Source organism: Cornus florida, unplaced genomic scaffold (genome assembly GCF_030987335.1).
Source record: "Cornus florida cultivar Cherokee Brave unplaced genomic scaffold, ASM3098733v1 CherokeeBrave_3.0.0_Hap2_Chr07, whole genome shotgun sequence".
NCBI lineage: Eukaryota > Viridiplantae > Streptophyta > Magnoliopsida > Cornales > Cornaceae > Cornus > Cornus florida.
The window spans coordinates 37,899,331-37,971,419 of NW_026775577.1; the positions used below are offsets into that span (position 1 = coordinate 37,899,331).

The 72,089-nt window shown below is 36.7% G+C and overlaps 3 protein-coding genes across 3 annotated transcripts in view; 1 reads left to right on the top strand and 2 right to left on the bottom strand.

The window, feature by feature from the left end:
* The window catches only part of LOC132267642 (ABC transporter G family member STR2-like), a 3,212-nt gene extending 106 nt beyond the window's left edge, over positions 1-3,106 (top strand). The window contains exons 1-3 of the mRNA XM_059768773.1: positions 1-383; positions 1,070-1,800; positions 2,018-3,106. The exon at positions 1-383 is cut by the window's left edge and continues 106 nt beyond it. Coding sequence (XP_059624756.1) covers positions 1-383; positions 1,070-1,800; positions 2,018-2,999 — 2,096 coding nt within the window. The 3' untranslated portion in view covers positions 3,000-3,106. The remainder of the gene's footprint in view (positions 384-1,069; positions 1,801-2,017) is intronic.
* A 2,586-nt stretch (positions 3,107-5,692) lies between these two features.
* Positions 5,693-7,576, bottom strand: LOC132267063 (protein BRICK 1). Its single transcript, XM_059768113.1, has 2 exons — positions 7,345-7,576; positions 5,693-6,071 (listed from the first exon to the last, which is right to left on the bottom strand). The coding sequence occupies exons 1-2, from the start codon at positions 7,475-7,477 to the stop codon at positions 5,947-5,949; spliced, it is 258 nt and encodes an 85-aa protein (XP_059624096.1). The 5' UTR covers positions 7,478-7,576; the 3' UTR covers positions 5,693-5,946.
* A 2,861-nt stretch (positions 7,577-10,437) lies between these two features.
* Positions 10,438-36,549, bottom strand: LOC132267062 (probable cytosolic oligopeptidase A). Its single transcript, XM_059768112.1, has 17 exons — positions 36,136-36,549; positions 35,872-36,039; positions 35,170-35,293; positions 26,264-26,340; positions 25,415-25,558; positions 25,067-25,297; positions 24,902-24,992; positions 23,843-23,964; positions 22,879-22,986; positions 22,537-22,782; positions 22,071-22,216; positions 18,271-18,388; positions 13,758-13,917; positions 13,573-13,604; positions 13,140-13,205; positions 10,927-10,998; positions 10,438-10,720 (listed from the first exon to the last, which is right to left on the bottom strand). The coding sequence occupies exons 1-17, from the start codon at positions 36,538-36,540 to the stop codon at positions 10,640-10,642; spliced, it is 2,391 nt and encodes a 796-aa protein (XP_059624095.1). The 5' UTR covers positions 36,541-36,549; the 3' UTR covers positions 10,438-10,639.
* Between the last annotated feature and the right edge of the window lie 35,540 nt (positions 36,550-72,089).

The following is a 72,089-nucleotide window of genomic DNA, read 5'->3' on the forward strand; positions in this document are numbered from 1 at the left end:
CTGTGACATCGAAGAAGAAGATCGACGGGAACTGGATGAGCAAAGAAGTGGACTTGTTGCATAGGATTACTGGTTATGCGCCTAAGGGGTGCATCACCGCTGTCATGGGGCCTAGTGGTGCCGGGAAATCGACGTTCTTGGATGGGGTAGCAGGACGTATTGCGAGTGGCAGTCTCAAGGGCAGGGTGACCTTGGAAGGGGTGGAGATGAATGCAAGCTTGATCAAAAGGACTTCTGCATATATAATGCAGGACGACCGGCTCTTCCCTATGCTTACCGTGTATGAGACATTGATGTTTGCCGCTGATTTCAGGCTGGGGCCACTGTCAACAGCTGACAAAATGCAGCGCGTAGAGAAGCTTATCGAGCAGCTTGGCTTGTCTGTAAGTGTTTCTTTGCATGATTCTATGTTAAACTTGATGCATCTTCTTCAATAGCTGTCCAAAAAGAGTACTTCAGTTAGCTACTAGAATGCTTTTCAATGAGTTTTCGACTTTTAGTTATCTATGTAGAAGAATATGGTAAGAAACAATAGTTATGTATGTAACAACAGGAAGAAAAAAAAATTCTATTTCTCCTACGAAACATGTCTATCTGAGATTGCTTGATCTTGTAAGAGCAGGGAAAGAATTAAAGATCATACATGTAATCATATATACACACAGAAACATATAAAAATAATCTAACAAAATTAAATAAGTCATGTATTTGAAATTGCTTGGAATTGAATATGAAGTGGTATATATCTATTTCACCTAGAAAACTTGTCTATCCGAGATTGCTTAATCTTGTAAAAGCAGGGAAGAATTAAAGATCATGCACGTAAATCATTTATACACAGAGAGACTCGTATAAAGAATTTTGATCTTGTAAAAGCAGGGAAAGAATTAAAGATTATGCATGTAATCATATATACACACTGACAAATATTAAGAATCTTCTGAAATTAAACAAGTCACATGTACATGAAATTGCTTGGAATTTCATATTTGATACCATGACTGGCAAGAAAACACCATATTGTTTGTGATCACTGATCTTTGGTCCTTAATGACTGCTTTGGTTGTAGTATTCTCGAAACACTTACATAGGTGATGAAGGGACTCGAGGAGTGTCTGGTGGTGAACGTCGCAGAGTCTCCATCGGTGTGGACATCATCCATGGTCCATCTTTACTCTTCCTCGACGAGCCAACATCAGGACTAGACTCAACTAGTGCCCATAGTGTGATTGAGAAGGTGCAAGACATCGCGCGCTCTGGCAGCACTGTGATTCTCACAATCCACCAACCTTCATCCCGAATCCAACTGCTTCTTGACCATCTTATCATCCTGGCTCGTGGTCAGCTCATGTACCAAGGATCCCCAAAGGATGTGGCTCTCCATCTGGGCCGAATGGGACGCAAACTCCCAAAGGGGGAAAACTCAATAGAGTACCTTATTGATGTGATACAAGAGTATGATCAGTCTGAACTTGGAGTCGAGGCATTAGCTGACTTTGCTCTTACTGGTATGAAGCCCCCACCAATAGCCGATGAGGATATATCGGTTTCAACGGTCCCACCATCGCCAACCCCATCCCGCCATAACCGTCATCAGCTGGAAGGTCCGGATGACAAGGGGAGGGCCGGAAAGCGCCTTCACTTACAAACTGGTACACAGGATAGAGATTTTGATCATAGTGTTAGAAGTCCTTGGAATACATCTAGGTCATGGAGTGCCAGCCAGAGTGGGGTAATGCAAACACTGAAGTTTACACCAACTCGGCAGCGTACAGGTCATAACCTGGAGACCCCAATGAGGTAAACAATTCTATTTCAAAGCATGGTATTGTATAGTTAGTAAGTGCTATACTAGAATTTCTGTACAGAAACTTTACTCCTATCACTTTAATCAATGGACCATCAATGTGACTTCTAATATCAGAAACTTGTTTCAATCACACCTTGTAGAACCTAACTAAATCCTGTGAACTAACTTAGGTGCTCTCTGAATATTTGGATTTATGGTGTTTTGCAGTTCATCTCCAGGCTACTACACCTACTCAAAGGAAATTCTCTCAGGCACACCAACACCTCATAGCAGTGACTATACCGTCAATGAGAATGACTACCTGACCCCCAATATCGCCCCAACAAAGTCAAGCCAGCATGCAGGTCCAAAGTTTGCAAATTCTTTCTTCACCGAGACTTGGATTCTCATGCGCCGCAACTTTGTCAACATTTATCGCACCCCTGAGCTTTTCCTCTCTAGACTCGTAGTCCTCACTGTCATGGGCATTATGATGGCCACCATGTTCAAGAACCCTGAAAAAAACGCACAAGGGATTACAAATCGCCTCAGTTTCTTCATCTTCACAGTATGCCTCTTTTTCTTTTCTTCCAATGATGCTGTCCCAGCTTTCATTCAAGAACGCTTCATATTTGTTCGCGAGACTTCCCACAATGCCTATAGAGCCTCTTCCTACACCATTGCAGGTCTCATCACTTACCTCCCTTTTCTCGCTCTCCAGGCAGGAGTCTATGCTGGCATAGTTTGGTTTGCCTTGGAACTCCGTGGACCATTCCTCTATTTCCTGCTTGTTCTCTATATGTCTCTCCTTTCTACCAACTCATTTGTTGTCTTTGTGAGCTCAATTGTGCCGAACTATATACTGGGTTATGCAGCAGTCATTGCTTTCACTGCTCTCTTCTTCTTGTTTTGCGGCTACTTCTTGAATAGCCACGACATTCCACCATACTGGAAGTGGATGAACTGGATTTCCACTATGACATATCCGTATGAAGGACTTTTGATGAATCAGTATCAGACGTTCGACAGTTTTGGACAGAACCCAAACGGAGAGGAAGTGAGAGGGATTGACATCCTGGCAAAGTTGAATATTAAGACTGAGGAATCTAAGAAGTGGGAAAAGGTTTATATAATGTTAGGTTGGGCTATTCTATATAGGATTTTGTTTTACATAATTCTACGTTTTGGTTCAAAGAATCAGAGGACATAGAGATCATAATGGGAGAGGAGTGATCTTGAATTTGTTCATCAAACATAATTGTTAGTTCAAAATGAACTTTGTTACATATGTTCTTTCTTCATTTTTATGTGATAATATGATGATACATCCACGAACTGTTGTATGAAGAAACATTAAATAGTATTGACAGACAAAATTAACTGTCTAATTTTTACATGATATTGCTGTAATGTAATCAAACTGAAACTAGTTTTGGTATGCTTTTCATTCTTAAAGTCCTAGAGGAAAACATAGTGTTAAATGCTTAATGTTTATATTTTCATCCTAACTTTGTTCAATAGCCTTTATTTGGTAAGTATTAAACAAGTGCTTTATCGTAGTATATGTCCTGCCTACATGGAATACTGGAATATTAAGAGAAGAGTCGAGAAATTCCTGACTGAAACCTATCCTCATCCTTTTCAATCCGATCCTTCGCCATTGCATTATGCAATGACTCTAAACAGTTAATGATGGAAATTGCGAGGTAATTAAAGGTGGTTGAGAATAGAATCATAACAGCTCAGAAAATGTTGAGGAAATTGTACGATCAGCTATACTTCCTATGAATAATATTCATCGATGAAAGGGTACATTTTTTGTTGAAAGAAGCAGCTCCCTGAACATGTTCAGTTGGAGTTGATTTCTATAGCAAGAAGAAACAAGCATAGGTTATTGATACGCGGGCAATGAAATCTCTAACTGCTATAGCCTATGATTTGTTTAAGAGCCAAAACATCACATCTAAGCTTCTGCATCCCACACTGTTATCCTAGAGGAGGCTACAAGTTTCACAAGCAAAAAACAAATAATCATTACTTTGAGCAAGCCATCATCGATGCACTACCATCGAGTAATGTTCTAAATACCAAAATTTTAAAGGATCATCGATTAGTATTTCTGTGTAAAAATAGAAGTATATATATATATATATATATTATCTCATAAGTTTACTATATAACCACAATGTTCATAATATGAATTAAAATTCCAAGGATAAACACTCAGGTCAGTGGCCTGCATGCCATTTGATTTCAATATTTTATCAGATGCTTAGTGATATTGATTCTCGTTCTTATCATTTCTCAGGCTCAAATTGTTTAGTTTTTTCCATGAACTTTTTATTTTAACACAAATGACAAATAAATAGTAGTAGTAGAAATAAGTAAATAAAAAGAAGCAACATTTTAGCCAATACTGACAACCAAAAAAGTTAAATTCTTCGAATATTCCAACCTCCGTTAAAAACAATGATACGTCCACAGGCTAGCCAACATTAAATCTTCACTAATTAATAAAGTTTTCTAATATAATATGAGCATGACATGGAATCATTTATTCATAAGATATATAAACGAATCATATAATTAATCAGCTGCTTCAGAAAAAGAATCCTTAAGCTCATAGGGCCTATCGATTCATGCGAAGTGTTTAAGACCCTATATACAAGTTTATAAGCCAGGCGATTTACAGTTACTTTGTCGTTAAAGCAAACTATCTACTTGATCATTACCTTTTGGGGTCTTCTGCTTGGATGCTGCGTCAGAAGAATATATAATTAACCTACAGATTAAACTTTCAGCTTATACTGGTTAACACCAAATTAAGCATAAAAAAAGAACTTGCTACAAAAGTACCATATCACTAACACAACTCGAGTGAATGTTGTGTGGGATGATCAATCCAGTCCAAACTGAAGAGAAGTCTAGCAAAACCTTAGTGTCATACTAAGAAGCCAAGGCCAAAGTTGCGCTAAATGCTACACTCGTGATAATAATATTGGACCATCAATTAAACAGATTGACTGTTGCAGTTTTCAAAAATATTTTATGACAAGAGTGAGGAAGTGAGTTCCGGTGTAATAGTAGTAAGGCTGTAATGAACCGAGATGTTTGTGAGCAGCTTGGGCTTGGCTCGACATGGCTCGGTTTGTGTTCATTTGTTTCATAAACAAATCGCACAAATTTTTAGGCTCGTCTATTAAACTAACCGAGCTCAAACACCTCTTTATTGGGCTCGTTTGTATAAAATAAAAAATAAAAAACAATAATGAACAAACCCAAGGGCTTGTAACAAACGAACCAAGTTCAAACAAACATTCATGAATAGAGTTTTGAATTCATGAAGTTATTTTTGGAATAAATATATTAAAACAAACAAATTTCACAAAAACAGTAAGTCAGTAAGGCCCGATCAATGTGTCGATCAATCAACAATTCCCAAAAAAATTATATCAAATCCAAAATGCTTTGACCGAAAGCTAGATCGAGGGAAGCAATGCCCGTGTGACTGGATCAATAGGCCGATCGATCAAACTGTGCAGGAACAGTTTTGGAAACTTCTCCAAATCAGAATCCGGGAAGGCTTAGGTTTCTTTTTCTGATAATAACTAAGAAACCCTAATTCCTTTAGACTCAAAGCACTACATAAAAACATATAGGATCTAATGAACATAGAGAAATATACAGAGAGATCTCTACACACATTATTGGGATAATAATATAAAGCGAGAGATTCTATAGAGAGCATATGACTTACAAACTGGATTGTGCAGAATATTGTGCAAAATGTAAAGAATTCCCATAACTAATGCCAAAACATTAGTAAATCTACTGAAATTTTCTTACATTAAGGAGCAACAGTTTTCCATTCATTCAACTACTTAGAAAAGACAAATCCGCATATGACAAGGTCAAAAAGCTAGCTGGAAGATCCAGAGCAATATTTCTCAATTATATTACATGAAAATATCAGTTACATAAAAGAACTCGGAGATGTACCCCATAGAAAAAGTTAAAAAGGCAAAAAATAAAGCATGAAAAAAATGGTTACAAGAATTTCAAACTGGATTCCAGAGCCAAGCAACCTCTTCAAAATACAGATACGAGGTGTTTACAGTAGAGCTAATTTTCTCAACAAGGACACAATCCAGTAAACATCAGGTAGTAAACAGAGAAGGGTTGGCTGTCGCAGTACTAACTTGGACTTCAAGCAGTTCTAGTCGACGCTCTAGTGTATCAAGCTTCTCATTCAATGATGCTAATTTGCTCTTTGTTGTAGCCTCTGAAAGATGAAAAATAAATGATATTATAATTAAAGTCATTATATTCTAAATCCTATTAAATGCAACCTTCTTTGCAGAAACTATTCAAATGTAAAGTTGACGAGGATCATAAATCTCGATATTGAATTCAAAGCATGTCACTACGCTCCATGACACATACATTTTTGAACCCATAGAAGAATTTCGGCAAACAAATTTCTCATGCTCGAAGAGAAAGTCATATATGCAAGCAGGGTTCAAATGGGGCTGGATCTGCAAATTGTATCATGGAAACCAGAAGCCCAGTCGTTAGATCATAATTTTAAGTGTAGACTAATCGAGGACAACCATCTTTGGAGACATCAAACTCAAGAACAAATCTGACATTTAATGCTATAGGATGGGCTGAATGAGATCCAAGGGACTTGGAATGAGCAGACTATCAAACGGAGCTAAGGTAGACATCCTTTGAACTGAGCTACATACAGACTAAGATCGAGCTCACACTGCCCTCTAGGAATCCTGAGTTTGATTTGGTAAGTTCACCCATAAAACACAAAAGAGTTATATTGTTACATTACGGGACAATACTTCCCAATGTACTCGTCCTTGCGTGAATTCGATAATCATCCACAAAGCATTTCAAAATCAACTTCTCTGCAATTCAAGAGTGAAAATTTGATTCGTTTTTTGTTCTTCTAATCTCAAAAATAAATAAATAAATTGTGCCAAGTTCCCAAAAAGAGTTCAAGTAGTGAAATTGAAGTTTTGCATTATATTCCTGTAGATGAAGACCAGATAATAAGATATATAATTCAAGGAGATGACTTCCCACCAAAAAGTATCATAACAGAAGGGTCGAAAGAATCACTGAAGCAATCAAATTGATAAGTTCATTTCATACTAATTTACCCTAAGAGGACCAAATCACACCATATAACTTCAAAATATACAATTGAAGCATATTCTAAGCAAATCTCGGTTCATAAAGGATACAAACAAATCAAAGACAGACAAATTGGGAAATTAACCTCTGTAACATGGATTTATAACCATAACATTCCAAATACATGAATACACATATAGATGCACATTTATTTAAAAAAAAAATAAAATGGAGAAAATTCGTAGGATCGTCAACACCAATTCAAATGCCGATTACTACACTGCAATCATTCATATCAAAATTTTCGATAATGGTCTTAAAAGAAGATAAAGAATATTAATATTGATGAGATTTGAGGAAGAAGAGAGAGAGAGAGAGATTAGGAGTGAAAAGAGGGTTTAGTTTACCAAATTGGACGAGGAAGTCGAAGAGACGACGGACGTTGAGGGATATGTGAGATATGAACTCTCGATTCTCCCAATCTGCTTGCACTGCTATCCCAACGTTCACTGCGTTCGTTATTCCCCCAGCTCGAGCCATTATCTTTAGAGAGAGAAAGAGAAGAGTTTTAGAGAGAGAGAGAGACAGTGGTGGTCTTCTGTTCGACGAGAAAGTCTACAATACTGTCAAATTGAAATTATATGAATATATATATATATATATAATCTTAGTGTTGGGTGGGTTTATTGGCGGTTGAATTGTTTTTATCAACCTAATCTTAGTTACTAGAACAAAGTTCACACCACAATGCTTGTTTGATAAGCCCTTAGTTTTTATTTTTATCAGGTATTGTATAGCAGTTTTTTTAAAAAAATATAGTGTTTGATAAAAATATATATATAGTTAAAAAGTGAAAACCCTGATATTTTATATGTTTTTGTACGTACCTAAAAAAAAAAAAATTTGAAATGAGCTTTTTAAAGTAGTCATATTTTTAAAATTTGTAATACTTTTTGACAAAATATATTTTTATCTTTTTACTTTAAAAAATTTATAATAAATAAACGTTACTAAACATACTTTTGATTACTATTCAAAGCACCATACAACAAAAGAATATCATCCTTATTATGAAACATGATATTTGAATAAGGATCTTTTCATGTGTCTTTTTTATTCAATTACATCACCAATAAAATAGGGTCAATATAGTAACTTTAAATTGTTAATACAATAATAATAGAGATGCGATATTTACGCTTCATTTTTCAACGTTTGAACTACAATATTAAACAAAATAACAATTTTAACCTTAATTTTATAAATAAATAATTATTACTTTTTAAATGACACAACTACCTTTTCAAAAAAAAAAATTGTTACTTTTTAATATTTTAGATCTTTTTTGACAAGACAAAAAAATAATAATCAAAAAAAAAACATTTTGGACAAAAAAAAAATTATGTTAGAATAAATTACTTCTTTTGACCGGACCAAAACAATAAAATGTAACTATTAAAAAATTTATCTCTTTTGTCATGATCCAAAAAAAACAAAAAATCGGTATTTTTTTTTTACATGACCTATGAAAAATTACTAAAAAAAAGTTAAAGGGTAGTTATTAACTGAAAAATTAAGGAATTATGCATTCATAAATTTAAGGACCTTCTTATCATTCCTTTAAAAGAAAAAGGTAAATGGAGTACAATTGGAGAAAAATTGAATGTGCCTCCCTAATAATATAAATACTTTAAATTCTTAATTTAAAAGTGTTGCATAGTTGCAATATTATATAAATGTTGCATCTTTAACTTAAATATATTGGATAAATATTACATGTTGCCGTGATATAGTGTATTGCTTGATGAGATATTCACCTCAATTGTATTAACTTGCATTGGCACTTGCTCTGTGCGGAGAAGGAAGTGTCACAAATGTGGTTTACGTTTTCGTAGTGCAAAAGTATCTGAAAAACTTTCTTATGTTCCGTATTTAGATACTACATATCATTATGTCATTAGAAAATTGAAATATCTTTTGTAAAATAAATATCTTTTCTGAAAAATCTAAACTTTTTAAGAATTGAGTTTTAATATTTTTTTTAATTATATTAATAGTAAATGAATTATTACATTTATTCATAATGTGATTTATTTTTAATAAGTTCAATTTAATATAAATGGTATGTTATAAAAAATAGTATTTTGACTTTTTGAATGAGACATTTATTTTGGCATAGACAAAAATAAAGAGGTGGATATTGATTTTGAGACAAGGGGTGCACAACAAAAAAATTTTAAGGTAAATTATACTGACCTCCCCCAAATTTTGTCATAATTACAAGGCTCTCCTCCACTATTTTAAAAACAATCTTGGCTTTCCTAAAAGACAAACCTTGATCAAGGACGAAAATTGCTGATGTCATCACCTTATCTTACTAATATGTCAGCATTACCCATAGTGGAACTAAAAGACTATTTGAACCTTGTAAAGTCATGTGACATTACAAAAATGTCCTTGTAATGTAACACACTCCCTCGACGCCTTGTATCAGAGACTTTCTTTTTGAATGGCAACAACATTAGAAACTGAAGTGATTTTGTTAGTGCCGAAAGATTTAAATATTTAAGTTACGACCTCTCTATTAATTTAAATTTTTAGAGCATAATTATTAACATGATATCAAAATCAAAGGTCTCGAGTTCAAATCTGACCGTCAACTTGAAAGTTTAAAATTAAAACACTTGTTGAACCAAAAAAAACGCCACACGTGAAAAAATGCGTTGAAAGATTTAAATATTTAAATTACACCATCTCTAATAAATAACGAAAGATGAAATGTTAAAGTTAAATGTTCACCACCAAACAAAACTAGAATCAAAGATATCCACCACAACATACATACACACACAATCACACGCAAAATGAGGTTTTAGTCAAATGTTCAATCACCAAACGAAACTAGATTCAAAGATATCCTCTACTACATATTTATAACCATTCATGTAGTTGTGCCACTGGCGGTGGAAGTTCATACCTACGAAACAAGTACATGAATGGTTTACTGGAATTCCATTCTAGATTTCATTGCATAAACCCCAACTCTGCCATGTTTAAAAGAAAGGTTGCCTCTAGTCAATTTTTTTTTTCTTTTTATTTTAATTTTAATTTTTTCAAGTGTGTTGTGGGGGGGGGGGGGGGGGGGGATTTCATCTTTTGCTATTTGAAAGCATTTAAGTAAAATATGCAAATCCGCCTATCACTACTAGGGGAGGTCCGTGTTACATGGTTCGCATTTTAGTTTTAGGGGATGTCAAAGTAATTCTTAAAACGATAGGCCAAGTCCAAGTAATTATGGCAAACCTCAAGGAAAGTTGGTGTAATTTACCCAAAATTTCAATATAAAAAAAAAGGAAGAAATACCATCACCTGCACAATGAATAAGACCTAGCACCATAGTTATCCTAACTGGTATTCAGATGTGTGTGTGTGTGTGTGTGTGTGTGTGTGTGTGTGTGTGTGTGTGTGAGAGAGAGAGAGAGAGAGAGAGAGAGAGGTGCTTCTGTTGTTGAAAGGGCAAAAAGCCACTTCTGTTCTTTTATTAAGCACTTCATAAAGTTCATTTTTGCACACTAATTGTAGGCAGTAGAATTGTACTTCAGTCTAAATGTAGTAAAACCATGAACTAGTTAAACTAGGATGGAAACTTCCAGGTCCCTAAAAAACCTGTAAACCAACTAAACAGAAATTCACCATAAGAACTTAGGCTGTGACTGGTAATAGCCCATTGTGCCTGAGCAGTGCCTCTGGAGAAGGTTCGCGCCCTCGGAATTCCACAAAAACCTGGATATAGCATTTCAACATGTTATGAACGATAGGTCAATAAAGTTTTGAGAGAAAAAATATTATAAATGAAACGAGTATGTGTTGGAGAGAAAACTAATGTGGCAACACCACACCTGTGAAAAACTAGGGGCATTCCAAGCTTCTCCAACCAAGAAAATATAATAGAAATTTACGAGAAAATATACAATTTTTTCTTGTCTAACCTCGAGTGGTGCTTTCCCACCTCCAAGAGCAAGTACCGTTTCTCGGAACTTGTGTCCTTTTTCTTTAATGGCCTGTTGTAAGACAAAATATTAGATGCCCTTCGCAAATATTTCTGAAATATGCATATTTTGTATCAAAGGTATTGAAAGATTGAGAAACAATTACTCGATAGATAGAGATAGAGATAGAGATAGAGATATTTTCAAAAGCTGTTAACTAGAGCATATTACAAAAATGCATATATTGTTCATGAGAGCTTGACATGTATTTCTGGGCTTATTCTTTAACAGGTTTATGCTTTCAGCCTCTGTTTTTGCCATTTGTTCAAAGCTGTTGACTAAAGCATGATACAAAAATGCATATATTGTTTATCAGAGCTTGATATGTATTTCTGGGCTCATTCTTTAACAGGTTTTATGCTTTCAAGGTAACTGCTAATCTAACATAGTATCAAAGCTTTGGGTTCTGGAAGGTCTTTGATTAAAGTCACCATATCTGCCTCTGTTTTTGCCTTTTGTTCAACTTACCCTTAGTTCTACCTAGTCTGTGAATTTGCTTCGCCAAGTGCAAGACAAGATGCAAGTGATGATGTGAAAGTAAGATAGTTCATTGTTCGACTCATTCCTCAACGGATTAAATTTTTCAAGAACTCATGACCTAACTTTGAAGTATCTGCACTGCACTATATTTTTTTTCATAAGTAAAGATGTATTAGAAAGCATTCAAAAGGGGAACGCATCCCAAAGCTACGCAAAGGCCAAGGCCAAGAGGAATCCTAAGGACCAAAGGAACCCAAAAAATCAACTCTCCTCTCTACAGAATAAAATTTCTTCCCATAACTAGAGGAGATCAAGTGAGGGAAAACTAGGTATAGCACCAACTAATGATTAAATTTGAAAGACTATACTTGGCTAGTATGGTAAAATACAACGTAGATCCCAAGATGCACCAATTAGAAGATAAAGGATTTTTTGCCTAAAGAAGCTGACCAAAACTTACATAAAATGAAGTAATTCAAAATGATTGTAAATTTTAAATATTAGAAGAGACATGGTATGGATGATGATGAGTGATTATATCAGCAAAATTTGGGTAAGGCTGATGCTTGAGTTTTATTCAAGCAACAAACTAGCATTATACATCCACACTAAGTTCTCTAAACTCAAAGACTTGCATGATTGACAACATTTCATCACATAAGAAAGTTAGACAAACTTAAAAGTGACATAATAACCAGCGGGCCAGTGGCCTAACGGTATCAGGTCCTTACTTCTCAAAGGGAGGTCAATGATTCAAGCCTTAGTGGAGGCATGTGTGTGTGAGTACCAACTAAGAAGACAAAAAAGTGATATAATATTCATATCAGTGTCCCCCAAGTTGGTTTTGGTAGAAAAACACTCCTTGTGTGCCGAGTAACACAGCTGAATTTAAACATCCACTAAACAGAACACACATATAATTTTAGCCCATCAGAGCATGAAAAAATGGTTCCCCAAGTTGGTTGAAAAACAGTGTGTGCTGAGTACAACAGCTGAATTTAAACACCAACTAAAAATAACATACACAAATAACTGTAGCCCAATAGAGCATGAAAAAATGGTCAACTGAACCCCTCTAATATAAAGATGCATTTTAGTATCCAAAGTATAATTCAGTCAGTAAACTAAGAAGACCTTTAAAAGCAATAATATAGAACAAGTAATCACAAGAATTTTAAATACTTGTTCAAAATCTATTATTTAACTCAATGAAGCAACATAGTACACAAATCCCTTTTCAACATCGAGTCAAACAAGCAAAACAAGTGACAACAAAGAACATGGAAACCAAAAACAACAGCAACAATAAAAAAACAATGAAATTTATATCCAATGAACAAACTAAACACCCCGCATAGGGTCAATTTGTGTGCTCTAATGCAACAACTCTTGTTAAAAATCCTCCAAGAGATATCTAAATGCCCCACCAGTTTCTATAAAATATTAAATATATAGTATAGAATTGTTATGGAAAGCTCACTTTATTATCATAAATTATAAATATAAATCGGAGAGAGAAAGATGAGCGTAGTATGAAGACACATCATTAGATAAGTGTAGTATGAAGACACATCATTTTTACCAGCTATATAATGAATAAAAATAGAAAGGAATTTTCGAAAAATCCAGGCAATACAAAATGCAATCCTTTTGAACAGCTTTTTCCCTCGTACCTTCTCGTCATCTAATCCGGCATCCTCAAATGCTGAGAAAGCATCTGCTGACAACACCTCTGCCCACTGCAAAATTTGAATACTACTATCAAGAATCATTAAATAAAAGGAAGCTATATCTAGATCCATTCCGTAGTAACAAAAATGTCACAATGTATGACATATCTAATTTAGTTAGCAAGCTATAACTAGGCTTTAGCAAGACACCCACAAAGACAACAAAAATCAACAACAGCATCAGAGAGAGAAAGCATGAAAAGGTGAAAGCAGTAATGGTAACAGAAAAAGGAGAAGGTATAAATTATAAACAATAGCTAAAATAATAAAAAAAACTAAAACCATAATCCAATTGAAAATGCAAACAAAAAGACAAAACATAATACTACAATTATAAAAAAATAAAAGGAAAAACGAATGAGAAACAAATAGTTACCTTGTAACTGTAATATCCAGCTGCATATCCACCTGATAATCATCCCCCACCCACACAAACAATTAAATAAGTAAATTGAAAAAGAAAAAAGCGAAGAGAGACACTATAAGCAAAGCTTGCACCTAAAGAAGAATCACACATATTGCCAATAAAGACAATGTTTATTACTATAAGGGAGAACAAACCTGCAAATATATGACTGAAACTGCAAAGGAACCTGTCCTCTGGCAATGGGGGGAGCACTTGTGTTCTTTTAGTTACCCTCTGATCAACATCATATATTGATTCGGATCCACCAAGAACATACTTGGTGTGCAACTCCAGATCAATACCCGAGAATCTTAACTACAAAACATAATAGGATGACAATATAATATAATTCCTGCCATATACTCAAAGACTGTTGAATAATTCATTTATTTCCACCCTTGAAGCCATTTTCTTTAATCACTGAAATATAGAAAGATATGGACAAACAGGCAACCTATGTGTCGTTCAAAAAAGTAGTGCACCATTCAGATGAAGGATAATGAAACAGGAATTAAGGGGTTCTCATTTTCCAATTTCAGAGGGAAAAATGTACTTCTAATAAGAACTGTCATCATCAAACCTAATCAGAATCTATAGCCAAATTCTTACATTTCCAACAATGTCTCAAACTTACTGAAAGTTGATACATGACAGAAGAAGGGCATGGGTAGGGTGATGTGCAAATCAACATGTTACTATGGAGTCCACCTAAAAGGTTTTTGATTGATAAGTATTAAGCATGCAAATCGTAAGTTATAAATAAAAATGTCATTGCCATGATCAAATATCAGCCCATCAATCAGGATGCTGGGAAGAATGACATGGCCCCATCCTTGTTAAAAGGAAGTGTCTTCAGTCACTCTTCACCATCCAAGTCTATGTCCTCGTAGTTGACATATATGAAGTATGTTCTCTCACTAAATTAGACTAACCGTTACAAAGCCATTTGACAAAATTTGCTCATCTTTTTTTTAGGCCTTCGACAATTACAAGGACCTCCTCCATCCCAAAGAAATTTCGCTGCAATTTATTCTTGAATTGGATGTAGCCAGCAACATCCCATCCATTTCGATATTTTAAAAAATGTATAGTTCATTTGCTTTCCACAATACTTGAAACAAGTTATACTGTTGTAAAGCATAAAACACGAGTGGAGAGAGAAATTAAACAAGAAGAATAAGGAGATTACGTGGCTCTGCCACTAGGGCCTACATCCACAGCACAAAGAACCCAAAGGGCTACATCACTTTTATAATACTCTCTCAACTCATTAAACGAATAAAATGGTGGAGGCTCCTTTATATAGGAGAAGAAATGATGAGAATGGAAAGAGATGGAAAATAGGAGAGGAGGAGGATTTTTCTCCACTGATTCCTATAATAACAACAAATCTTCAATAATACATCCACAGCCCAAAGAGCCCAAAGGGCTACATCACTTTTATAATACTCTCTCAACTCATTAAACAATACAATGGTGGAGGCTCCTTTATATAGGAGAATAAATGATGAGGATGGAAAGAGATAGAAAATAGGAAACAAGGAGGATTTTTCTCCACTGATTCCTATAGTAACAACAAATCTTCAATAATAGGAAACTACATCAATTATTGAGGATTTTCCTCCACTGATTCCTCTATTAAATCTTCAATACTCCCTTTCAAGTTGGAGCATGAATGCCCAACTTGCCATTGAGATGATGAGTAGTAGCAAGTGCGAATGATGAAGAGGGGAGAGAAGGCGAAGAACAATGCTATCAAACACACCAGCATCCCAAACAAGTCAACAAAAATTGCCGAAGACACGGTAAAGGCAAAGAACAATGCTACCGAACACACTGGCAGCCCAAACAAGTCAATAAAAACTGTCGGAGACACGACAAAGGTGAAGAACAATTCTACTGAACACACCAGCAGCCCAAACAAGTCACAAATAGCACCAAGAAGCACTTAGAAACATTTCATATGCTAAGGAAATACCCCAAAATAGGGGTCTGAACCTAGGAAGAGAAAGTAGGTTTTGATACCATGTTGTAAAGTATAAAACATGTGTGGAGAAATTAAACGAGAAAAACATTAGTGTGCATAAATGGAATGGAATGCTCATTCCTTTGGTATACAATTTAAAATGGGAATGACCATTCCATTAGAATGAAAATCCATTCCACAACTAAACCTATGGGATGGGGATTCCATTCCCAAGTAAATTTTTTTTGAAAAATCAAGTTCCCAAAAAACCTGATATTCCAAGGTTTAAAAATCACACCCACCATTGCCTTCCATCACCACCACCTTCCACCACAACCATAACCACCTTTCACTACCGCCACCGCCATTGTCTTCCACCACCGTCACTACCATTGCCATTGCCACTGCCACCGCCACCATTGTTGTCGCCTTCAACCACCACACCGCTGCTACCTCTACTGCCTTCCACCACCACCAAACCTTTAACCACCGCCACCTCAATTGCCTTCCACCACCGCCACCTCCATTGCCTTCCACCACCGTCATTGTCACCATTACTGCCACCATTGCCATCGCCGTAACCACCACTGCATTCCACCGCTGCCCCCTTTCCACCACCACCACCTACACCACTGCCGCCTTCCACCACTGCCACCATCCTCACTGCCACCGCCACCATTGTCGTCACCTTCCACTACCACCACACTGCGGCCACCGCCTTCTGCCACTGCCATTGACTTCCACTACCACCACATCCACGACCTTCCACCACCGCCACAGCCGTCACCTCCACTGCTTCCATCACCACCACCACCTACGCTACTGCTGCTTTCCACCAACACCACACCACTGCCATCGCCACAGCCTTCCACCATTATAACCTACACCACTAACACATTCCACCACTTTCACTGCTTCCACCACCGCCACCGCCACCGCCACCGCCTTCCACCAACACCGCTGCCGCTGCCGCCTCCTTCCAACACTACCACCTATACCATTACCGCTTTCCACCTCCACCACCTTCGTCACCGCTATCCACCACCACTGCCATTTCTTTTAAAACAATTATATAAGAATATTATTTTGTTAATTTAATTTATTTGGCAAAAATAAGGGTATTTTAGAGAATTTAATTTGAAATTCATTCCATTGCAAGTTTTAAATTGGTCCAACCAAACACTAGAATGGTTATTATCATTTCATTCATACACGTTTCATATTTGCAACCAAACAATAGAAATGATAATGACCATTACATTCCATTTCCACTTGTATTTCATTCCATTCCATTCCATTCCTATTGCCTTCAACCATCATAACCTACACCACTAACACATTCCACCACTTTCACTGCTTCCACCACCGCCACTGCCACCGCCTTCCACCAACACCACTCCGTTGCCGCCTCCTTCCAACACTATCACCTATACCATTACTGCTTTCCACCTCCACCACCACTGCCATTTCTTTTAAAACAAGAATATTATTTTGTTAATTTAATTTATTTTAATTTGAAATTCATTCCATTCTAAGTTTTAAATTGGTCCAACCAAACACTAGAATGGTTATTATCATTTCATTCCTGCACGTTTCATATTTGCAACCAAACAATAGAAATGATAATTACCATTACATTCCATTTCCACTTGCATTTCATTCAATTCTATTCCTGCATACCAAACACATCATAAATCTAAAATCTAGTGGCCTCTGACAAAAGCGTTTTGAGAATCTAAAATGACCTCATCCAAAACCTCCCTCAATCACAAGGCAAGGATGGGAGTGAAACGCATGAAAAGTTCCTATCACCTCCCCCCTAACCACCTCCAACTCTCAAGGAGGAATCTCATAGAGAAACCATCGGGACCCGGGGCTTTGTCCCCATTATAGCTCTTTAACTTCTTGCTTCTTTTTTAATACCCAACACAGTGGTCCGTATAAGATAAAGAGACTTAAGCTTGATGTGAGAAAATATTAATAAAGGAAAGCATTAAGCCCAATATGGGCATACCTCATAACTCTAAACGTTTTCTTAAAGTTGGAATCCGAAACAGATAAAGCAATTGCACAAGTCCAGAACCAGTAATAATTCAAAATTTTGGACTTGACCCATGCTTTTTTGCCATGTTTTGGGGCCAATACAATGCAACTGGCCAAACATCAGTCTATAATGGATTCTGACCATAGTGATAATCACTGAATCACCGCATATATTGTATCAGACTATTAGAAGAGTTGATTACATTAAGGTTAAGCCAGTGTGACGGACTTTTCCACCATTTTAAAATTTGCAAAATATTATGATATTTTTACATTAGAGAATTCAGTGCGCTATTGCATATCAGAATATTAAATTCAACGTACCTGCAGTGGAAGTTGAGTTTTTCTGCTTCTTCATTTATTTATTTATGACAATGCAATTGAGATGTTAGTAACTATTACTCTGAATAAGTCCCTTTTCCCATTTGGCAATGCAAACTTATTTACTTCAGTTGAAATCACAAAACCTATCTGATGGCATTTTGTTTCTAGACACAAGATTGCTAGATCTTTTCCTTGAAAAGGGGATGGGTAGCATAAAACTTGTTAAAAAAAATGCAGAAACTCAATACTAAAACCATATAAGTAATTCAGAAATGCTACACCAAAACTAAAATGCAAAAATAATCAGGAAATCAAAACCAACATCATGCACCAACCTGACGAAGACTATTGGAGCCTGCACGATACGTGCGAGCTGCAAGGAGCTTCAGATATATATCTTCAGGGAGACTTTCCCCAGTTTCATAGTGCTTCGCAATGCCCATCAAAGTATTTCTGCAGCAGTCATTAAAAAAGAAAAAGAAAAAGGGTAATGACAGCGCACAACAACAATATACCATAGATTGCATACTGTTTTCATCATATTGAAGAAACAGAACAAAAATTCCTACTTCAGGTGTCAAAAACATTTATATACTTATAAAGGATGAGTATCACCACCAAGAAAATTCTTGAGGAGGAGTAGTTATTCATAAACCATAGAGGGAGTAACCAGCCAACTGGAAAATGAAGCCTTGTAAGGACATATTTTGCGTGTTATCTTAGGTTTACTGCTATCTTGGTAATAAATTAGAATTGGAAAGAAAAATTCGCATTCAAAGAAATTGCAGAAGATCCACTGGTGAAGATTGCCACTTTTTGTGTTAGTTGATTGATCATTTCATAAAATTAGACCTGAACATTTTTGCTTTAATTATGTTGAACTGGAAAAATTAAATAAATAAATTGGAATGAGACCACAGAATATGCTATTTGTTGATGATAATGTTTTGATTGATGAAACTAACGCGAGGATATATAAGTGCTAAACAGCTAAAGTAACGTTTTAAAGAGAGCAATACTTTTACTAAGAAGGTGATGGTGAGACTAAGGCTTGGGCTTGGAAGGTATTTTGTAGACCGAACGAGGCTGCCTTGCCTTTCCATTGACGGGGAGGTTAAGAGTTTCGTTGTCGGTGAGAGGCCATGGCCTCAAGATTGATGATAGGAGTATATGGAAGAGATGGCAGATGCTTTCAATCATGTCTTGCGGGAAAGTTTGACAAAGAGGTGAGATCCTTGGAACATATCGGAGCATGGGCATTGAGGGTGTGGAAGGTTGCATTTTGTGTTATAGTGTCTGTTCTGCGGAATTTCTTGCTGCTGTTCAGACTACCATCGCACCAGGAGGCGATTGGGGTGTTGATGGAGGGAAAAAGAGTTTGGGGAAAACAATACCGAGACTGGATGTGTGGTCATTCCGAGTGGGGTGCTTTGGCATATTGAGGAAGAGGAAGGAGCGGCAGATTTTGTTGTATGGGCTGTCGCCGACACCATTTGAGGGATCAATGATTTGTGTAAAGGATGAAGGTCAAACTCCAATGCATATAATGGTGGAGGATGATAGTTTATGCCATTGAGTGGCACTAGTGGAGGAAAAGTTGCTGGAGCTTGTACCAACAATGGAATTCATTGCCGGCAGGTATGAGAATTATTTGATGCTGGACTCTGGAGGAGTGGTGGCGATGCAGGGGTAACTGAGGAATATATGATATAATAAATGTGTTGCAAAGCTTGCAGAATGTCGCCGAGGGAGGGACTCAATTATCGTGGTCGCTGGGAGACAGATGGCTGATGGGGGATTTCAAAATTCAGTAGGTCACATGACGGAGAGGGTTTTTTTTAGAATTCAGCGGACTGTGCCTTGAAGCTTTGGGTTTAAAACAAATGGGGAAATGAGCAGGAGCATGTTGCCCCAGTCACAGACCCAATTTTAAGGTCGAGAGCTAAGGTAGAGTGACCACTTATCTCCAAGAACAAATCACTAATCAAGACAAAAAAAGTAAACAAGCCACACACAAAGAACACAAAGATTTAGCGTCGTTCGACACAAGTTGTGACAATGTCCACATGAAGATCCGGCGAAAGTTCACTATGCGAAAAATAGGATATTAAAATTTTCAACCCCCAAACCCCAGCTCTCGCTCTGACTCTCCTTCTCTGCGATTTTCAGTGCTCTCGCTACCCACTCCAAACCCCAAGCGCCTTATATACCGGGCTACAAAAGAGTACCAAACAGGGTCCACGATCCACAAGTAGAAAAACAGGTCAAAAAAATTTCCCGAGGCGCTGCCCCTTAATCATCGGGTCGCAACATGACCCAGAGCCAAATTCGGACCACAACACCAGTGATAGAGGTCCTCTTAACCAGTTTGAGGTAAGTCACCTCTTTGCCAATGATACCATTGTTTTTTGTGAGGTGGTGAAAGAGCAATTGAGGTAGCTGAGGTGTGTGTTAGTATGCTTTCAAGCAGTCTCTGAATTGAAGATCAATATTGGGAAGAGCAAGATGGTGCTGGTGGGGTAGGTACAAAAGAGAGTTGCTTTGGCCAATATTATGTCTTGTGGTGTTGTGGCCTTCCAGTGACATATTTGGGATTGCCTTTAGAAGCTTCATCCATGATGGTGTCTACACGGGATCAGGTTGTGGAGCGTTTTGTGAAGATACTTGCAGGTTAGAAAGCAACATACTTGGCAAAAATGAAAAATAAAAAATCTCTCGAGATTAGGGATGCATAACTCCAGTTAAGAGTACATTCTCAGGCCTTCCAAGTTACTTCCTTTCGTGGTTATAGATTCCCTCTTCGTTAGTGAAGAGGATTGAGAAGTTACAAGGATATTTTCTTTGAGACATAATGGGTGATGAATTTACATTTCATTTGGCGAACTGGAAAAAGGTGTGCAGCTCTATCCAGTTAGGGGGATTGGGTCTGAGGAGGTTTGATTTGTTCAATAAAGCATTGATGGGTAAATGGCTTTTATGGTATGGTGTGGAGAAAAAGAATGTAGAGGAGGCTTGCAGAGAGTAAAGTTGGGAGGATAGTTGTGGTTGGAGCTGTAAGGAGGTGAATTCTCCAAAAGAAATGGGAGTTTGAAATTTCATTTGGAATAAGCTTTCAAAGCATGTTCGGTTCAAGGTGAGGAGTCGGAGACATTCACGATTTTGAGTGGACACTTGGCCTGGGGTAGACCACTTGCGTGCACCTTTTCGAGATTATTCAGGATAGTGGTGGATAAACAGATTTTGGTTGACAACTGTTATCGTCCTGATAACGAGAGGATGACATGTGACGTGTAGTTTAAGTGGTATCTTCAAGACCGGAAGATGAAGGATATAAATGCGTTCTTGGCTCTTCTGCATCAACAAAAAGTGGATGGGGAGGGGCAGGATGAGTTGATCTTGGTGGGATCCTGGCATGGGGGTCTTTGAGGTGCAATCATTTTATGAGAAACTCTAGGATGCTTGGGGCTCTACCTTCCCTTGAGAGGCAGTTTGGAGATCAAAAGTCCATCTAAAGGTGGCCCTTTTTTTTTTTTTTTGGGTGGGCAGCAGCCTTGAGTAGGATTTTGACAATTGATCATTTTCGAAGGATGCATCAGATCCGGTAACATATCTGCAAAAGGGATGAGAAGTCAGTGAACCATCTCCTTTTGCATTGCCCGGTGACTAGGGATGCCTAGTCCATGCTTTTCGCTATTTTTGTTCATTGGGTTGCATCGGACACCACAATGGGCATGATCGAGACTTGAAGGGGGTGTAAAGGGGGTAGTCAAGTCCGAGCCACTTGGAGGGCAACTTCCCTCTGCTAGTAGTGGGGTTTGCGGTGTGATAGGAAAGGGAGATCCTTTGAAGGAGATGAAGCTCCTATTTGGATGCTAAAACACTCCCATCTTTAGTTCTCTATTTTTATTTTTTTTATTAAAGGGATGACAATGTAAAATTATGGAGGACTTCATAGATTTTGTGGATAGTTTGAGATTATAGTGGCTTTTGTGCAGTTGTTCTTTGGCGAGCTCCCCTTTCGCGTTCTTTAATCAAATCTTATATATGAAAAATAAATAAAAATAGTAATCATATAAGAAGTGAAAAAGAGAATCATTTAAAAAATTCAAATGAAATTATAGTGAAGCAACATTACCTATGATAACACCAATTTTCCATGAATTGAGAGGGCAATTCAACAGCATCCCACTCGATGCCTCGAATACCAGAAATCATACTCTCATCTTGCTTGGTCAACATATGCTGAAGAGCATGACCAAATTCATGGAAAACAGTCTCCACCTGCAAATAGTGTTGGCAATTAACAATTAAGAATATAACAAGCTGTTTGTGCAAATATTCGAACATATATACAAAGCATTTTAAAAAATTCACTCAAAATATTGTCTTACCAAATGATAATAATTTTTCATTAGGCTAATATTTCTGGAAGTCTAAACCAGACCTAACCCATTTGAAACCACCAGGCATAACTAACATAACCATACATCATCTGACTTACTGGGCTAAGCTGCTGATTGCATCCCCAGATTCGTTCATGCTTTTAATCAGTTTAAGCACTAAAATTTCTAGCCACTCAAGTAAAAAGCTAACATGCCTACCTCACGGAATGTCATGAGACTTGGCTTGTCCCCTACTGGTGGCATTTGATTACACACCATGTGGGCAACAGGCAATCTAACAGAAGCACCGTCACGTGATAAAACACGACTTCGAGAAAGGACCTCATTCATCCAAGCACCTCCATTTTTTTCAGATGGACGAGAATATGGATCAAAATAGAAGTAAGCAACTGGACTGCCTGAGGAATCTTTGACACAGTAGAATCTAACATCATGGTTCCAAACCTAGAGAGAAATAAACTATTAAAAATCAGAATGTCAAACCATACTCTAAATAACAAGTAGAAAAAACTGAAGAAAGGAAGTAATCCAAATTATTACCGGAGCTAACCCGTCAGCTGGCTCAATAACTATCCCGAAAAGCATCTTTGCAAGGTTGAAAAGTCCATCCATAACTTTAGGCAATGAGAAATATGGGCGTAATTCTTCCTAAAGAGTTCAAAGCAGGAAGCTATAAGTTTTTCCCAGTAAATTTTAGAGCTTAATGCATGAGTGAAACATACACAACATCAAGAAAGAAAAATGAAGTTTCAATATGACACCTTACAGCCAAGACCATCAAATAGTTGCATATATGATTTAAAGACATCAAAAGAAGTGAAGAATTATAAGTAACAACCAGTAAACCAAGTACATTATGTACACAATATAGTTGAGATACATATTAACAAGTGCTAGCAAGATTGATCGAAAGAGAAACCATGGTTTCAAAAGCAACAGAATAAGAGTTTACAACATGAGACCAACACTACTTGCATATGCTCGGCCGTTGTAGCCACATCAAATATCATCAAAAACTATGCTCAGTGCAAACTAACAATCAAGTTCCATCCATGTCTCTAGGCAATCGGCCAATTATCTTCTAACTCAGCCAAGTCGTCACATTTGATGGCATGCAATATCAAGAAATTTTCTTGAACATGGTTTCTGATACAGATAGGTAAAGGTCGATACAGGCCACGTCCAAAATCTCAAACTATGGAAATATCATACAATATGAGATTTTTCATCTTTTTACATTAAAGTAAGAAATTGTCATAAAACTAGCCTATTATTTCGAGCATCTGAAGGAACAAAGGGTATTGCACAAGTCTGCACTCAAATACAGACTCCTCAACACACAAACTATGCTAATTTTGACAAAAGAAATCAGGAATGGGAATTATAACCAACATGAAACTATATACAGATCATGGACAAAGTATCAAATTTCTGAAAATTTGAAATTGTATGGGATTATTATTAGAGACAGAGAGAGAGAGAGAGAGAGAGAGAGAGAGAGAACCTCATTTATTTCATACTTCGATTCACGAAGCCTCTCACTCCAGAAGCTAATGTCCCAATGGGCTAAATCGTTAGCTTCTGAAGCCCCTTGATTTTTTGAGAAATGTTTGAGGTCTTCCAAATCTACAAAGATTAAAACAAAGATCAGGCTCAAGAGTGTCTTAATGTGCTTTCATTCAGAATCTTTCCATCGGGAAAGAAAATTTGGGAGCCATAACTTTGAAAATACTATTGCAAAAAATCAGTATTCAAACCCCAAAATAGTACTCCCTTCATCCTGAATAAAAAATCCACATTTCCTTTTTGAGATGTCCCAAAATATAAGTCAACTTTAGGATGTATAACTTTTTAACTTTCCAGAGTTGCACTCTGCATTGAATTTGGGAAACAAATTAAATAACCAAAGTGTACGGCAAACCATCTTATTTTAACTTTTATAATAATACAAAAAATAAATAAATAAATAAAAAATGTGAAATTTCAATTTTGCAAATTCAAATTTTGAAAAAGTTTGAAGTGTCATTTCAGAACTTTGTATTAGAGTAAATCTCCACTGTGAGGGTAATCTTGGAACTTCACTTATTCTTCATCCAATATAAAACTTCGAGTGCCCAGATCCTTAAAAGTTAGAATCCTGAAAATGGACTTATAATTTGGGATGAATGAAGTAGTAAATACTCACTGATGTACTAATGTAAGTTAAAGATTTCATTTTCAATAATATTATAATTATGTAATTGCAGCATCGAACCTAAAAGGAAAAGAGAAGTTGTTCAGAAGTTTGCCATAACAATAAAAGTTATACCACAATGCAAATAATAGTGAACTTATTTTGGATCTATAATTGGGAAACATTTATGGTATTCTCCGATTCTAAATATATTAGTAGTTTGAGTAAATAAAACCCTCCTACAAATCACATAACACTTCAAATATCATAAGAGGAGCAGTTAAGTTTCTCCTTAATTCTTGTCACTCGATTAGTCCATGATGAGCATCTATTGAGTTCCATAAAAAAGCATTCACCATGAAATTATATCATGCAAAGTCATCAAACTACCTTGAACTGCAGCATCCCAGGAAGCACTGCGAAGCTTTTCTTGGAGTTCCTCTGCTTTTTCAACAGTAGCCATTTTGGTTGCCATGCTTACCTGATAATATATAGCTTAGTAAAGGGGGAAAAAAGTCTACAGAGAAGGCGTATTTCCAAAACAATGAGTCATACCTCAGCAAAATTATTGTAACCAAGAAGCTTAGCTTTTTCCAGCCTAAGCTTCAGAATTTGGTCAATAATTGCTGTATTATCCAGGTCTCCACTAGAAGCACGTGTTACATATGCACGGAAGACTTCCTCACGTAAAGCCCGGTTTTGTGCATGTTGCATTACAGACATATAACTTGGAATGTCCAACGTAATCACCCATGGCCCACTTTCAGCAGTAGCTTTTTCATGGCCCTGGTGTATCGAGATGCATAAGGAGAGAATACACAACAAAAGCCAAATGCACTGGAATTAAGTAAAACCAGCAGTAACGATAATTTGCATGTTAAAAACGACTTCAAAACCGAATACCTTAGACACAGCAGTTTGTGCAGCCAATGCAAGTGCCGTAGCCGGCAATCCTTCAATTTCTTTCTTATCTGTTACTAATTTTTCAAACTTCTTTGTGGCATCCAACACATTCTCCCCAAATTTTTGAGATAGTCTTTCCAACTCCTGCAAATCAACATATGGTGAAAGGCAAGCAACAGCCAACACAGACTAAGAAGGCAAACATTAGCTTACCAACATCTTTATTTGATCATGTTTATCAAACAAAAAAATTATCTGCCAAGTAACAAATTAACATTTGAAGTCCAATGTTTTCTATCCATTTAATGAATTAATATTTGAAATCCAAAATTTTCAGTTCTTTAAAGAAATTAACTAAAAAATTAACAAATAATAATATTATCAGCTGCAGACCTCTAATAAATTTGTTGCAGCTCCAATCCCTCGTCAATGTTATGTTCAATGAGCAATGTATAAGTTCTCAAGTTATATTAGATATAAAAACACTTCCATCCCCTAACCGAGATGTCCAAAAAATTATATAGAACCATCACAAAGTTTGCAAGGCACTAAACCTTTTTTTTTTTCTTTTTCGGAACTTAAGATCTCTATATAACATATATCAGGATAGCATGCATGTATTATTGGTATGTTATATGTTAGCCAACAAGAAGCGATATGATTAAGGATTTCCCTAATTTTGGCCCTTTGTTCTTTATCTATGTAGTTTAGTGGATGCATACTTGCCAATGTATTTTGTGAACAGATGCATGGGCATGGATATTTGAAAAAGTATAATGGACAAATAGCATGCTGAAGTCACACCAGCAGTATCTCCTAATTGATTTCACCAATGATGTAAAAGTATACCTGTTGAATTTTGTTAAATTGATCTCTTTTATCATCTTCAAGAGACACACCATTTAAAATTGCCTCCTTTATTAGCGCTGCAAATGTACACAGGTTCCCAGGTGATGTTACAATCAAGTGACATTCTTTATGATGAAGCAAGACAATTTACATAATGTACGGTGCAACTTCAAGAAATAGGAAATACTTCAGAAAAATAATTTGTTGTGGTAAGAATTCATTCCCCCATAGTTCAAAGTACAAGTTTCATTTGCAAAAGCTTCCACAGTAAAACTAAGATTACAAGGTCAAAATTACAACTAATATACAAGAAATATAGGAAAAGCTCCTTCCACAAACATAAAGAAAGCTTTTTGATAAAAATACTGCCGACGAGGCTACAACTAAATAATGTGTTAAATAACGTATCCCTACCTCCCTTTTCTCATAGTCCAATTCCTTGTGAGTTAAAATAAATTAATATATGTTAAGTAGCTGTTCTCAGCTTCACATAGATACAAACTTAAAAACAATAATAATAGCATTATTTACAAGCACACAGGCTACATTCATAGGAAAACACGAGACACCTTCAAGCCATTTTCAGGAAAAATTATCTTGCCTCTTCAGACAAAGTTCAAAATTAATCGTGTAGGAGAATATTATTATAGGAACCTTAAATTACTCCACAAAATATTGCTCTGGGAATATTGTGGGAGTGATTTTAGTCTACGATAAAATATGATTGGAGTGATTTATGGGATTGATTTTATGAATCCTCCATTAATGTATCTTCCATATTGATCACTTTGTTCTTTCACCTATAAATAGAGGTGTCCATTGTAAACAATCTTTATTTTATTTTGATAAGTAAAATGTATTAGAAGGCGTTCAAAAGGGGAACGCGTCCCAAGCTATACAAAAAACTGAAACTATGATCTCAAGGAGCCCAAAAAGTCCACAATATCCTCAATGGAGGAAAAATCTCTCCCCCAACCCCAACAAAAAAGAGTACAAATAATAGAGAATTTCAACACCCCAATGGAGGACTCCTTCCCATCAAAAGATCTTCTATTCCGCTCTTTCCAAATGCTCCACCAAACACAAAAGGGGGTTGCTCTCCAGAAGACTCTCGCCTGAGCCCCCACCCATTGGCCTCTCCAAATATCCAGCAAATCCCGAGATGTCCGAGGCATAACCCAATGAATACCAAACAAATCAAAAATGAGACTCCAACAATCATAAGCCACAGGACAATGCAGCAGCAGGTGATCCACTGACTCCCATTCAATTCAACTTACAAAGAAAACACCGATTAACAATAATATGTCTTCGCTTCCTCAAGTTATCCAAAGTCAAAATCTTGCTCCAAGCTGCAGTCCACACGAAAAAGGCCACCCTAAGAGGCGCCTTGGACAACCACACCGTCTTCCACGGGAAGGAAACGCCATGAGAACCAGAAAGGCGCACAAAAAAAAGACCGGACCTAGAACATCCCCTGAGAAGAGGGCACCCAAAACAAGGAGTCAACACCAGTGCCCTCCACCTCCTGTCTGTACAAGAGAGCCGACAAGCCAGTGACATCATCCAACTCCCAATCCTGAAAAGATCGCCGGAATCGCACATCCCAAGATAACCTCCCGCTATCAAGGCGATAGCAGTTAGCAACCATAGCATGTTTGTCAACAGCAATCCTGAACAGCCTTGGAAACAAAAGAGCCAAAGGCCTATCCGCGTACCAAGGATCCTCCCAAAACCGGACAAACCTTCCATCCCGAACTTTAAATCTAACATGTTTGGAAAACTCGTCCCATCCTTTTCCAATGGCCCTCCACACCCCTACTCCACTAGCAGACCTGACTGGCCTAGCTGACCACCCCCCCCCCCTCTCCTCCCCAAAGCGACAGGAAATAACCCTTCTCCATAATCTATGCCTTTCACTGCCGAATCTCCATAGCCACTTACCGAGAAGAGCACTATTAAAAGGGGCCAATCTCCTAATACCAAGCCCGCCCAACTGAAAAGGCCTGCAAACCTGCTCCCATCTGACAAGATGATACTTAAACTCCTCTCCACGACCCCTGCAAAGGAAGTTTCGTTGTAGCATCTCAAGACGGCCAACAACCGAGGCTGGAACCCGAAAGAGCGAAAGAAAATACGTTGGAAGGCTTGACAAGACGCTTTTCACTAACGTAACTTTACTACCCTTGGAGAGATATTGCTTTTTCCAACCAGTTAATCTTCTTTCGACCCTCTCAATCACCGGGTCCCAACTTCCCACCCTCCTGGCCGAGTCCCCCAGCAGCAAACCCAAATACAAGATAGGGAAACATTGTGTCCCACACCTTAAAACAGCAGCCAGAGTGTCCACCTCCTGAACCTCCCCCACAGGGACAAGCACACTCTTGCCCACGTTGACTTTCAAACCAGAGACAGCCTAAAAGCAAACTAAGACACATCTCAGATACCTCAATTGGGACACCTCTGCCTCACAAAAAACAATAGTGTCATCCGCAAAGAGCAAGTGAGAAATCTCCATTTGCTAAACGTAGTCGGGGCCAATCTTGAAACCCCTGATAAAACCCAAATCCACCGTCCTTTTCATCAACCTACTAAGAGCCTCCATAACACTAATAAAAAGGAACGGGGAGAGAGGGTCCCCCTGCCTCAGACCGCGAGAGCTGCCGAAAAACCCCGCAGGGGACCCATTCATAAAGATGATGTAGCCCTTTGGGCTTTGTGCGTGTATTCTTGTATGCTTCATTTTCTATTTCTCTTTTCAATTTTGACATGTTATCAAAGCAGGTTTATCATACCATACTCTATACTCTACTTGTCCCCGATCAACTTGTCCCGGATCTTTGCAACTCGTTTCGGACTCTCAACAACTTCGTACTTAGTTTCAAGTTGGACACTTGAGTTAAAATCTCCGTGTACCAACTTGAGGGAGGGTGTTGGAGAATATTATTATAAGAACCTTAAATTATTCCACAAAATATTGCTCTGGGAATATTGTGGGAGTGATTTTAGTCTATGATAAAATATAATTGGAATGATTTATAGGATTGATTTTATGAATCCTCCATTAATGTATTTTCCATATTTATCGTTTTGTTTTTTCACCTATAAATAGAGGTGCTCATTGTAAACAATCTTAAGAGAGAATATAATAAATAAGATGTAACCCTTTGGGCTTTGTGCATGTATCCTTGTGTGCTTCATTTTCTTTTTCTCTCTTCAATTTTGACAAGTCGAAATTAATATGATTCAATCTATTTGGGAAACAAGGGAACAAAATCCAAAGTCCTTTGAAAGTACAGTAATTTATTTTTCGTTCAATCCTTATATATAAATCCCCATCTATATATAATCCCCCATCTCTTAATGCATACAACACCGATTAATGATAGTTTGACCTCTTTATTTAAATGCCTTAATACACTATTTCTCAGGGGTGGAGCGAGTGTATGCCCAGAGGGGGGGCATGTATAACACCCCCTCCCCCCCCCCCCCCCCCCCCCCGCCCCGGGGGCCTGCGCGGAAATAATCTCTGACTTTTTCTTTTTTCCCCCCTCTTTAAATTCCTTTACAAAATAAAAAGTAAAATTTCCCTTCTTCAATCACGCTCTAATACTTTTCCTTTCAAAATTATGTCAATTTTTTTTGTTCTTTTTTTGCACTGCGAAAATTGTGACCCTCATATCACCCGATACCCCTATACCATAGTCGTGCATGTAATGACCCGGATTTTCACGGATATTTTTTTTCCGTTGTCTTTCCTTTCTGAGTTCAGTTCCTCTTCGCTTAGTGTCATCTCAAGTGCTTTGAAGTGATTTCCGAGACTCTTTTCTGTGGATTAACAACTTCCTTTGAGGACCGAGTCGTTTCCACATTTTTCGTTTTTCGACACTATTCACTTTTCGTCCTTTTCCCTATTTCGTCCTTTTCCCTATTTTGTCTTTTCTCCGTTTGACACTTTGTTGGCGTAACCACACTTCTTGTGTTCGGAGTTGGTTTTTGACTTCATGTATCTCCATCTCGAGTGGTTTCCACGAAATACGTATCTTTACTTTTGCAAGAAAGTACTCTGGTTGCTCCCGGTGTCCATAGGGGCATGGATGCAAAGTTCTTTGAAATTATTTTCTTTTCTTGGGGTGTTTTTCGTAAATATCTTTTGAAGATATTTTATTTCAGGGGTTTTTAAGAAAATATTTTTGGAAGATATTTTCATTCTGGGCCATAAGTGCAGTTTTCACTTTTTAGAGGGGCCATTGTACAATTAATGAAAGTTATTGCAAAATGTCTTGTTTTGAACCTGGATCCTCGTACGGGATTCATTTTCACATTTCGTTAAGTTATATACTCTTGGAATTTTATCCTGATCGATGTTTTTCAGTTTCAGGGTTTCTAGCCCCGGTTTGCACCAAACTTGTTTTGGGCATAACTTTCTGCTCGGGACTCGATTTTTGATGCCGTTTCTTCCGTTGTTCATATTTTATCATTTTGAATCTTTTTCGTTCACAAAGTTTTGTCATTTGAGCGCGTCTGCTTAAATTTTACTTTTCCGGACCCGGCGGGGCCTGTTCGGGGCACTTTTTGAGATTTTTATAAAAGGGGGGTGAGATATTTCATTTTTCATCTTCTCCCCTCTTCATGCACGACCTGGAACTGCCATGGCAGCCCAAGGGGTGCTGCCATCTTCTCTCTCCTCTTTTGGTTCACTTTTCCTTGATGGAAAGTTTTCGGCCTTAACGTTTGTTGTTCCCTTCGCCGTGCTCTGTCTTTCCCCCTTATTAGAATTCAGTTTTGACCATTTCTTGAGTTTGATTTTGAAGTCAAGTTATGATTTTGATGGGGCTTTCATAGGGGTTATGTTCACGGCATTGTCCCCGACAAAACCTAGTAGTTTCGTCGAATTTGGAACCGTTCCATTTTGATGGCTTTTGAGATTTTCATCTCAAATTGAGGTAAGGAATGTTTTAGGCTTTTGTGTGTGTTGTATTGAGTGTTTAGCATGATTATACAACTTAATTGCATGCCTTGTATCAATTCTAGAAAATTTGTATTAATTATTTCTTTGTATGAAATTTAATTCACAAGGATGTGTATAACTTAGAATGGAATTGTAGCATGCTAGAAAATCATGTTTTAATATGTTTGTTAACATATATTAAATTGGGATTAATTGAATAAGAATTGCACTTTTTATTTAAAGATTAAATCCCATGGCCATACTTTTCATGAAATGAACTTGTAGTATGCTTTTAAATTAAGTCTTAGCATGTTTGTTAACATACTTTAATTTGAGAGTATTTGGACAAATATGAAAATCTAGAGATTTTAAATTAAATGATTGATTAAAATCTATTTAATGGTTCCCTTGGCCCAATTAAGTTTTTTACTTGATAATCATGATGACTAGGACTTGTGTACTAGTATATATTAAATTGGGACCATTTGAAGTTGCTTTGAAATTTAGAAGATTAATTATCATGATATAATTAAATTCTACCTTGTTGTGCCATTGGTCTAATTGAGATTTTAGTGAATGTATGTATATACTATGCTATATTATATAATATGCATTGATTAGGAGGCCATTTGATTGAGATTTGAAACCTAGGGAATTTAATTAGTTTATAGATTAAATTCCGTTTCTATGGTATTATTGATTAACTCATGTATTTGACATTGATAGTATGTTTAAAGCATGACTTTTGACTTATAATGAATTTATGAGTTTATGTTTTCAATATTGGATTATATTGTTATAGCGTGTAACGAATCGCACTTTGAAGATTCGACATTGTCGTCCTATAGTAGTTGTGGATTTATAGCATGTATTGTGTGGATACAATCTACTTGCGCATGGAAGGTGACTTAGTGCATTATATAAATTGCGTATAAGTTGTGAACTTATTTGATTATTTTGAACTCTTGGGACATTGTTACTGTGATATGGCTAAAGTTCGGCTTTAGTGCGGGAGGTATGAGTTCTCCCCAATTGAGATAATGCGCACTAGGGTGGTCTTCCCAGCGGGTTAATGCCCGGAATAACCAATTTGTTCTTGATTTAGTCCGAGACGTGATGTCCAAGTCTTCCACTATTTGTTTTCGCATTCAATTCCAAGTTATCAATTATGTTTATATTGTGACTGTGGTTTTGGCTATTGGCGATTTGATGTTGTTAAGTACATCCATACTAAATTGCTATATTTAGTTGATTTAGCATTTAGATTTCAAGTTGATAACTTTGACAATCTATATCTAGTTGCTTTGTGTAAGCATGTTTCTATCTGGTTGCTTTGTGTAAGCATGTTTCTAACTAGTTGCTTTGTGTAAGCATGTTATATCTTGTTGCTATGTGTAGCAAGCTCTTGTGTTGTTGAAATTGCATAAAGGATGTGTTTTATGCTAAAAATGATCTTAGGTAGCTAGGATGCTCCCTGAGTCTCACCTTTGACATAGACGTTAGGTGGAATGAATCACAATGATTAAATCATGTACACTTGTAAAACGTAGGTCGATGAATGCTCATTTCCTACGAGTAACTTTATGTCACTCACCCCTACGATACTGGGGCATATTTCAGGTACAGGATACAAGATTGGAGATTACAATTGCTTGGATGATTTGCTGAGTTGAGCTTCTTTAAAAGCATTCTTGTTCACATGCAAGTATTAGCATGTTCATGATTTGTCTATGAAATGTAATTTTTCTAACTTGGAGGTTTGACATGTCAAATGTTGTAAATGTATTGTAATGAGGCCATAGGCCATTGTAGCACATCTATTTTATCATATTACATACACTTGCATGCTCACTTTGGCAAACAATACCTTCCTTGATGAAACAAAAACCTAAAGTTGCATATTTTTTAGTTTGACCCTATTCTGTACAGGGGCATTTCGGGTATTTCACAATGAGTTTTTTTCATTTTTCCTCACGAGTCACGTAAAAAACTTGATTTTGAAGGGGGTTTCTTTTTTGTGTTTTTCCAGAAAACATCATCTTGGCCCTCAAAAATCAATATTTTTCCGAAAAATCCTTGCTACAAGGTTTTGCAAATTTTTAGTACAAATGTAGTTGGTACTATTCATCAACTTTTTTTTGAAAATCGTCACGACCAATCCGAAACTTTCGGAGATCTTGTGGGTGTATTTTAAGATTGCATTTTCAATTTAAGCAATTTAAAAACCTCCCAAAGCCCTATTTCCAAAACTTGGGCAGTAGCTCGGATTAGTTTTTTTCCTCTTGACCTAATTTTCTTGGGGGCATTCTGGGCATTTTACAATGCATTTTTTTTGTTTCCGTCCGCGATCGGGGTAGGAAACTCTTCTTCTTTAAGTTTTTCCAAAAAAGTCCATTTAGATGCCCGTTTTTACTCTCAGTTGCAGCAATGGTGGGTTGTCCTCGTCGGGCCGCCACGACATCATTTTTGTTTTTGACCTTTTTCCCCCGTTCGGACTCCTAATTGAGTAAACTTTTTTTTTAACTTGACTAATTTGTCATTGTCTTTCCAGCGGTGTGCTCGATAGCACCTGAATCCACTTTTTACAAAATGACCATTTTGCCCCTAGGTTCTTTTTGTCCGTTTTTGAAACGACACTTCTGCATTTGTTTCCTTTGGGTTCTGTAACCTCATTGAGGGTCACATTGGTGTCTTAGAGACGCATTGTATCTCTAGAGACCGTTGTTTCACCTTTCGCTTCCGCATTTCGGATCCATTATCGGGTCATCTTTTGGTCATTACTGACGCACCGGGTTTACAAAACTTGGGCCGTCACAGTGCACAAGCACCAAAGTTTAAATTTATACACTAATAAATATATATTTTAAATTTTTTTATACACATCAATAATTAATATAAAATAGACAAATATATTTTGTATTTTTGTCATACCTATACCCAATTATCTACCTTATCGCTATATTGGCATCATGTCATGCTTGTATACTCATTCCCTGCTTTCGAGGCACAACCATTTACTACAATTAATATAAAATAGACAAATATATTTTGTGTTTTTGTCATACCTATATCCAATTATTTACCTTATCGCTATATTGGCATCATGTCATGCTTGTATCCTCATTCCCTGCTTTCGAGGCACAACCATTTACTCTATAGGGCTTGAAAAAAAAATAAAAAGCAACTACTTCATAGCCCCCAATGCTTCTCCTTTAATTGAAGACCACACTATGTCTCAATTCATTATATGATAGTTAAACTCATCCCCCAACGTAACCACCAAAAGTCCCTACAAAGCTTCTAGCTTCTCTTTGCCATGAGAAACTTCTTAAATTCAACATGACAAATTCTGCCAATTTTTATTAATAGAAAATGAATGAGAGAATCCTATAAAATATAAGGGGAAAAAAAAAAAAAAAAAAAATTTGTTTAAAAGAAATATAACATAGATTCATAGACACTTCATACATAAAATCTCCTATAGGAATTAAATTCATAAGGGCACCACAAACTTTCAGGATTGAACTCAATATAGACTCACATTGTCAACCTTATAATTCCCATCCTAAAAGGGAAAAAATTGAGCCATATCACGTAAAATATTCTATAATGGCTTGTTTCCTTTCTTTTACAATTTGGATTGGTATTAGTCTATTATTACCACAAACAACAACTCAGTTTTTGTCCTTTTTGTCCAACAAAAAGGGCCATATAGAAAAACCACGTGGAACCAAAATATAAAAGGTCTAACTGAGGCCTACTAACTTAATATCAAACCAGACACAGTAGAAACCATAACATATGAAATTTATACAGAGTCCAAAAAAAAAGTAGCTAAAAAATAAACAATTAAGAAAATTTTCTATACCAATGTATGTAATAATATAAAACAAAACTAAGAACTAGTCTCCAATGAATATGGTAATAGTTCAGGATGAGTTTTAAAGAAACTTACATTCTACTATGCGTTTACGAGCACCACTTAATGCCTCCCAATCAGAAGATCCTCTGATAGCTTTAACAGCATTATAAATTGGTTTACTCTGTCCCAACTTAAGCTCAAACTCAACTCTCTCTGGCTGCAGACCGCACAGTAAACAATATAAACCCCAAAAACATCAAAAGCTCAAACTCAACTCTCTCTGGCTGCAGACCGCACAGTAAACAATATAAACCCCAAAAACATCAAAGCACAACGATGTGCGAATCCATCCCTTGAACCAATAGCAAAAAGAACAACAGAAAAAAAGAAGACAATTTTAATATCAATACGTAATTTAATCAACTTTATAACCAGAATCCGCTCAGCTTCACCCTGATGGTTTTAATTGGGTGATGATTATTGATTAACAATTTAACATAATCTGCAGCATAATCACAGCAAATGAATACGAATAATATGCAAGTCAATAAGGAGATCAGAAGGTACCCTTGAAATGAAATGCTATACTTCATTTCTCATTGTTTTCTCTTTATTTCATTCATACGTTTTTCGGGTATAGATAAGAACATCACATGTTTGTTTTGGAAGGAGACCCAGAGCTCATACCAAAGACAATTATATACACACACAGATGTACTTGTGCGTTACTTATCAAAAAGAAAGAAAAAATGTACTTGTGCGTGTATTATATAGATATATGTGTGTGTGGAGTACCTGCACTTCTTCAATGGCGGAACGGAGTTCGGAAGAATCTTTGACGGACTTAAGATGACTAACGATACCCCAAATGACAGTTAATCGATCACTAATCTTCTCCAACGGCTCAACCAGCTTCGGCCACGATGGTTCAACCGTTCTCTCCAACTCCTCCATTTCAATCTCCTACAAAACAACTCACCATCGAAACCATCAAACGAAAACAAATCAAACACACACACTCACACACAAACATAGAGAATCCCCAATATCAAATCGTACGAGTTTCTTCAACAGGCTACGAATTCCAGGACGGACGTGCTTGGCTTCAACAACATCGTACGGTGGGAAATCGAAGTCCTTCAACAGAGGATTGTCATCGGCCGTCGACATCTTCTTCGGAGGAGGATCGTAGGCCGTCGATGTGGCGGAAAATGAGCGGACGGGGGTGGTTGACTTGCGTAGGGTTTTGAGGCAGAGCGAGAAGGAAGAGGACCAGAGGGGACAAGGGAGGGATTTTCGAAGATGTTTGGAATAAATGAGCGGATAAGAAGCAGGGCGTTGTAAGCAGATGGGTTGAATAGAGCGAGAGAGAGTGATTCGGATCGCCATGAGAATGTTGAATATAAAGACGATAGATCCGAGTAGGGAGACTCGGTTTGTTAAGAGTAGAGTACGAGTAGTCATTTTTTTTTTTGTTTTGTTTTTTTTTGGTATGACTTGTGTGTGTAGTTTATCTTGAGGTGTTGATTAATTCAAATGTCCGATGTTAAAAAAAAAACAAGAAATTCGTGGGCTCCATTGCATTATTTATTTGAATGCATTGAACTAGACTGAAAAGTGCACTAGAGAGTTGTGGAGGGAAAAATCCCCTTCCAATAAAAGCATGTCACGTCCTAGCATGGGGCCACTTTCAATAAGTTGAATGGGTTGGCCACAAACACGAAGAAATGAGTTTTGTGTTTTTTTTTTTCTTAATCGGTATTCACACATATTAATCTCCACTGAAGCTCGAATCTTGACTTTTTTTTAAAAAGTAGAAACCTAATATCGCTAAGCCACTGACCTGTTAATGAAAGAGTCTTCCGTTATCATAACATATTTATGTAAACTTTGTATAATGATACAAGGAAACAAATAGGGTTAAATGCTCTCACACCTCCTAAGGTTTTAATTTATTACTCTTATATTAAACCTGAGCAAAAGTTACTAATACATCCCCATGAAGTTTGGTTTAATCTGCACCCCTCTTTTAAAAATGATAAAAAAAAAAAAAAAAAAAAAAAAAAACAACAACAACCTAAATTAACCTCATTTATCTCAAATTCATTTTTATTATTAAATTGTTAAGACTTTTTTACCCTCAACTCATTTCCTCTCTGCAATCGAGACCTATAGGCTCAAGCAAGGTCACTTTTTGTTGCTCTGGTGACGGCGAGCCGTAATTGACCATGGAACCACACTTAAGGTCGGTGGTGAGAAGCTTTTGAATGATTTCAACCTCTCTAGCTCTAGTTGACAACGCTCAAGTGAGAGGTCACTTCATAATGTCAAAATTATGATTGTGGTTTCGGAAGCTTAAAAAGTCAAATTTACATTTATAAAATCACCACACACTAATACTAATGAAGCATAGCGAGTAGGGATCATCCCAAAAGATTGAACACGTGTTGGAATCAAATCGAACTTTAGTGCTAATGAGATTGTAAAGAAAGTTGGTTTGGTTTGTTTAAACTACAATTGATTTTGGAAACATGCAATGTAATTAAACTAAAATAATTAGGGTGAAAGAGATAGGAGAAAAGTCTTAGGGTATTGGAATCACCATTAAACCACATGTCTTCAACTAATTGTGGAAAATTATAATGTAAACCAAATGTGACTACTAATTACAATAATAAACATAGCCATCAAATTTAAGCATGAATTGTCTACCTAACTACAAGTATAATTAAAATGTAGTGCAATTTATTAAGTTTAAGCATAAACCATTAAATTAATCAACAATGGTAGCACACATCAATCTACAAAATAATGCAATTTGCAACAATAAGCCATGGATTATCAAATTCAAGCATGGATTGCCTACCTAACTAGAATTGAAATGCAATTAAACTACAATTAAGCTAAGATAATGAATTTAAAGCAATTAAACTAAAGATGTAGTGCAATCCATAAAGCATAAACATAATCCATCAAATTAATTAACAAATGCATCTAGTGAAATCCATGCATAGCCATCACTAAATTCTTAATTAATCACACATAAACATGCAACCAATCTAGAGAATTATTAGGAAGAATTTCACCATAGAAATCATAGGAAAACCCAAATTTCATTGCATACACAAGGCTATAGCATCATTTACAACATTAATTCCCCCAAAAGTTAAAGACTAGGGTTTAGAGTACAAGCCTAGGGTTCATTCAAGCCCTAAGATGGTGTTTAGCCACTCATGGAGGAGGTGGATGTGATCTTGGAACCCTCAAGGGTTAGCTCCAAACATGACTCCATCTTTTTCCTCTTAGTCTTCTTGGTATAAACCTTAGAGATCTTGATGTTCTTCATCTTTCTTCCCCAAAACCCTAATTCTAGAGAGAGAATTTTAATATCTAAAGTTGATCTCTATGTAAAATTAGCTAACCCCTTACAAAGTGGTTCATTTTCCCTTTAAATAAGCCCATTGGAATGCAACACAAGTCAGAAATTGAGCCCCTCAGGTTTTAATCTTGTAGCCATTTGGTAGGTGAAGTTTGGGCGAAGCCGGGAATAAAATAGCTCACTGCCAGCAGAGTTGCGATCGATCACTAAAATTTACGATCGATCACTCTAACGTGGTAGTCTTATCTTGACAACTGGCTGCCTTATTCACTGAGCTGGCGCTGACGTGGCATTATGATCGATCGCTCTAAAGCTACGATCGATTGTACTTAAACGAACGGTGACAAGCCAGCCTTATCCGGTTGTTGAGGTGGCTATGAACGATGATGTGGCCAGCGAATGATCGCTAGTATATACAATCGATCGCTCTGCTCCAGGGCAATTTTCTGAACTTCTTCTAAATTTTTCTTCTCGACTCCAAAAAGGCTTAAGTAGACTGTTTTTAGCCCGTTTGAACCTTATTGACTTGAAATTGACAAACACACAAATTAGAACTAAAACGAGAAAATAAAAATAGATGAAGGAACTAAAACACCCTAGCTTAGGGTTAAAATGTGCAACATTTGAGCACTTATCACACTCCCAAACTTAGATATTGCTAGTCCCTAGTAATAAACTACGAAGTAAAAAGGAAAACAATAACAAAACAATTACGAACTAGAAAACAATAAAAGGATAACACCGTTTTCGTAGGAATCACGGTTGCATTTACCACATGCAACAAGCCTTTTAAATCCCTAGGTGACCCCTAGTGGACGAGTGAAGTCTCGTGAGGGTTTCTAAAAATAATACCCACAAATATCAAGCTCTTTCTCACTTAAGATATACCAACATTCCAAACAAGCATTGAAAAAAAACTACCTCAAGTATACCATTTTTCAACCATCTCTAAGCAATTTCCAAAATTCCAACAATAAGCAAATAAATATGATCCTCCACACATTAAACAAGATAATCATGCAAATAAAAACAACTTTAGCATCCTTTTGAGTGAACCAACATCAAATATGTTGCTATCTTAGCAAATCAATGAAATGGGCACAATCGGTTTCAAACTAGCATATAAATCTAGTATCAATCACCAAGACAAAGAATGAACCTTTTTATTCAATTTATTTCCAACATGCTCTCTTTTTCTTTCTTTTTCTCTCTTTTTTCTTTTTTTTTTTTTTTTTTAATGGGATCAAAGATAAGCATATGGCGATAAGCATATGGCGCAATGTAATGATCTCTTAAACTCTCTAGAAGATTCATGTAATGAGCATTAGGTCAATGACTCCCAAACCGGACGACTTTAGGGCATTAGGTGTAAAGATACCCCTAAGGACTTACAAGCTCAAATCAACTAGGTTACAAATCAAAACAACTCTCATCATGTCATTTCCCTACTCCCTACCTTTGGTGAGAAGCGCTTACTTCTCTTTTAATTTTTTATTTATTTATTTTTAACTATTGTGTGGGCCCTTCACTTTTCGGTGCGAAAACTCAATGCTTAATGAGGCGAGAATCTTAGCTACTCGATAAAAGGGTTTGTTATAGCATGCAAGGTCATCTTGTCAAGAATGAAAGTTTTTAAAGCCTACTAGCTCAATTGGGATATAACCAAAACAATGATTAATTAAGCATGTACCCCACAAATGAATGCTAGTGTGTGCCTGTGCAAATGTAGTACTCTAGAGTCGAATCTCAAAGCATTCTCACAAACAATATGATGTAGACCACAAAAGCAAGCATGAAATCAAACTTTTGAAAAATTTGCTCCTAAATGGCATCCAAAGGCATACAAGGAGTATTGAACTCTCAAATCAATAAAATTTTCAAATCAATGAAACATAAGTCTTAAAAGATCAAAATTATTGCTAAAATAAATTTCAAATCTCAATCATGCAATTAAAGCTCAAGACAAGTAGAATGCAACAAAGCCATCTTACCCCCAAACTTAAACCGCACATTGTCTTCAATGTGTCATGAGAACAATGGAAGAGATGGAAAGAGTATACCATAGTGCCAAAAGCCTATGTAGCCTGGCAATGATCCATTTTGAAAGACGTCTCCCTTAAACTTGGAATCAAAAACCTATTTGAATAACCACACTAGCAAACTCACATCAAATATCACAAGGGATAAAGAGGGCAAATCATACACTCTAAGGCAATATAGAGCAAGATGAAGAGAGATATGAGATCAAGTCAACATTTTTTTTATTATTATTATTTTTTTTAAAGGATGAATGCACAAGTAATTAAAATACAAGAAGAATAAATTGCAAGAAATGAAATACAAGAAAATAAAATGCAATGAATTTTTTTTAATTAATTATTATTATTATTATTATTTAGAGAAAACCCACGATCGATCGCAACTATGAACGATCGTTCGTTCAGATTTGCGAATGATCACCTAGAACTTGAAATTTTCGACACTCCGGACGATCGATTATAAGACTTTTACAAACGATGGAGGAGAGGATGCTTCCAGGGCAACCGATTGTTCCAAGTTGCGATCGATCGTAAAGTCATACAAACGATAGATACCAAGGGCTATTTTCAAGGCAAAATTAGACTTCTGCAAATCATGATCACGATCGATCGTAAATTCTATGATCAATCGTAATATTGCTGCCTGGGCACTAAATGTTGAAATTTTGGAATTTTTAAGGCAGAATTTTTCAAAGGTACAAAATGCTTGAATTTTTTTAATAATGCACAATGGAACCTATATAGGTGACGCAAGAATGAAAAATAAAAAGAAATAGGGGAGGAATAGAGTTTGAAAACTTTATGAAACTAGGTTTAACATCTCTAGTCGATGTTAAAAGGCTCTCAATCTTCAAGATAGATGAGATCCACCAAGAGGGCGACTTCCACATCTCTTTGAATAACTTGTCCTTCAATATAGGGCTTTAATCTTTGACCATCCACCTTAAGGATTCTTTCATCTTTCAAGCACTTGATTTCAACTGCCCTATGAGGAGAAACGGAAATAATCTCATAAGGGCCCTCCTATTTAGTGCGTAGCTTCCCGAGAAAGAATTCGAGCCTAGAGTTGAATAACCATGCCTTTTGCCTGGGCTTAAAGGATTTCTTCACAATATGTTTATTATAAGAAGCTTTTGTCTTTGCCTTATAGATTTTAGCATTGTCATATCATTATTTCTCAATTCCTCTAACTTAATCAATTGGAGCAATCGGTTCTCACTGGAATTATCAAGGTCAAGATTAAGCTTCTTGATTGCCTACAAAGCCTTATGATCTAGCTCAACCGAAAGATGACAAGGCTTCCCATAAATAAGTCTATAAGGAGACATGCCTATTGGAGTCTTGTAAGCCGTCTGGTAAGCCCACAAAGCATCATTTAACTTCCTTGACCAATCCTTTCGGTTTGGGTTCACTATTTTTTCAAGAATTTGCTTAATTTCTCGATTTGAAACCTCAACTTGCCCACTTGTTGGAGGATGGTAGGGAGTGGCAACCTTATGAGTGAAAGAGTATTTCAAGAAGAGTTGCCATAAAAATTGATTGCAAAAATGTTTGCCTTTATCACTGATGATTGCCTTTGGCATACTAAAACGAGTAAAGATGTTTGATTTGACAAATGCAATTACTGCGGAATGATCATTTGTTTTGGTAACACAAGCCTCAACCCAATTTGAAACGTAATTGACGGCAAGGAGGATATATTGGAAGTCATAAGACATTGGGAATGGTCCCATAAAGTTAATGCCCCAAACATAAAAAATTTCCACAACAAGGACTGGATTTAAGGGCATCATGTCTTTCTTTAACATTGATACCATTTTTTAGCACCGGACACACACCTTCCAAAAGTTGTAGGCATCTCGATGGATAGTAAGCCAAAAGAGGCCACTTTGAAGAACCTTCAAGGCGGTCTTCTTTGCACTAAAATGCCCACCACATGTAAGTGTGTGACAAAACACAAGAACGCCCGAAATCTCACTTTTCGACAAGCATCTTCTTATGATTTGATCTGGGAAATAACGAAATAAGATTGGATCCTCCCAATAGTACTTCCGAATATTGGCAAAGAATCGGTTATTTTCTTGTTCTGACCAATCAATGGGAAGTTTGCCAATTACAAGGTAATTTACAATGTCGGCAAACCAAGGCAACTTCCCATTGGAAATGTGAGAGAGTTGCTCATCCGGAAAAGAATCATGAATTGGGAGATTTTTAGAAGATTCAAGTATCAACCTAGAGAGGTGGTCGGCAACGACATTTTCAGAGCCTTTCTTGTCTTTGATTTCAAAGTTAAATTCTTGGAGAAGTAAAATCCATCTTATTAAGCGCGGTTTGGTTTCCTTTTTCAACAAGAGATGCCTTAAAGCGGCATAATCGGAAAACACAATAACCTTTGATCCTAAGAGATATTACCAAAATTTATCAAGGGCATACATTACGACAAGTAACTCTTTCTCAGTAGTGGAGTAATTTAATTGAGATTTTACTTGCATAGTATATGGCACATAGAAGCTTACCCACCATTTGCCCTAAGACAGCACCCATTACAAAGTCGGAAGCATCACACATAATCTCAAATGGTAATGACCAATTTGGAGGTTGCATGATAGGGGCGAATGATAAAAGAGTGTGAAGTTGATGAAAAACATCTAGGTATGCTTAATCAAAGATAAACGGTGTCTCATTGGCGAGAAGATTGCACAAGGGTCTAACAATTTTGCTAAAGTCTTTGATGAAACGGCGATAGAAGCCGGCATGACCTAGAAAGGAGCGGATCTCTTTCACCGTAGAAGTTAGAGGCAATTCGGAAATGAGCTCTACTTTCATTTTATCAACTTCGATTTCTCTTTGAGATATGACATGTTTTAACACTATCCCCTCTTGAACCATGAAATGGCTATTTTCCCATCTTAAGACAAGGTTTGTCTTGCGACATCTTTTAAGCACAAGTGAGAGATTTTGGAGGCACGAATCAAATGATAACCCACAGACCGAGAAGTCATCCATGAAGACTTCTAAATATTTTTCCATCAAATCCAAGAATATAGACATCATACACCTTTGGAATGTGGCGGAGGCATTGCACAAACCAAATGGCATCCGTCGGTAAGCGAATGCGCCAAAGAGACAAGTAAATGTGGTTTTCTCTTGGTCAAGCGGGTCTAGGGCCACTTGATTGTACCTTGAGTAACCATCTAGGAAGTAATAATACTTTTGCCCAGCCAATCTTTCCAAGATTTGATCGATGAAGGGTAAGGGAAAATGATCCTTCCTAGTGGCGGAATTCAATTTTTGGTAATTAATGCATACACGTCATGAAGTGGCGGTGCGTTTGGAAATGAGATCACCTTTAGCATTCTCCACAACCGTAATTCTTAACTTTTTGGGAACTACTTGTGTCAGACTTACCCACTTGCTATCGGAGATAGGGTAAATGATCCTCGTATCCAATAGCTTCACTACCTCATTTTTGACCATTTCCTTTGTTCAATCTCCTTTGAGCATCTCTAAAGGGTTTTTCATTCTCCTCCATATGAATGCGATGCATACGAAAGGGTTAATTCTCTTTAAGTCGGCCACATTCCATCCAATGGCTTCTGGTAGGTCCCAAAGTTTATGCAATGTGGCCAAGTTTTATATTTAGAAATTGCCACTACTACCTTTCACTAAAAATATAGCTAGGGTGAGTAGGGATCGTCCCAAGGGATTAAGGGTCGCACTAGGTTGAGGAATCAAAATTAGGGTTAGTAGGTCAAGTGATCAAAATAGTGGTTGGTTGGTTGAATTAAACTAGATGCAAATTAAACTAAGTAAACAATAATGCAATAGAAAGAATAAAAGAGAGAGAGATCTTAGGGTTTAGAGATCACCACTAAGCATAGCTTTTCTACACCTTTAATGAATGATTAATGAAGAGGAAAACATGTATTGCAACAAAGTGTGTGTGTGTAGTTTTTCTAACAAGCATGGATGACAAATTAAGTATAAATTGTCTAAACAACAAGATGAATAGCACAACATATCAAATTAAGCCATTAATCCTTTCTTTAAGCTCACAATCCAAACACATCACAAGGTTAGAGATATATGTTACTTGCTTTTCATAAGTATGGAACATCAACAACAAGCATGGATTGTCCTCCCATTTAACAACTACACTACAACTAAGCTAATGACATGAAATTAAACTAATTAAACTAAGGGAGAGGTAAACCACATAAATCATTGAAGAAACAAAATCTATATATACAAAAGTGTCAAGACATGAATCATAATACAAATCCCCTCAAAAATACATAAATCAAGAAGTAGAAAGCATGCTTAGGGCTAACTCTAGCCCTAAGAGGATGTTTAGCCACTCATGGATGATGTCCTCCAACCCTCAAGGGCAAGCTCCATGGAAGAAATCTGCTCCTTAGTTGATGAAGAGTCTCCAATGGTATCTCTAGCCTCCTCTTCCTCTTTTCTTCCTCCCTAAGTATGTGTATCAAAGTATATCAAAAAAAGCTCCCTCAAAAAGTGGCTCATATTCCTTATATAAGTAGGTCAAAAATCACCCCAAATGAGTTGGGCTCGTACACCAATGATCCTCTAATGATTGAATATGAGACAACTTTTAATGAGCTGGAATTTGGGAGGTTCGATCGATCGAACTTGAGGTACAATCGATCGAACATGGCTGAGATCTATCGAATTTAAGTTGGATCGATCCTCAATAACGGCGCCTTTTGGATAAAAATAAATCTGAGATATTTTGAAGATATTTTTGGGAAAAGAACAAAAGTGGTAGGTAGGGTGGTATAACTGGATAAGATTAATCATTTGGATAGGGACAAGATGGTTCGATCGATCATAGAATGAGGTTGGATTGATCGAACTTTGAGATTTTTGAATAGGAACAACATAGCTCAAATCCATCTTGAAGTGCTGAGATCGATGAAAGTTGGATCAATCGAACTTTTCTTGAGATCGATCGAAGTTGCTAAAATTCCACCATTTGCTTCCTTTTACTCTACTTTGCTCCTTTCTTTGATTCATCCCAAAATTGCTTCAATTATACTCTTATTTGGCTGAGTTAGCTTATTTTAGGGATAAGTACCTGAAAATGGAAATAACACGAAATCAATACAAAACGGTAAAATAAGATAGATAAAGGTCTTAGAATACCTAAGCTTAAGGGGTTTAAATACGCACTTTTCAGCCTTATTTTCTTTAAGCACTTCCAAAAGATCATTCTTTTGGTCCTCTTCAAGGTTTGAAGCAATAATGACCGAAAGAGTCTCTTTTGGGCCTAAGAAGGCATATTTGAGATTGGAAGGGAGTGGTTTAAGCTCAAGAGTGAGTGGGGAAATAAGGGATGGAACCGGTGGAGTGCTAAAGAGTGGAGGAAGAGGTTCTTTTGATATTTTCCATGGCAAGAAGTCTAAGGTGGCCACAGAGTCTATCAAAGCATTTATTTCGCTTATGGATCCTTCATTGTTAAAACCACAATTGCCATACATTTCTAAAAGGCACGCCTCAAGAGGATCCTTGGAAAGAATAAAAGAAATATTCTCCTTAAGAGGGTTCTTTGAAAGCATTGAAGGAAGAGACTCTTCTACCACTTCATCTAAGACATTAACTAGGAAACACTTGTCTTCATCGATACGATGTTGACTTGCATTGAACACGTACATTAAGCTTAACCATCACGTTGCCAAAAGAGATGTCCATAATTTCGGACCTACAATTGATAGTTACATTAGCGGTGGCAAGGAATGGTCTTCCTAGGATGATTGGAATGTGATGGTAGGATTGGAAACCGATTCGATATCTAGTACAACAAAATCAACCGGAAAGTAAAATTTATCAACCTTAATGAACATGTCCTCAACCATTTCCCTAGGCTTTTTGGTAGATCTATCGGCTAATTGGAGTAACACCAAAGTTGGCTTTAAGTCACTTAATCCTAATTGCACATATACGGAGTAAGGGATAAGGTTAACGCTTGCCCCTAAGTCAAGAAGATCCCTATGAACCTCATGGTTTTCAATGACATAAAAATTATTGAAGCACCGGGGTCCTTGAACTTAGGAGGAGTGTTATGAAGAGGATTGAGCTCACTTGCTCCGTGATGAGCACTTTCTAAAGGCTTTATCCCTTGTTCTTCCTCTTTTGAGTGCACAAGTCCTTCAAGAACTTTGCATATGGTGGAATCTGTCTAATATCATCTAGAAGAGGAAGATTGATTTTAACTTACTTGAAAACTTCCATCATGTCATGGATTTTTCCCTCTTGTCTTCCAAATGGTGAAGTCTCTCTCAAAGCATGAGGGAAGAAGCTTTTGGCTCATAAGGCTTCTCTAATTGGGGAGCTGATGACGATGGTGGTGTAAACTTCTTTTTGGAGCCACTTGTATCCAATGAAGTAGGAATGGGATTTGGAATAGGACGAGGGCAACCAATTGGTTGCACCGGTTCACTAACTTCACTTGGTCTCTCTACCCTATTGTCCACTCACCTACCACTTCTCAATATGGTTATAGCTTGTACTTTCTCATGTGGAGGAAATCCCGATGTAGAAGTTGTTTCCACCATGTAGTGTATCTTGGGATTGTTCTCAGGTTGGTTAGGCAACTTACCTTTCTCTCTCGCATTCATGGAATTAGCTATTTTCCCGATTTGGGATCCAAGCTTTGAGATGGATTGAGAATGAGAATATAACAATTAATTGTTTGCCTCTAAGCCACCCAAAGCTGCCAAAACCTTGTCCTCAAAGGTGGGATTCCTAGGAGGTGCTTGAGATTGATGAGAGTAAGCTTGAGAATTGGAAGCTTAAGGATGAGAATAGTGATTCACATTTTGATATGGATAGAAAGGAAGATGGTACCCTTGAGAATTTGCATTTTGAAGGTTCTTGTTGCTCACTTGAAAAAGCTTGTCCTTGAGGACAATTGGAAGTATTGTGGTTGTAACTAGAACAAGTCATACACACTTCATTTTGAGGATGGGAAGAGTAAAATGATTGAGTTACCAGTTTTTGACTCAATAAGAATTGGTCAAGCCTTTGGGTAAGAGTTTTAACCTCGGCGGTAATCTCCATTGAACTCTCCACTTGACATAAGTTTGAGTTCTTCTTCCCTCTTACATTAGAATTATAACTTACCCGAAAGGATTGAGATCTATGTATTGAATTCTCACTCATATTCTCAAGTCGGCCCATTTTTTGCCTGTAAGTATGTCAGATGATGTTGAGGCGATTAGCCAGTTGTATGTGAGAGAGATTGTATGGTGCTCCAGTGATTATCATTTCAGATAGAGATTCTTGGTTCACTTTTAAGTCTTGGGAGGGATTTCAGATGGCACTTGCTACACAATTACGCTTCAGTACAACTTTTCATCCATAGACGGACTGTCAGTCGGAGTATACCATTCGGATTTTGGAGAATATGCTTCGGGTCTGTATTCTTGATTTTGGAGGTAGTTAGGAGGACCATTTACCATTAGTAGAGTTTGCCTACAACAATAGCTATCAGGCGAGCATTGAGATGGCTCCATTTAAAGCGTTACATGGTAAACCTTGTAGGTCACCGGTTTATTAGACTAAGGTGGGTGAAGTAGCCATTTTAGGGTAGATATTATGCAAGAGACTAATAAGAAAGTCAAGCTTATTAGAGAGAGATTATTTATGGCACCGAGCCGACTAAAGAGTTATGCGGACAAACGGAGATAACCATTATCTTTTGAGGTTGGAGATCACGTTTTTCTCAGGGTCTCACCACGGAAGGGATTAATGAGATTCGAGAGGAGCGGTAAGTTGTCACCATGGTTTATTAGTCCGTTTGAGATTTTGGAGTGCATTGGCAAGGTTACTTACCGTTTAGAATTGCCATTACATATGGACCGAGTTCATAATGTCTTTCACGTATCTATGATTCAGAAGTATGAGCCGGATCCGTCACACATTTTGAGTTGCGTTGATGTTGAGGTTAAGGAAGATGTGACCTGCGAGGAGAGGACAGTCTAGATTCTTAATAGACGGGATAAGGTGTTGAGGGACAAGACGTTCCCATTAGTGAAGGTTTTGTGGCATCATCATCGCGTTGAGGAAGTTACTTGGGAACTAGAACGACAGGTTCTTTCCAAGTATCCAGACTTGTTTTCTTTTTCAGGTACGGCTTAATTTTGGGGATGAAATCCTTTTGAATTGGGGAGATTATATTGTCCCAGATTTTTCTCGATTTTTTGTTTTTTTATTTATTTATTTTTTGTAACTCGTTTTGCTCGTTATATGGGTCCGGGTGATTTATTTCATTTATTTATTTATTTGAGCATTGATGTATTATATCTACATATATATGTATGGATAGTTAGTGGAGAGAGAAATTTTGTTACATTTGGGTACTTGTTTAAAGGAGGGAGGTTAGTTTGTTCATTTGCTAATGTAAGTTGAGGGTATCTTTGACCCTTTGACTTGGAGGAATTTAGGACCCATTTGGACCACACAATCACTCACTCTCTCCTCCTCACTTTCGGCTACACACACACCCATCTCATCTTTTCTTCATTTCTTCTTTCTCTTTCCATATCTCTACATTCTCCTTAGATTTTCTTCATGATGGAGTAAGACTTGTAAGGAGCCATAGTTAGAGAAAGTGTAGAGCTTCGCAAGGGCTACATTTTGGCACCGGTCTTGCGTGTATTTGGTGGATTTTGAGTTTGGATCTTGAACTTGTTTTGTATTTTTTATGGTAGGGAAGTTTAAACTACAATGTCTTTGATTTTTGTGAGTTTTCTTTTATGTGTATTGTCGAAAAACATGATTATATGTTAAGGTGTTGTTAATTGTAAGTTGATGTTCTTGATATGGTTGTTGCCTCGCATGATTTATGTTATAAATATCATGATTTGATGTACTTGAATTAAAGCATATTATGATGATGATGTTGTATGTTGATTTTCTTAAGAAATGTTAATGAAATCAACATACAACATCATCATCATAGTATGCTTTCTATCCAAGCATGTTATACACTGTAAAATGGCCACATGGAAGAAAATGAAAAAAAAATTCACTGTGAAATACCTAAAATGCCCCTAGATCAGAAGAGGTTAAGAGGGCCCAAAAAGATGCTACAGTGACTGTCCACATCTGAGATCAAAAACGGGTTATCTAACGAATTTTTCTGAAAAAACACGAAGAAGAAACCCCTCTCAAAATCGAATTTTCTACTCGGCCAAGTGGGAGAAAATGAAAAAAAAATACACTATAAAATGGGCAAAATGCCCCTAGATCTGTAAGGGCTTAAAAACTCAAAAAATACAACTTTGCACGAAGTATGCATTTGACCCTAAATGCATTTCTAGGTTGAAACGAATGTGCACGCAAGTGTAATAAATGATTCTAAGTGCGCGGGAATGGTCTGCGGCTCCTAAGAAGCCCTGACTCAAAATTCGACCCCCTGATGGCCAAAAATGATAAAAATGAACAAGAAATGGGAAATTTGAAAACCAAAATTAACAAATTATTTCAAATTACTGTTTGACCCTTGGCCACACTTCAAATATGATTAATGAGACCCTATGAAAGAATAAAAATGGAATTCCCACACCCGATACAAACATGGTGAAGTAATGACTTGTCATTTTTCAATATTTTCATAATATTTCATGAAATCAAGAATTACATAAGATGCAATATAAATGTCATTGGCCTCCGGCCTCATCTCACAGAAGTTAAATACATCGTAAAAGGTGTACTTATGTATACATTACATATATGGAATCAAAGATACAAGTTTAGACATATAAGGCTACAAAATGACATTTCATGCTAACATTTGCATGAAATGGAAATTTAAAAGCTACAAGTCATCCAAGGAATGATGAGCATCATAAACCAAGCCTTCGTACCTAAAACAAATCCCCAGTAACTTCGGGGTGAGTAACATAAAGTTACTTGTATGAAATGAGCATGCATCGACCGAGCATTTTACAAAATTATTACCTTAAGGTGAAACAAGTCAAAGGGGCTCATGTCACCTAACGTCTATGTCAAGATGAGACTTAGGGAGCATCCTAAGCTGTCTTAAATCATTTTTTAGTATAAATCACATTATTCATGCAATTTAAATAACATAGAAGCATGTTATACAAAGCAACAAGATATAGATTCTCAAAGTCCTCAACTTGAAATCTAAAACACGAAAACAACTAAAATGGATCATGTCACCTAACGTCTATGTTCTAAATGAATCTATAGGATTGTTCCTAAGCTACATTTGAACATCAAAACACAAATCACAATATCGATACGATTTAACCAACATTGGAACTTCCAATACAAAGCATAAAACATGATTTTTCTAAGTTAATATCTTAAAACTCAAAATGGGAAATCAATTAAAGAACAACAAGTTACAATATCATCTAGTTATCAACTTGAAATGGAATGCGAAATCAAACAAAGTGGATACTTGGACATCACGCCGGATCAAATCGACACCATAGTTACTTTAGGGTTATTAGCCCATGGGTAACCTCCCTATGTGCGCACTAGACTATAGAGGGACAATCCCCCGTACTAGAACCATGTCCTAGTTGTAGTCAAACAACGACATCCCCAAGTTTCCAAAATCAACAAGTTATGTAACAACGTATATATCTACATGTATATATAAAATAATCAACTATCTACTATGCACAATCAAATTTGGAAACACATACAATACATGCACTAAGTCCACAACTACTATGGCATGACAAATGTCGAATCTTTAGTGTGCGATTCGTTACACGCTATGGCAATATATTTCAACATTGAAAACATAAACTCATAAATCTAATACATGTCCAAAATCATGATTTAAACATATAACCAATGTTAAACACATGATTAAATCATTAACACTATAGAAATGGAAATTAATTAAATAAACTAATTAATTTCTCTAAGTTTCAAATCTCAATTAAATGACCCATAATTAATACATGTTAAGCAACATTGCATGATCATTACATACATCCATTCAAAATCTTAAATAGGCCAATGGAACAACAAAGTAGAATTTAATTAAATCATGATAATTAAATCTCTAACTTCTAAAACAACTTCAAATGGTCCCAAATTAATATATGCTAGTATACATGTCCTAGTCATCACCTATATCAAGTTAAAAACTTAATTAAACTAATGGAATCTTTAAATAGATTTTAATTAATCCTTTTAATAAAGATTTCTAGATTTTCATACTCATCCAAATGCTTCAAAATTAAAGTATGTTAAAGAGCATGCCAAGACTTAATTTAATAGCATATCACAAGTTAATTCCATGCAAAGTACGACCATAATAATTAAACTTTCACAAAAGAAAATTATTAAATAAAAGTTGCAATCTTTATTCAAATAATCCCTATTTAATATATGTTAACAAACCTACCAAAGCCTAATTTACTAGCATGCCACAATTAAATTTTAAGTTGAATATCATCATGAGAATTAAATCTTAAACATAAAAAATAATTAAATTAAATTCTAGATCATGAATAAAAGCATGCATACAAGTTGTATAAGCATCAATAGCATGCAAGACAACAAAAATATAAATTATAACATTCCCTACCTCCATTTGAGATGAAAATCTCAAATTCCCACCAAAAGAAAAGTGCTCCGAATCTTACGATACTCCTAGGTTATGTCGGGGACAATATGGTAAACGATAAACTCCAAAGAGGACATACCAAAATCCTAACTCGACCTCAAACTCGAACTCAAAAAATGGCCAAAAACGGATTCTAATAAGGGGAAAAGATGCGCGTCGTCAAGACAAGCATTAAACACAAAGACACTATAACTCTTTACATAAGGGAAGAAGGTGGAAAAGAAGAAAAGAAGGTGGTAGCCATAGCTACCAAGGATGGTCGGCCAAGAGAGGGGAGGAAGATGACAACATCTGACTTTTTGACTTTAAGTTCCCTATTTATAGAAAAACCCTAAAAGTGCCCCTAAAGGGCTCCGCCGGGTTCGGAAAAGTGAAATTTGAGCAGACGCGCTCAAACGGAGAAACTCTGTGAATGAAAAAGAACCGAAATGAGAAAAGATGAACAACGGAAGAAACAGTGTCGAAAACTGAGTCCCGAGCAGAGAGATATGTCCTAAACAAGTTCGGTAGCAACCGGGGCCAGAAATTCTGAAACTAGGGGAAAACGACCAGAAGACAAGTCTAAAAGTACATGACTCGACAAAAAGTGAAAATGAATCCCGTACGAGGATCAAGTCTCAAAACAAGGCATTTTTACAATAACTTTCCTTAATTACACAATGGCCCCTCTAAAAAGTGAAAACTGCACTAATGACCCATAATGAAAATATCTTCCAAAAATATTTTTTTAAAAACTCCTAAAATAAAATATCTTTAAAAGATATTTATGAAAAACACACCATGAAAAGAAAAAGATTCTGAAAAATTATGCATTCATGCCTCTATGGACACCGGGAGCAACCAGAGTACTTTACTGCAAAAGTAAAAATACATATTTCGTGGAAAACACTTAGAATGAAGATACGTGAAGTCAAAAACCAACTCCGAACACAGAAAGTGACGTTATGCCAACAAAGTGACAAATGAGGAAAGACAAAATAGGGAAAAGGACGAAAAATGAATAGTGTCAAAAAAAATGAAAAAATGAAAATGACGCGGTCCTCAAAGGAAGTTGTCAATCCAAAGAAAAGAGTCTTGGAAATCATTCCAGAGCACCCGAAACGACACCAAGTGATGAGAAACTGAACTCAGAAAGGAAAAGATCAACAGAAAAAAAAAAAATCTGTGAAAATCTGAGAAAAAGGAAAAGAAGGAAAATGATCGGGTCATTACAGTAGTTGTACTACCTAGGCCCCAAATGACGCTAGGGAGACACCCTCGGTCAGGGATAGCTAGTAAATTCCCTTCATGATGCCTAAGAGATGCCTAGGGTTGGGTTGTGTTAACATTTTCAGTGTAGGTTGTGTTATGATGGAAAATGTTTTTGGAAATGGGGAAAATGCATCTCATGGCATTTCATTTCATTTTTTGAAAGGCATGAAATTTGAATTATGATGTATGATTGATTTTCCTTATTAGATGATCCCATTATCTTGTTATCCTTTACTTTGGGTGTGATTCACGGGATTACAAGAGGTGTATTTTAGGCTTTTTTGGTTGAGCCGTTGTACTCACCCTATATTCTAACATATTTAGGAAATGGCAAGGATCTCATAGATGATGCACCCCCGTAAGCTTAGTTACATTTTAATGACCATTTTCGCTATCTTTTGTAAAGACATTCTTTTGGATGTTTGATAACATGTAATGACATTATTCTTTTACTGGCTTCAAGAGAAGTCATTGTATTTCTGGCCACAGAGGCCTTGATTTGTAATTATATTCTTTTGGCTACGATTCTATTGTTCTAGAGATGTATGAATGTTTATATGAAGATTTAATTCTAAATGATGGATGTAAGATGTTATTTTGATGATTCAATGTTATGTTTTCATGTTAACTGAGGTCCGTGGAGTTTATTTTTATACTTGGTTGCTTGGGATTGCATTCAATTAGGTTGGAGAGGTGGTCTGTAGGATCACATAGACTTGGGACATGATCTAAACGGTTAGATGGGTCTGGCAGTAGGTGATTTTGGCAGAATTCACTATCTGTGCGCACAGATCCACTCTAGTATGCGCATAGATCCTCTCATGTGTGCGCACAAAATGGTCTTACAACTTGTTCATTTTACTGGATTGATGATCTAAACGATAGGATGAGGCCAACTATGCATACATATGGACCTGCAACTTGTTTACTTCACTGGATTGATGATCTAAATGATATGATGAGCAAAATCTAGAGGTTGTGGTGGCGGACGGATTGCAGCTGGAGAGTTAACCCTATTCCAAAGCTAACTGTGAGTAACTTTCATTGTGCCGGGATCTTAGGGCTTTCGCAATTGAATTACATATGAGCTTCAGTACAGAGGATTACGAAGAGGGATTGGTTCTGAAAACCTTATTGTTCCTTTCTTGCCAAACATGATACACCATGGAAGTAAGGGTTAAGCGACATATTGTTGCGAAATCAAACAGAAAACTCAAGAAATAGATTAAACACACACATAACAAGAACACAGATTTTACTTGGTTCACCTAAAATCTAGGGTTATGTCCAAGGGTTGCAGGGATTTACCTATGATAATCAAAAAATGGCTACAGATACAGAGAGTTTAGAATGAATAAATACCCTCACACTAGGGCAACATAACAAGTGCGGAAATAACTAAAATACCCTCTAAAAAATTCAGGAAGTTGGATACGCGAGTTAGGACTTGGTGTACAGTATCTATCAGGCTTCACATAACCCATCAATCTCCCATTTGGAGACTAATAAACATCAAACTGTCAACTCTCATATGGCTTCATACATAGCAAAACTCCATAACAACTCACTCCTTTATCCTCAAGCTTGAACACCAACTGAAGCTAAACAAAGCTTCAGTTTCTCAATTGTCACTGCCTTGGTTAACATATCTGCTGGATTTTTACTCGCATGGATCTTCTCAAATGATAGAACTTTATCTTCTAAGTGTAAGCATATAAAATGGTACCTCAAATGTATATGCTTTGTTCTGGAATGGAATGCCGGATTTTTAGCAAGGTGAATAGCACTCTGACTATCACTGTGCAAAATATTATTCTCTTGCTTCTTACCCAATTCTTCCAAAAAACCATGCAACCAAATCATCTCCTTGTTAGCTTCTATAATTGTAACATATTTAGTTTCTGTGGTTAATAGAGCCACAATCTTCTGCAACTGAGAGACCCAGTTTACTGCTGTACCACCCAAAGTATACACATACCCCGTAGTAGTCTTCCTATTATCTATATCACCATCCAAGTCTGAATTAACATAACCTTGCAATGCAACTCCTTTCCCAGTAAAACATAGTGATGTTTCTGTGGTACTTTTCAAGTATCTAAGGATCCATTTTATCGCCTCCCAATGATGCTTGCCTGGATTACTCGTCTACGTGCTTACAACTCCCACTGTATGTGCTATGTCCGGTCTAGGACAAACTGTAGTACCCCTAATTTTAAAAGGACAGTCTCGGTAGTCTATTTTATGGTTTTATTAAAATTTGTGTATTAATATATGTTTATTGGCTATTTGCTTATTTGTGTTATTTAATTGTTGTATTTATTTGAATTGTTGTTTTTATTTGACTTATTTAATTGAGTTTTTGTTTTAATTATTTTATGTCTTAATTATATGTCTACAAGGAAATTTTTTTAAATTGTTTTATTGTTTCTAATTATTATTATTATTTTAGGGTTTTAGTTGTCACGGTTAGCCGACTTAGATATAATATGAATGGTTTTCCCGTCTCTAAATTAAACGAGGCTTAGGGTTTTTAGTGAAGCCTATAAATATCAGCATTAATCTGCCAAGGGTTTTAGAACCTTATAAACGTATTGGAGGCAGAGAGGAAATAGAGAGAGGAAAACTAGGGTTAACTGGGGTTAAGGCTAAACCAAGGAAGGATTGAAAGGGTGTGGTACATGTGTGGAACCAAGGAGAAGCAGAAGGATTGAACGGTGAAGGATCGCCAAAAAATCTAGGAAGACGGCGTAGAGTTTTTAATTCAAAGTCTCAAAGGCAAGTCTCTGTTCTATTCTTTCCCATGAATCTCTATTCTTTGCATGCTTAGGTGGACTCCAGGGATTTAATGAATGCTTCAATAATCTGTTATGTATGCTTGATATATATTTAATCTCGTTTACTGAAACTGTTTTGCAAATTCCTTAAGGTTCTGTTAATTGGTTCATTCATTATATGTGTTTAAGGTTGCTTGTTTGAGAACAGTTATGCATATGGTTGCCTTGCAATTAATATGGAATGTTAAATGAACACTAGAACAAGGATTTAAACACATTACAGAGGCTTGGAAATCACCGGATTCGAAGAAGACAAAGGGAAAACGGACGACGGCTGCTAAGGGAGTGAGAGCAAGCTCCCAAAACCCTTAGAGCCGGCTCCCAAAGAAGTGGAGCCGGCTCTTGATGCCTTGGAGCCAGATCTTAAGGTCCTAGAGCCGGCTCTAGGTGAATTAGAGCAGGCTCCAAATTTTAAGAGAGCCTGCTCTCACTTTAAATGGTCCAGTTTTGGTACTTAGGGGCTGTTTGGACTGAATAGGTGTTTCTCGGTTGGTTTAAACTGTTTTAAATGGTGTATGGGACTGTAATAGACCTGTAGCAGTATGGGAAAGCATTAATTCATAATTGGATTAAGGAATGGAGCGAGATGGATTTGGGGAAAAACCTATAGACGGCACACTGTTGTGGTTAATTAACTTATGTGCTAGGTTTTGAAGCTTCTGTTGTATATAATTTTTATATTGTTTAATTATGTTTAAACAGAGTTATAAGCGTAGTAGCCTCTTGAAATCATTTATGCTTGGTTTGAAATAAATTGGAATATATATTATGTTAATTGTGTCAATTTATGGATTATGTGGAGGATTTAAATGCTATAACTCATGTTAGCAATTTAAATATTCGGAAGGTGATTTTTAGGTTCTGTCATGAATGCTTAATGCCTTAATATATGTATTGAACTGTATTTATGCATATCTTGGCTAATGGTTGATAAATAATAATTACTGTCTTAACAAGTATGTTATTTAGAGGATTGTATGCACCGGTATGGGACGGTGGCATACTAGGGATGGATTAGCTAAAACACTAAATCCTACCTAATTTGGGGTGAGTTGGATTAACTATAAAAAGTTAAGTCCTACTTACATGGATGTTTATGCACCAATATGGGACGGTGGCATAATAGGAATGGCTTAGTTCAGAACACTAAGACCTACCTATTCTAGGGACAGATTAGTTCTAATACTAAGTCTTACCTATATTGAAATAAGATGGATTAACTACAAAAGTTAAGTCCTACTTATAACTAGGTGTTAGGTCAATAAACCTTTTGAATGACACACCTGGAAGGACTTTATATATCTATGTTACGGTGCCATGGTATGAGCTTGAGTCTTAGGACCATGGTTAGGGTTAATATATCGCCTAGGATGGATAGCTGGATAGAGGTGTTATTCCCTGGTAGGTCTAGGTACATATGACCACATTATGTGCGATTTGCATGGTATCTCTACTCAGGCTGAGACAGACCTATTGGACTAGTGAATGTCCTATAGTATGCACTTATACATATATAGACTACTCTAGATATTGTTGAGTCTATCTAGGATGTATCTGCGTATTGGGTTTATGTATGGATCGTAGTAGAATAGGACTTGCATGTGGGCCTGACCCACTCTCTTATTTTTCAGGTGCTCGTCAGTTCCAGGGTTAGAGCTTGATCGTGCAGAGCAGATACAGACATTCATTCCACTGACTACGTAGGACTATTTTCTTTATTTAGCTTTGGATTATGATTTCAGTTCGTTTACTTTATAGTTTGGGGTATTATTAGGGGTCTATTTGAGGGATTCCCGAGTTGTTAACCTTATGAAGTAAATTTGGAGTTTTGGATTTTAATAATTATATTTTGAGGATTTTCAATTAGAATTCATTTCGGCCATTTATTATTTCTTTCTTATTATTTTAATTTGTATTATGTGTTCATTAAATATTAATTGTTTGATATTTCCTCGGGTTTGGGCTTGGGCCTGATCAACTCGTGTCTCGGATCCGAGGGGTATCACACAAACCATGGCATACATTATGCTGCCAATAGCTGAGACATATGGAACTCTTTCCATGTATGCTCATTTTTTCTATGTCTTGGGTGACTGTTCTTTAGTTAGTCTGAAATGACTAGCTAATGGGGTGCTCACTAGTTTTGCATCTTGTATATTGAACCTGCTAAGAACCTTTTTAACATACTCAGTTTGTGATAGCTTCAGAGTACCACCCACTCTGTCTTTGTAAAGCCTCATACCAAGAATCTATTTTGCTTCACCCAAATCTTTCATCGCAAAATACACAGACAATTGTTTCTTCAGATTTTTAATCTTCTTGAGACTTGATCCAGTGACCAACATATCATCAACATACAATAGTAAGATAATGTAGCTGTTGTCAAACCTTTTAACATAACAACAATGATCTGCATAACATCTCGTGAGACCATTACTGCACATGAATCCATCAAACTTCTTGTACCACTGTCTGGGGGCCTGCTTCAAACCATATAAGCTCTTTTTCAGCTTGCATACCAAACCCTGCTTTTCTGGCACTGTGAATCCCTGTGGTTGTCTCATATAGATATTTTCCTCCAAATCACCATGGAGAAAGGCAGTCTTCATATCTAACTGCTCTAAATGCAAATTTTATGCAGCCATAATTCCAAGCACCAATCTGATTGTAGTCAACTTCACAACCGGGGAGAAAATCTCAGTGTAGTCAACACCATGCTTTTGCTGAAATCCCTTGACAAACAATCTGGCTTTGTAACATTTGTTGCCATCATGTTTTTCCTTGATTCTATAAACCCACTTGTTATGTAAAGCCTTCTTTCCCTTGGTAGTTCAGTTAACTCCCATGTCTGATTTGACATGAGTGAGTCCATCTTATCCTGTATAGCTGACTCCCACTTGGTTGAATCACCAACCTGTACTACTTCATCATAATTCTCTGGTTCACCACCATCAGACAACAACAAATAGTGTAAAGAAGGTGAGAAACGCTGCGTAGGTTTGGAAACTCAAGAGGACCGTTTCAATGCAGTAATATGTGTGCCTTGTTCCACCCGTGGAATTATATTTTCTGGATTGTTCTGAACTCTCCCCTGCACATCTTTTTTGGAGATTTCCTCCAACTCAACAAACTCATCATTTTCAGCATGAGCACCCGCATTAGTAGAATCTGATGCTAACCACCCTTATACATTACTTTCTCATTGAACACGACATCTCTGCTTCTAATTATCTTCTGGTTTTGATAATCCCAAAATCGATAACCAAACTCATCAGTGCCATACCCAATAAAAGTACATTTTTTTTTTTTACTTTGGATCAAGCTTGCTTCCAGCATCAGAACTTATATGTACATATGAAACACAGCCAAACACTTTCAAATGTGAAAGATTTACCTCTTTTTTGCTCCAAGCCTCCTCTGGTAAGCCTCCATCCAAAGGAACAGAAGGTCCCCGATTGATCAAGTATGCTACAATGTTAACTGCATTAGCTCAAAACATCTTAGGCAATCCAGCATGTATCCTCATACTCTGAGCATGCCCATTCAAGGTTTTGTTCATGTGTTCTGCAACCCCATTCTGTTACGGGGTTTTAAAAACAGTCTTCTCCATTCTGTTCCCATTAACAGCACATAACTCTTTGAAGCTTATGTCTTCATACTCACCACCATTATCAGACCTCAAACACTTCACCTTCAAGCCTGTCTCATTTTTTATCATAGCCTTCCACTTCCTAAAAGTATCATATACTTCAAATTTATGTTTCAAAAAATAAATCCATACCTTTCTTATAGAATCATCGATAAATGTAACATAATACAATGAGCCGCCAAGAGATGAAACTGGAGAAGGCCCACACACGTCTATATGAACCAACTCTAATTTTTCTGTCTTAGGTGTCCTGCCAACCTTTGAAAAACTGACTCTCTTCTATTTCTCGAAGATACAGTACTCACACAAACCAACTTTAACTGATTTAATACCCGGTAGTTTTCCTTTCGACAGAAGTACTTTCATCCCCTTCTCACTCATATGACCTAGTCTACAATGCCATAGGTTTGAATCTATGCCATCATCAACAACAACAATGGCATTCTTGGTGTTTGTTGTCATGTACAGAGTACCAGCCTTGCTTCTATGACCCACGACTAAGGATCCCTTAATGATTTTCCACAAGCCACTTACAAAATTAACTGCGTGCCTATCGTCATCAAGTTGTCCCACAGAGATCAAATTGCTCTTCAAGCCAGGAACATGCCTCACATTCTGAATCTTCCATACAGCCCCATTAGGTTACCTGATCCAAACATCACCTTTACCCACAATATTCAAAGGCTCATCATCAGCCAGATAAACTTTTCCGAAATCACCACTAACATAGTTTTTCATGATTTCACGATGCGAGGTAGAGTGAAATGATGCACTCAGAACCCAAGACTCAACTAGACTATCTATACTCAAAATCAGAGTATTACCAATCTCTTTTCTGACGGCGTTTACAGATTCCTGTTTTCCTTCGCTCTTCTTCTTTGCTCAAACCTTAAATGCCCCTTCTTCCCACAGTTCCCGTAGGTTCTAATTTTTGACTTACTTCTGTGTTTGGATTTGGATTTACTGAGATCCGAGTCTGATCTTTCAGAAATTCTTCCTCTACCCTCGGTATTAAAAATAGTTTCAGATGATTCCCCTATTTCCCTTCTGCGAATATCTTCGCTGAGGATCAAGTCTCGAACATCATTAAACTTCAATTTTCTTTTTCCTAAAGAATTATTCACTACTGTAACAGTACCATTCCAGCTTTCTAATAGAGAGGATAAGAGAAACAACGCTTTAATCTCATCATCAAACTCGATCTTTATAGAGTTTAACTGAGTCGTAACAATACTAAACTCGTTCAAATGGTCAGTCACTGAAGTGTCTTCTGACATTCTTAGGTTGAATAATCGCTATATCAAATATATCTTGTTAGACACAGTGGGTTTGTCATACAAGGCAGTCATCAAACCTGCTGTTATCTTCTCCTTTACTATGTTGAAAGCAACGTTGCGCGACAGTGTCAATCGAATGACCCCTAGTGCCTGCTGATCAAGAAGAGCCCAATTATCATCCTTCATCTCTTCTAGTTTCTCTCCGGAAAGAGGTTGATACAACTTCTTCTGATACAGATAATCCTCAATCTACATCTTTCAGAACCCAAAATCTGCACCATTGAACTTGTCGATCTTGATCTTTCTTTCTTCTGTACCCATCGCTCCCACTCAAATCTAATGGCTCTGATATCAGTTGTTGCAAAATCAAACAAAAAACTCAAGAAATAGATTAAACACACACATAACAAGAACACACAGATTTTACTTGATTCACCAAAAATCTAAGGCTATGTCCACGGGTTACAGGGATTTCACTATGATAATAAAAAAAAGGGCTATAGATACAGTGAGTCTAGAATGAATAAATACCCTCGCAATAGGGAACATAACAAGTGCAGAAATAACCAAAATACCCTCTAAAAAATTTGGGTCGGGGCCAAGCCTCCGAACCCCCACCTTCAGAGTTGCATCCGCAGAGTTGGAGTTTGGTGTACAATATCTATTAAGCTCTACACAACCCATCACACATATCTAATCTAGGATTAAATTGACTCCAGTGGTGAGCAACCCAAAATACAAATTTATGACTAATTTACACTCTTAAATTTAAAATTGACATTTATATTGAATGAAAACTCCAAATGGGGGAAACAAACTCGCAATTAAAGAAAAAAGATAAGACTGTGTTTCAGCTAAGGTTGAGCAAAGGTAATATACATTGGCATCCTTAAGGTAAGACATACACTTGGAGTCAAGGGTGGGGAGTTTGGATTGGACTGCAATCCATAGGATTATTTTATTTTTGGGGATGGCGATAAAGTTCTAAACGAATTTTGACCATGGTACTGGATTATGGACATAGGAGATAACTGCTATGGTATGTTTAAGGCTATAATTGTGATAAGCACTGAAAAGTGCACATTTAAACCCCTTAAGCTCGAGTATTCTAGGACCTTTATCTATCTTATTTTTCCATTTTAGACTAATTTCATGTTATTGCCCTTTTCAGGCGCTTATCCCCAAAATAAGTCAATTTAGCCAAATTAAAGAATAAAAGAAGCAATCTCAAGCTGAATAGAAGCAATGAGCAAAATGGAGCAAAGTGGTGGAAAATAACAAGTTTCGATTGAACTCACAGTGATCGATCCAACTTTCCTTTCGATCGATCAAACTTCTTTAATCTTATCCCCACCTACCACTTTTATTTTTTTCCCAAAATATCTCAAACTTGTCTTATTCCTAAAAGGCGCCGCCAAGGTTTGATCAATCCGGCCACACTTTGATCGATCTACACATTTTTCGATCGATCTCATTAGAATTCGATCGATCAAATCTCCTAAAGTTCAAAATAAAAAAGAGTCTATCTCATTAAAAGATAGCCCATGGTGCAATCATTGAAGGGGCTCTAGTGCACGAGACCTGACCATTGGGTGTGACATTGGAGCTACCTATATAAGGATTTTGAGCCATTTTTACACTGACGAGCCCCTTTCTATGTGTTATGAAAATAGACTTTTTAATGGAGAGGTCGCTTTGCAAGGTTAAAATATGATTGTGGTTTCGGAAGCTTAGAAAGTCAAATTTACATTTATAAAAACCACTACTACAACTAATGAAGTATAGTTAGTAGGGATTGTCTACAAAGATTATACGTGTTGGAATTTAATTTCGACTCTAATGTACCAAATGATTGCAAAAAGAGAGATTGGTTGATTAAACTAAGATGCAAGGAAATTAAAATGCAATTAAAATAAACTAAGTTGAGTTGGGATTTAAGAGATGAGAAGTGAGGTCTTGGGGTCCATTGGAATCGCTACCAAGCTTGTTCACCAAACCACACACTTTTAACTAATTTGGGGAAAACCTTCTTGTGAACAAAATGCGACTACGAATTGCAATATTAAGCATGGACCATCAAATTAAAGAATGAATCGTCTACCTAACCGACAAATAAACTAAGTGTAGCACAACCCATCAATTCTAAGCATGACCCATCAAACTAGTCATAATTATAGCACACATCAATATAGAGAATCATGGAATTTGCAATAATAAGCCATGGAATATCAAATCAAGTAAAGATTGTCTACATACCTACAAACATGAATTAAATTGTAGAACAACCCATCAAGCATAAGAATAATCCATCAAATTAATTGACAATCCCATTCAATGAATACCATGCATAGCCATCACTAGATCCTTAATTAATCACACATAGACATGCAACCTACATAGAGAAATTAGTGTAGAGATCAATTCTCAAATAATCACACATAAGATAACATGTAATCATAAAGAGAATTAATAGAAACCATATGAATCATGTAAGACATAATTCCCAATTTAATCACACATAGACATGTAAATAAACTAGAGAATTAATAGGAAGAATTAAACCATAGAAATCATAGAAATATACCAAGATTCATTTTATTCACAAGGCTATAGCACTAATCACAAGATAAATTCCCCAAAAAGTCAAGAGAAAGGGTTTAATTTACAAGCTTGGGGTTCATCCAAACCCTAAGGAGAAGCCTAGCCATCATGGAGGAGGTGGATGTGATTTTGGAACCCTCAAGGGGAATCCCCAAACATAGCTCCATCTTTTTCATCTTCTTCTTTGTTGAATTCTAGAGAGAGAGTATTCAGATCTAGAGATGTGTTCTTGGTATCTCTACTCTTCTCTTTTCTTCTAACCCCAATCTCTAACCTCTCTTTTCTTCTAACTCTTCTCTTTTCTTCTAACCCTAATCTCTAACCTTTCTAGAGCGAGAAAATAGAATTACAATGAAAAAAAAAATTAAAGACTAAAAATATTGATTAATAGATTACAAAATGGTTCAATTTTCCCTTTATAAAAGGTCCTTGGAGTAGTGAACAAGTCAGGAAATAAGCCCTCAAAATATCTAATCCCGCAACTATGTGGTAGGTAGAGTTTGGGCGCATGGGAATAAAATAGCTCGTTGCCAGCACATTTTCGATCGATCACAAAATATCTTCGATCCATCCAAATTTTCAGCATTTTTTTGGCCTTTTTCCGGATTTTTCTGAATTTTTTAGGAACTTTTTTTTAACTCCAAAAAGGCTGTAATAAACCATTTTTAGCCCGTTTGAACCTTATTGACCTGAAATAGACAGAAACACAAATAAGTACTAAAACGGGTAAATAAAGATAGATGAATGGACTAAAATACCCTCGCTTAGGTGCTAAAATGCGTCACATTTGAGCACTCATCATACATCATATATCATCATACAACAATAGAATAGAGGAGAGAGCTTAGAGATTAGAGAGATACACACACTATTTGGGGGTTCTTCCATTAAGGAGAAGAAGATCAACCTTACCATGGAAATGGCCCTTGAGGGTTAGATGACTACATCAATGAGTGGCTAAACATCTTCTTGGGGCTAGAGTTAGCCCTAAGCATGCCTTCTAGATCATGATGTTTTGTATTTTGAGGGGATTTATGTTATAATTCTTGCCTTGACATTTGATTTATATATGAATCTTGTTCCTACAATGATTTATGTTATTTAATACTTCCAATTGATCATTTCATTCTATTCAAATGTTTATGTATGCTAGAATAGATGTTCATGTATTTATCTATTGGTTTTGTGATATTGATGCATGTCTATGTGTGTTGATGCTATGAATTTAGAGATTGTCAAGGTATGGTACTTTAATGGAATACTCTTGTAGCTTGTTTGGTGGTTCATACTCATTTCTTGATGGATTGTGCCTCTACCTTAATTTAATTAGTTTAATTTGCATGCCCTTAGTTTAGTTGTAGTGTAGTTGCCTTATTTTCTTAGATAGGAGGACAATCCATGCTTGTTGTTTGATATTCCATACTTATGAATGCAAGTAGTATAATTCTCTGGCTTGTTAAAGTGTTTGATTGTGAGCTTAAAAGAAGGAATAATGGCTTACTTTGATATATTGTGCTATTCATTAGGTTGTCTAGATAATGTATGCTTAATTAGTCATCCATGCTTATTGATTCAATCAATCACACATATTGGTGTTACAACATATATTTCCCCTCATTCATTACACATTAAGTATCTAGAAAGGTGATATTTAGTGGTAACCTCTAAATCCCAAGATCCCTATCTCTTGTTCTCTACCCCTTTACTTACTTTAATTGCTTTGCATTGAATTTATTTACATTGTAGTTTAATTAACCAATCAAACTACCTTTTGATCACTCGACCTACTAGTCCGACCTTGTTTCTATATTAACATTGCCCCAATCCCTTGGGACGATCCCTACTCACCCTAGCTATATTAATAGTAGTAGTGACACTTTATAAATTCAAACTTGGCCACTCTATAGCACATTTCAACTTGTTGGTCGACACGACAAGGGCCACACTAAGTTTTGACGCCGTTGCTGGGGATTGAATTGGCAACGCCGTGTTTTGAAAACAATTAGGAATTAGTACTCTTTTGATCGTGTCTTTACTTTATTTTATTTTGATTACTTATTGTGTTTGTTCTTGATTGGTTAGGTGCATTGAGAAAGGAAGTGAAGCAAAGAAGAATTGGAAAATCAAGGAGCTAAGCTAAGCATAAAAAGGGCAAAATTCTAAAAAATTGCAAGGCATAGCAAAACTTGAAAAATAAATTGAAGTTGCTTAAGGACCCTTTGTGAGTTTTTTCTAACTCAATCTCTAGTTAAATTATCGGCCCGCGTGGTGGGAAGTTCTTTAATTTTTAAATAGACCGTGAGCCTGTGTGGAGGTAATTTACTTTTCTTTGCATATTGTTCAAAGCATGGGAGTATGGGATTAATGTATGTGGAGGATGTTTGTTGATTGATTTATTTTGGGGGCGAAGTGATTGGTATTTGATTGATTACTTGTTATTTGTTTTGTTACTGCATGCATGGTCGTAGATTATTAAGTCCTACTCTTGTCCCATTTGATTTCTATCTTGAATCGGTTGTTCATAATCCTAGGGGAAGAGGTAGTTCTCAGCACTCCATTTCATTAATGGAGGAACAAAATGACGACCTTGGTCACATAGACCAACAAGGCATCCTCCACCCTAATATGCATCATGAAAACATTCAAGTCCCATTAAGCATGCCAAGACCATTCATTCCACCACAACAATAAGACCAAATTCTATTGGGAATGCCTCAGCCAATTTTTGCTCCATAACCTCCCATTATGCAAGGCCATCAAGGTGTTCGTGTAGCACCACCGGTTGGCAATCCTCCTATTGCTTTGCGTGATCATTATGTGCCAAATGAATATAATGCACCCACTTGCATTCAATTGCCCTCATTTAGAGCACATCACTATAAGATTAAACCACAAACTATTTAAATGTTTCCTAACTATCATGGACTTCCAAGTGAAGAACCGTACAAGCATTTGGATGAGTTTCTTGAAGTATGCTCCACCGTGAAATACACGGACATGCCGGTAGAGGTTTTGAGACTCAAAATTTTTCGTTTTACCTTTAAAGACAAAGCAAAATATTAGTTCAACAATCTTAGGCCTTTTTCGATAACTTCTTGGGCAGAAATGCAACAAGAGTTCTTGAAGAAGTACTACCCGGTATCAAAGACCAATGCTATAAGAACTTCCATTCGTGAATTTTCTCAAGGGGATGCGGAATTATTTCATGAGGCATAGGAAGGATTTATTGATTTGCTTAGAAAGTGTCCACATCATGACATTCCTAAGTGGCAATTAGTGATGAGCGCTGAAAAGTGCGCATTTAAACCCGTTAAGCTTAGGCATTCTAGGACCTTTATCTATCTTATTTTCTTGCTTTAGATTGATTTCATGTTATTTCCGTTTTCAGGCATTTATCCCAAAAATAAGCTAATTCAGCCAAATAAGAGCATAATTGAAGTAATCTTGAGATGAATGAAAGAAAGGAGCAAAGTGGAAGCAAAATGAAGCCAGTGGTGGAAGTTCAGCAAAGTTCGATCGATCACAGAATTTCTTCAATCGATCTGACATAGATCGTTCTCAGCACTCCAAGATGGATCCAAGCTCTTTTGTCCTTATCCAAAGATCCCACAATGTTCAATTGATCCAACATTTATCAGATCGATCGAAAAGATTCCATCTTATCCTGTTGTACCACCCTACCTACCACTTTGATATCTTTCCCAAAATATCTCAAAAATATCTCAGATTTGTCTTTATCCAAAAAGGCACCGCCATGGAAGGATCGATCCAGCCAAAGTTCGATAGATGTAAGCCAAGTTCGATCGATCTTAGCATAGGTTCGATCGATTGAACCCTCACAAGTGCGAATTAAATCAATTTCCAGCCTATTAAAAGTTATCTCATGGTGCAATCATTGGAGGAGCCCTTGTGTACGAGCCTAGACCATTGGGTATGACATTTGAGCTACCTATATAAGGATTATGAGCCACTTTTACACATATGCTTGATGTTTTTAGTTACAACATTTGATATAATTCTTAGGGAGGAAGAAAAGAGAAGAGGAGGCTAGAGACACATTCTTGGGAAGTCTTCTATCTACCTCAAGAAGAAGAGCATTTCTACCATGGAGATAGCCTTTGAGGGTTGGAGGACACCATCCATGAGTGGCTAGACATCCTCTTGGGGCTAGAGTTAGCCCTAAGTATGCCTTTTTTACCTTAATTTATGTATTTTTGAGTGGATTTGTGTTGTAATACATGTTTTGACATCTTTATATACATAGATATTGTTTATTCAATGATTTGTGTGGTTTAATTCTTCCAATTGATCATTTCATTCTATCCATATGTCTATGTATGCTAGAATAGATGTTCATGTGTTTATCTCTAGCTTTTGTGTTATTGATGCATGCTTATGTGTGTTGATGCTATAGATCTAGAGATTGTCAAGACATAGTGCTTAATAGAATGCTCTTGTGGTTTATTTGATGGTTCATACTCATTTCTTAATGGATTGTGCCTCTCCCTTAGGTTAATTAGTTTAATTTTCATGTCATTAGCTTAGATGTAGTGTAGTTACCTTAGTTATTAAATGGGAGGACAATCCATGCTTGTTGTTTGATGTTCCATACTTATGAATGCAAGTAGTATATTTCTCTAATCATGTGATGTGTTTGGATTGTGAGCTTAAAGGAAGTATTAATGGCTTAGTTTGATATATTGTGCTATTCATTGTGTTATTTAGACAATATATGCTTAATTGGTCATCCATGCTTGTTGAAACAACCACACACACTCACTATTGTTGCAACATATGTTTTCCTCCTCATTAATTATGAATTGAGTGTATAGAAAGGTGATACTTAGTGGTGACCTCTAAGTCCCAAGACCTCTCTCTCTTGTTTTCTCTATCCTTTAATTAATTGTTTTATATTGAGCTTGTTTAGTCTTAATTGTAGTTTAATCAACCAAACCAACCACATTTTGATCACTCAACCTATTAACCCTAATCTTGTTTCCATAGTAACACGACCCACCAATCCTTTGGGACGATCCCTGCTCACCCTAGCTATATTTTTAGTTAGAGGTAGTAGTGGCTTTTATAAATTTAAAACTTGGCCCCATTACACACTCACACTCTTAGTTCATCTCTTTGCAAACTTTTGGCGCAACGCGACGGCAACCATTAATTAGTCCAATACTTCTTTTGAAAGTTTGCCAGATAATAAAAAAGGAATGGTAGATGCATCTATGAGTGGTTCTTATCTTGATAAACATGAAAATGATGTTTGGCAATTGTATGAAAGTATGAGTGAAACTTCCATGCATCGATCTTTTTCCTCTAAAAATGGTAGAATTCTAGGTGGAAGGAAGAATGTCGGCTTATATCATGTTGACAATTCCAATGACATAGCCGCCGAGGTGAAATCCTTAACTCAAAGGTTTGATTAATTTTTGGTCAACCATAATTCGGTGAACCAAATGTCTTCCTCCCCTAATCATGTTCATCATCCATCTAATGAAACATGCATGACTTGTTCTAGTGTCTTATATTCTACTTTCAATTGTCCACATGAACATGTGCAAAATGAGCACTATGAACAAGTTAATGCCACATTTTTCAACTAAGGGAATAATCCCTATGGCACACACTATAATGTCGGATGAAGGAACTGTCCAAACTTCTTTTGGAAAAGCCAAGGGGAAGGCTCAAACCCTCCCCAAGGTGGTTTTCAAAGAGAGTATGTTCCACCTCCAATGCAGAGCTAAGGTTCCCAAGGTTATAAATCTTCTTTTCAATCATCATATAGAAACCAGTTTTCAAACTCTCATTTCCCTAATCAATTGTCTTACTCTTAAGGAAATTCTAGGAGTCCCGCTTTTGAGGAGAAAGTGTTGATCATTTTAGGTACTGTAGAGGAAAACACTCAATTACTTCATTCCCATTCTTAATCCATTGCTAAGCTAGAAACCTAAGTTGGGCAAATAGCTAGTACTTTAAATGCTAGAGAGAAAGGGAAGATGCCTCTAAACGCCCCACCAAAGTAACAATTTGTTGTGGAAACCAATGAAGGTCACACAATTGAACATGTTAACGCGGTGAAAACCTTGAGAAGTGGGAAAATTGTTGACAATCAAATTGGTGTTTCCAATAAAGAGAGTGAACCGGTGCAACCAAAAGTTGACACCCGTCCCGTTTCACATTCTATTCCTCTTTCATCGCATGTGCATGATCATCTTGTTGAGAAAGTGGTGAAAAATGATTTGAACAATGATTTGAAAACTTCTTGTGTTGAAAGTGATTCAAAGAAAGATTTTGAAAAAGCTTTTGAGCCAAAGGCTCCATTTCCGGATGCCTTGAAAGGATCCATTTCTCTTGAAAAACAAAAGACCAAAGTGAATGAAATCATTGAAGTGTTTAGGCAAGTTAAAATTAATCTTCCCCTTTTGGAAGCAATCAAACAAATTTCTGCTTTTACCAAGTTCTTGAAAGATCTTTGCACCCAAAAGAGGAAGAACAAAAACCAATCACTAAAAAAAGTGGTCTTGACCGAGCAAGTAAGCTCCATTTTGCAACATAACACTCTCCCAAAATTTAAGGACCCCGGTTCACGTACTACTTCTTGCATCATTAGTGGCCATGTCATTAATCGGTCTCTTCTAGATTTAGGAGCAAGTGTTAACCTTCTTCCATACTCGGTATATGTTAAATTGGGCTTAGGAGACTTGAAACCGACGTCAGTAGTTTTGTAACTTGCCGATCGATCCATCAAAAAGCCCCGGGGTATTATTAAGGATGTATTGATCAAGATTGATAAGTTCTTCTTCCCAGTTGATTTCGTTGTCATTGACACGAAACTGGCTCCAAATCCCAAGAGCCAAATTCTCGTTATCGTTGGCCGTCCTTTCTTGGCAACCACAAATGCCAACATCAATTATAGGACGGGGATAATGAAAATCTCATTTGGCCACATGAAAGTGAAGTTGAACATCTTTAATCCAACCCCGAGTTCAATGGACAACCATGAAGAAGTGTGTGTTGTGGAAAAATGTCTTGAAAATGAATTTGATAAAGTTGAGTCGTTGGTTGAAAATTGTATTTCTAAAGGTCCATCTTCTAAAATGATTTCAAAGAATGTGGTTTTCAAAACAAGTGTTGAAAGGGCATGGAAGCCCAAGATTAGCATTGACAAAGGACCATCAATCTCCTTTGAGTCAAATCCAACAAATTCTTTAGGGAACCATTTGTTGGGTAGGATTCAACGTTTCATTCACCCTGTCAAGGAGGGGATGCACAATAAGATTTTTGATCTGGGCTAAAAGAACCCAGCGTCTTGCTAGAGACGTTAAACACTAGTGTTTTGTAGGGTTTACAACCCTATTCCTCCCTCATTTCTATTTTACCTTTCTTTTCTTGCGAAGTTTAGATTTATCCTGGGTGCATACACATTGCTAGGGACTTTGATTGAGAATGTATGCACTGTCATTTTTGAAGTAAGCATTTTATGCCTGTTTGATCGATCTCAAAAGAGGTTCGATCGATCGAACATCATCTATGAATCCAATTATATCTCTGTCCCATCGTGTGTAAATTTCCTGCATATTTCAATTCTTTGTGTATCGTGCGAACTTCATTCTCGATCGATCTAAAATTCCAAGATCGATCTAGTTTTTCCTTGGATCAATCTTCATTCCATACTTTGAAATAAATCTTCAAACCTGAAACAAATCCCCAGTAACTTCGGGGTGGATAACATAAAGCTACTCGTAGGAAATAAGCATGCATCGACCTAACATTTTACGATTTTATCACCTTAAGGTGAAACATGTTAAAGGGGCTCACATCACCTAACGTCTATGTCAAGATGAGACTCAGGGAGCATCCTAAGCTACCTTAGAGTGTAATCAACAAAAATTATGATACATGTACACATATGAAACGAATCAGGATTGGGATAATCCAAGGAACATGATAAGAAGGAAACTTGAATATAGATTAACATGAATTGCATTATAAACACAATTAAGCAAGGTTTAGAATAATCCATACAACACGACAAGAAGGGTACTTAGATATAAGTTGACAAAAGATTACACTATCAATGCAATTAACACGATTGGAGCATTCCAATTAACACGAAATGAATAGTACATGAAATCAAGGACATGGCATAATATCTATGCAATTAACAAGATTGGGGCATTTCACATAACACGACAAGTTTAAATCTTCAAGGAATAACAACTTGAAATTTAAAGAGTGAAATCAACCAATGTGGAAACTCGGATATCGCCCGGATTAAAACCGTACTCTTAGGATCACTTTAGGGCTACTGACCCATGGGTACCTTCCCGTAATGCGCA

Coding starts and splice junctions, on each gene's coding strand:
- LOC132267062 (XM_059768112.1), bottom strand. CDS start 36,540: ATGACTACTCGTACTCTACTCTTAACAAACCGAGTCTCCCTACTCGGA. Junction 25,298..25,414: donor CACAAACTGCTGTGTCTAAG/GTATTCGGTTTT, acceptor TCGATACACCAG/GGCCATGAAAAAGCTACTGC. Junction 13,918..18,270: donor GCTCCAATAGTCTTCGTCAG/GTTGGTGCATGA, acceptor TATGTTTTGTAG/TTAAGATTCTCGGGTATTGA.
- LOC132267063 (XM_059768113.1), bottom strand. CDS start 7,477: ATGGCTCGAGCTGGGGGAATAACGAACGCAGTGAACGTTGGGATAGCA. Junction 6,072..7,344: donor CGACTTCCTCGTCCAATTTG/GTAAACTAAACC, acceptor TTCATCTTTCAG/AGGCTACAACAAAGAGCAAA.